Source organism: Triticum urartu, chromosome 6A (genome assembly GCF_056163025.1).
Source record: "Triticum urartu cultivar PI428250 chromosome 6A, HENAU_Tu73, whole genome shotgun sequence".
NCBI lineage: Eukaryota > Viridiplantae > Streptophyta > Magnoliopsida > Poales > Poaceae > Triticum > Triticum urartu.
Window position 1 is genome coordinate 587,725,597 of NC_141878.1, and position 72,089 is coordinate 587,797,685.

At 46.1% G+C, this 72,089-nt stretch overlaps 4 protein-coding genes and 2 pseudogenes across 4 annotated transcripts; 3 read left to right on the forward strand and 3 right to left on the reverse strand.

The window, feature by feature from the left end:
• Positions 1–17,124: 17,124 nt before the first annotated feature.
• On the forward strand, positions 17,125–18,055 carry LOC147966715 (uncharacterized). The gene is made up of 2 exons (XM_087530929.1): positions 17,125–17,617; positions 18,042–18,055. Exons 1-2 carry the CDS (start codon positions 17,125–17,127, stop codon positions 18,053–18,055), a joined length of 507 nt encoding a protein of 168 aa, XP_087387055.1.
• On the reverse strand, positions 18,011–19,280 carry LOC125517044 (uncharacterized). The gene is made up of 2 exons (XM_087530930.1): positions 19,198–19,280; positions 18,011–18,743 (listed from the first exon to the last, which is right to left on the reverse strand). The coding sequence occupies exons 1-2, from the start codon at positions 19,278–19,280 to the stop codon at positions 18,230–18,232; spliced, it is 597 nt and encodes a 198-aa protein (XP_087387056.1). The 3' UTR covers positions 18,011–18,229.
• Positions 19,281–21,283: 2,003 nt separating this feature from the next.
• LOC147966716 (uncharacterized) lies at positions 21,284–33,016 on the forward strand (annotated as a pseudogene).
• A 2,248-nt stretch (positions 33,017–35,264) lies between these two features.
• On the reverse strand, positions 35,265–36,125 carry LOC147966717 (uncharacterized). Its single transcript, XM_087527361.1, has one exon. The coding sequence runs from the start codon at positions 36,034–36,036 to the stop codon at positions 35,455–35,457; it is 582 nt and encodes a 193-aa protein (XP_087383487.1). The 5' UTR covers positions 36,037–36,125; the 3' UTR covers positions 35,265–35,454.
• Positions 36,126–37,023: 898 nt separating this feature from the next.
• On the reverse strand, positions 37,024–41,651 carry LOC147966718 (uncharacterized). The gene is made up of 2 exons (XM_087530931.1): positions 41,012–41,651; positions 37,024–37,277 (listed from the first exon to the last, which is right to left on the reverse strand). The coding sequence occupies exons 1-2, from the start codon at positions 41,649–41,651 to the stop codon at positions 37,024–37,026; spliced, it is 894 nt and encodes a 297-aa protein (XP_087387057.1).
• Positions 41,652–43,548: 1,897 nt separating this feature from the next.
• On the forward strand, positions 43,549–45,266 carry LOC147966719 (uncharacterized; annotated as a pseudogene).
• Positions 45,267–72,089: the final 26,823 nt, after the last annotated feature.

Consider the following 72,089-nt stretch of genomic DNA (forward strand, 5'->3'; position numbering starts at 1 on the left):
GACCGGAGACGTGTCTCGGTCATGTCTACATTGTTCTCGAACCCGTAGGGTCCGCACGCTTAAGGTTTCGATGACAGTTATATTATGAGTTTATGAGTTTTGAATGTACCGAAGGAGTTCGGATTCCTGGATGAGATCGGGGACATGACGAGGAGTCTCGAAATGGCCGAGACGTAAAAATTGATATATTGGACGACTATATTCGGACATCGGAAAGGTTCCGAGTGATTCGGGTATTTTTCGGAGTACCGGGTAGTTACGGGAGAAGCAATGGGCCTTGATGGGCTTTAGTGGGAAGAGGAGAAAGGGCCAAGGGGCTGCTGCGCCCCCCCTCCCCTTTGGTCCGAATTGGACTAGGGAAAAGGGGGCCGGCCACCTTTCCTTCTCCTCCACTTCCTTTTCCCTTCCTCCCCTCTTGGTGGACTCCTACTAGGACTTGGAGTCCTAGTAGGACTCCACATCCTGGCCGCACCAATTGCCTTGGCCGGCCTCCTCCTCCATCCTTTATATACTGAGGCAAAGGGCACCCCATAGAGATAAGTTGATCTTCGTGATCGTTCCTTAGCCGTGTGCGGTGCCCCCCTCCACCATATTCCACCTTGGTCATATTGTAGCGGTGCTTAGGCGAAGCCCTGCGACCGTAGAACATCAAGATCGTCACCACGCCGTCGTGCTGACGGAACTCCTCCCCGACGCTTTGCTGGATCGGAGCCCGGGGATCGTCATCGAGCTGAACGTGTGCTAGAACTCGGAGGTGTCGTAGTTTCGGTGCTTGATCGGTCGGGCCGTGGAGACGTACGACTACATCAACCAAACGCTTCTGTTGTCGATCTATAAGGGTACGTAGATCACACTCTCCCCTCTCGTTGCTATGCATCACCATGATCTTGCGTGTGCGTAGGAAATTTTCTGAAATTACTACGTTCCCCAACACTTGGCCCTCTCAAAAGCCAACATCCCCAAACTAGTCTTCCTCTGTGAGACTAGACAGGATTCTGTTAAAGTGGAAAAGCTGCGTTGGAGACTCGGTTTGAAAGGCTTTCATGGCGTGAGTAGCGATGGAAGAAGTGGTGGTTTGGCTCTGTTCTGGGATGAGTTGTTGACAGTGACGGTGCTAGATTCTTGCAGCCGTTTTATTGACGTCAAGGTAGTAGATGGCGGTTCGGGCACTTCTTGGCGAGGAACTTTTGTCTCTGGGGAGCCACGTGTTGAGAATCGTCATCGGATGTGGGAGCAATTGTGTGGGCTTAGGGCCAGCTCGCGGGAGCCATGGGTGGTGTGCGGAGATTTTAACGAGGCACTTTGGCAACATGAGCATCTCTCTGGTACGCCGCGGTCTGAAGCTCAAATGGTGGCGTTTAGAGATTGCTTGGAAAGGTGTGAGTTGGGGGACCTAGGCTTTTCAGGTTTTCCTTTCACCTACAACAATGGTCAGCAGGCGGATCGGAATGTTCAGGTCCGGATGGACCGTGCATGCGCTGATGAGTCTGTTGGGGAACGTAGTAATTTCAGAAAAATTCCTACGCACACGCAAGATCATGGTGATGCATAGCAACGAGAGGGAAGAGTGTGATCTACGTACCCTTGTAGATCGACAACGGAAGCGTTTGGTTGATGTAGTCGTACGTCTCCACGGCCCGGCCGATCAAGCACCGAAACTACGGCACCTCCGAGTTTTAGCACACGTTCAGCTCGATGATGATCCCCGGACTCCGATCCAGCAAAGTGTCGGGGAAGAGTTCCGTCAGCACGACGGCGTGGTGACGATCTTGATGTACTACTATCGCAGGGCTTCGCCTAAGCACCACTACAATATTATCGACGACTATGGTGGCAGGGGGCGCCGCACACGGCTAAGAATATGATCATGTGGATCAACTTGTGTTCCTCTGGGGTGCCCCTGCCTCCGTATATAAAGGCTCAAGGGGGGGTGCGGCCGGCCTAGAGGTGGCGCACCAGGAGGAGTCCTACTCCCTCCGGGAGTAGGATTCCCCCCCCCCCAATCCTAGTTGGAATAGGATTCGCGGAGGGGGGAAAAGAGAAAGGGGGGCCGGCCCCCTCTCCTTGTCCTATTCGGACCAAGGGAGGGGAGGGGCGCGCGGCCCATCTCAGGCTGCCTCTTCTTTTTTCCACTAAGGCCCACTAAGGCCCATATAGCCCCCGGGGGGTTCCGGTAACCTCCCGGTACTTCGGTAAAATCCCGATTTCACCCGGAACACTTCCGATACCCAAACATAGGCTTCCAATATATCAATCTTTATGTCTCGAGCATTTCGAGACTCCTCGTCATGTCCGTGATCACATCCGGGACTCCGAACAACATTCGGTACATCAAAACGTATAAACTCATAATATAACTATCATCGAAACCTTAAGCGTGCGGACCCTACGGGTTCGAGAACAATGTAGACATGACCAGGACATGTCTCCAGTCAATAACCAATAGCGGGACCTGGATGCCCATATTGGCTCCTACATATTCTACGAAGATCTTTATCGGTCAGACCGCATAACAACATACGTTGTTCCCTTTGTCATCGGTATGTTACTTGCCCGAGATTCGATCGTCGGTATCCAATACCTAGTTCAATCTCGTAACCGACAAGTCTCTTTACTCGTTCCGTAATACATCATCTCGCAACTAACTCATTAGTTGTATTGCTTGCAAGGCTTAAGTGATGTGCATTACCGAGAGGGCCCAGAGATACCTCTCCGACGATCGGAGTGACAAATCCTAATCTCAAAATACGTCAACCCAACATGTACCTTTGGAGACACCTGTAGAGCACCTTTATAATCACCTAGTTACGTTGTGACGTTTGGTAGCACACAAAGTGTTCCTCCGGCACACAGGAGTTACATAATCTCATAGTCATAGGAACATGTATAAGTCAAGAAGAAAGCAATAGCAACATACTAAACGATCGGGTGCTAAGCTAATGGAATGGGTCATGTCAATCAGATCATTCAACTAATGATGTGATCCCGTTTAATCAAATGACAACTCTTTGTCCATGGTTAGGAAATATAACCATCTTTGATTAACGAGCTAGTCAAGTAGAGGCATACTAGTGACACTCTGTTTGTCTATGTATTCACACATGTATTATGTTTCCGGTTAATACAATTCTAGCATGAATAATAAACTTTTATCATGATAAAAGGAAATAAATAATAACTTTATTATTGCCTCTAGGGCATATTTCCTTCAGTCTCCCACTTGCACTAGAGTCAATAATCTAGATTACAAAGTAATGATTCTAACACCCATGGAGCTTTGGTGCTGATCATGTTTTGCTCGTGGAAGAGGCTTAGTCAACGGGTCTGCTACATTCAGCTCCGTATGTATCTTACAAATCGCTATGTCTCCCACCTGGACTAGATCCCGGATGGAATTGAAGCGTCTCTTGATGTGCTTGGTTCTCTTGTGAAATCTGGATTCCTTTGCCAAGGCAATTGCACCAGTATTGTCACAAAAGATTTTCATTGGACCCGATGCACTAGGTATGACACCTAGATCGGATATGAACTCCTTCATCCAGACTCCTTCGTTTGCTGCTTCCGAAGCAGCTATGTACTCCGCTTCACATGTAGATCCCGCCACGACGCTTTGTTTAGGACTGCACCAACTGACAGCTCCACCGTTTAATGTAAACACGTATCCGGTTTGCGATTTAGAATCGTCCGGATCAGTGTCAAAGCTTGCATCAACATAACCGTTTACAATGAGCTCTTTGTCACCTCCATATACGAGAAACATATCCTTAGTCCTTTTCAGGTACTTCAGGATGTTCTTGACCGCTGTCCAGTGATCCACTCCTGGATTACTTTGGTACCTCCCAGCTAAACTTATAGCAAGGCACACATCAGGTCTGGTACACAGCATTGCATACATGATAGAGCCTATGGCTGAAGCATAGGGAACATCTTTCATTTTCTCTCTATCTTCTGCAGTGGTCGGGCATTGAGTCTGACTCAACTTCACACCTTGTAACACAGGCAAGAACCCTTTCTTTGCTTGATCCATTTTGAACTTCTTCAAAATCTTGTCAAGGTATGTGCTTCGTGATAGTCCAATTAAGCGTCTTGATCTATCTCTATAGATCTTTATGCCTAATATGTAAGCAGCTTCACCGAGGTCTTTCATTGAAAAACTCTTATTCAAGTACCCCTTTATGCTATCCAGAAATTCTATATCATTTCCAATCAGTAATATGTCATCCACATATAATATCAGAAATGCTACAGAGCTCCCACTCACTTTCTTGTAAATACAGGCTTCTCCGAAAGTCTGTATAAAACCAAATGCTTTGATCACACTATCAAAGCGTTTATTCCAACTCCGAGAGGCTTGCATGTAACGCCCTCGATGCGGCTATAGCTCCCACGTGTCGAGGCACGACTTAGAGACATAACCGCATTGAAAGCAATGTCGCAAGTTAGGCAATCATCACAACATCCCATGTAATATATAATAAAAGGGGGAGATACATAGTTGGCTTACACTCGCCACGTCACATCAAAGTACATAAAAACATCCATCATTCAAACACTCATGGCCCGACTACGGCGCCAAAATAGAAAAGAACCCAACATGCGACAAGGCCCTGAATCGAACCCCAACTAGGCACCACTACTGATCATCAGGAAAAGACACGTAGTAACGCTGAGAGTCCTCGTCGAACTCCCACTTCAGCTCGTACTCGTCACCTGGAGCGGAAACACCTGGACCTGCATCTGGAGTTATAGTATCTGTGAGCCACAGGGACTCAGCAATCTCGCACCCTCGCGATCAAGACTATTTAAGCTTATAGGAAGGGGTAAGGCAAATATATGTGGAGCTGCAGCAAGCGACTAGCATATATGGTGGCTAACTTATACGCAAAAGAGAGCGAGAAGATGAGGCAAAGCACGAGCGAGAATCTAAAGGAACAACCTGCGCAAGCATTACTCCAACACCGTGTCCACTTCTCGAACTCCGCCGAGAAGGGGCCATCACGGTAACACACACGGTTGATTCATTTTAATTAAGTTTAGTTCAAGTTATCTACAACCGGGCATTAACAAATTCCCATCTGCCCATAACCGCGGGCACGGCTTTCGAAAGTTCAATCCCTGCAGGGGAGTCCCAACTTAGCCCATGACAAGCTCTCACGGTCAACGAAGGAATAGACCTCCACCCAAGACACACCGATCAGACTCGGTATCCCGGTACAACAAGACATTTTGACAGGTCAAAACTAAACCAGCAACACCGCCCGAATGTGCCGACAAATCCCGATAGGAGCTGCACATATCTCGTTCTCAGGGCACACTCAGATGAGCTCTCCATACAACTAAAACCAAACCTCGAGTTTCCCCGAGGGGGCGCTGCACGGGACTCTAGTTCGGACCAACACTCAGAGGAGCACTGGCCCGTGGGGGGCTAAAATAAAGATGACCCTCGGGCTCCGGAAACCCAAGGGAAAAGAGGCTAGGTGGCAAATAGTAAAACCAATGTTGGGCATTGCTGGCAAAGTTTTAATCAAGGCGAACTATCAAGGGGTTCCCATTATAGCCCAACCGTGTAAGGAACGCAAAAAATCCGGGAACATAACACCGATATGACGGAAACTAGGGCGACAAGAGTGGAACAAAACACTAGGCGAGAGGCCAAGCCTTCCACCCTTTACCAAGTATATAGATGCATTAAGATAACATAGCAATATAATGATATCCCAACAAGAAAATAAAGGTTCCAACAAGGAACGGCTCCAATCTTCACCTGCAACTAGCAACGCTATAAGAGGGGTTGAGTAAAGCGGTAACATAGCCAATCAACGGTTTGCTAGGACATGGTGGGTCAGAGGTTCAACATGGCAATTGGGAGGCTGGCAAGCAAAAGGTAGGCATCGTAGCATTGGCATAGCAAGAGCGAGCAAACTAGCATAGCAAAGATAGTAGTGATTTCGAGGGTATGATCATCTTGCCTGCAAAGCTGTCAGAGTTGACTGGATCCTCAAAAGCAAACTCAACGGGCTCCTCGTTAGCGAACTCGTCTCCTGGCTCTACCCAAACAAGACAAACAAGCAACAAGGATACAATCAACCACGTGCAAACTCAGACAATAAGATGCAAAGATGATATGCTATGCGGGATGCGATGCGGGATGCAAAATGCAAGATATGACAGGAAATGTATGAACCTGGCCTCAACTTGGAAAACCAAGTGTGCCACTGGAAAGATGGGATGAAATCGCTTGAAAACGATATAAAGAACGCCGGAATCGGAGTTACGGTTTGGAAATGGCAAGCGATTTAAGAATGACACCGGTCTGCGATTTACAGCAAGTAGGCATCTAAATGCAACGAAATGAACATGCTACAGCACCCAAACATGACATACATGGCAGGGATGCCCACAAGATGCTTAACAAAAGACTAGCACTGAGCCACGGCCAATTCATCCATTATGAGGTTCAAACAAGCATGGCAAAAACGCAAATGCAAAACAGATTCCAGACGTAGTGAAATTAACACTTGTCTGAAATTTCAGATCACGAAGCTCTCTTCGGAGCAGCAAAACAACATGATACATGACCTTATTATGACAAAGAAGAACATGGCATGGAGCTACTCAACAAGCTTAACAAAAGTCCAAAGTGACCTGGGGCCAAAAGGGATCACAAAATATACTAACGAGCCCACGAACATAGCTAAAACACAATCAGTTTTCAGACTTAGTGAAAACTGAGACATGCTGAAATTTAACTCACGAAGGCATGTAAACGAGCTCGATGCACTCACTACGGTGCAAGTCATGGCAAGGCAAGCATATATCCAGTAATAAGACACAAAATTCTAGCTAGACATGGCAAGAACAATGGCATAGCATGCACGGATCAACTACAATAACATCGGCAAAATCGCAAATGAGTTGATGATCTGCCCAGATTCACAACGAAGCAAAAGTAGAGCTCGATTGACTCAAGCTATGGTGCTCCATAATTGCAAGTAAAGACATGGATGGATAGAGTATAACATGATTAACAAAACTCCTTTACTGATCATCCTCAAAAGAGGCACGGATCACTAGGAAACAAGCTGGACATATGGCATCATGAACTAAATAATCCCAGACTTAGTGAAAACTACTAAGTCCCTGAAAACAGATTTACCGGGTGCCTCACTTTGCAAGCTTGCACAAGTCAGCACACACATCCTAAGAATGCATGGGTTGCACCTCTGGAAAGATAACAAAATGCTTAACAAAACATATGAAGGACTCACAGGCATATCATGCACACAATAATCATGGCAAAAATGACAAAAGTCTAAGATGAACTAACAGATCTGACAATTAACTCACGAAGCCTCCTTCTAGCAGCATTTCGGGCATCAAGATGAACTCAAATGAAAATGATGCAATGGAATGAAATGATTTACTCGTCGAGACGAACATTTTGATATACTATATGTCCAAAACGGAGCTACGGATGCGGAGATATCACTGGTCAAAGTATACTCGAAAATTAGGGTTTCGGAAGAGAAAGTCAACCGATCTAGATCTCAGATCCAGATTTGCACGGGAACCGAGGTCACCGGAGTTACTGTAGCTGCCGGACTTGGAGCTCGCCGGAAATGGACTTGCCGCGGAGGGAGGCCGGAGAGGAACTTGGGGCTGCCGGATCCGGGGAGGAGGCGGCGGCCGGTGCGGAGTGGAGCGGCAGCGGCGCGGTGGCGTGGCGCGGGGCGGCGGTCGCCGGCCGGCGGAGAGGCGGCGGGGCAGCCCCGGCGGCGCGCGGGGCAGCTCCGGCCACCGGGCGCGAGGGAGATGAAGGAGTCGGGCGGCGGCGCGGAGTCCTGGGCCGCGGGGGCCGGCTCCGGGCTCCGCGGGCCTCGGGCGGCGGCGGCGGCGGGGTGCCACGTGGCGGGACGCAATAGGCGGGGCGGCGGCGGCGATTTTTGTCCGGCCGGGTCGGACGTGTCCGGCTCGGCGCGGAGATCTGTTTTTTTACTAGGGTTTCGAGAGGGAGAGAGATCCGAAAACGGAGGGGGCTATTTATAGGCATAAGTGGAGGTAGGAGAGTCCAAATGAGGTGCGGTTTTCGGCCACGCGATCGTGATCGAACGCTCTAGGTGATGGAGCAGAGTTAGGTGGGTTTTGGCCCAAATTGGAGGGGTGTTGGGCCGCAACACACACGAGGCCTTTTCGATTCCTCGGTTAACCGTTGGAGTATCGAACGAAGTCCAAATGGTACGAAACTTGACAGGCGGTCTACCGGTAGTAAACCAAGGCCGCTTGGCAAGTCTCGGTCCAATCCGGAAATGTTTAAACCCCACACACGAAAGAAAGCTAGAAATGACCACCGGAGGAGAACGAAGCGCCGGAATGCAAAACGGACAACGGGGAAAAAGCTCGAATGCATGAGATGAACACGTATGCGAATGCAATGCACATGATGACATGATATGAGATGCATGAAAATGAAAACAACACACGGAGACAAAGACCCGAACCCGAGAAATAAATATAACTTAACGCCAGAAACGGCAAGAGTTGGAGTACAAATTGGGAAAGTTATATCCGGGGCGTTACATTGCACCAGTCCATAAATGGATCGCTGGAGCTTGCACACTTTGTTAGTTCCCTTTGGATCGACAAAACCTTCCGGTTGCATCATATACAACTCTTCTTTCAGAAATCCATTCAGGAATGCAGTTTTTACATCCATCTGCCAAATTTCATAATCATAAAATGCGGCAATTGCTAACATGATTCGGACAGACTTAAGCATCGCTACGGGTGAGAAAGTCTCATCGTAGTCAACCCCTTGAACTTGTCGAAAACCTTTTGCGACAAGTCGAGCTTTGTAGACAGTAATATTACCGTCAGCGTCAGTCTTCTTCTTGAAGATCCATTTATTCTCAATTGCTTGCCGATCATCGGGCAAGTCAACCAAAGTCCATACTTTGTTCTCATACATGGATCCCATCTCAGATTTCATGGCTTCAGGCCATTTTGCGGAATCTGGGCTCACCATCGCTTCTTCATAGTTCGTAGGTTCATCATGATCTAGCAGCATGATTTCCAGAACAGGATTACCGTACCACTCTGGCGCGGATCTCACTCTGGTTGATCTACGAGGTTCAGTAGTATCTTGTCCTGAAGTTTCATGATCATTATCATTAGCTTCCTCACTAATTGGTGTAGGTGTCGCAGAAACAGTTTTCTGTGATGTACTACTTTCCAATAAGGGAGCAGGTACAGTTACCTCATCAAGTTCTTCTTTCCTCCCACTCACATCTTTCGAGAGAAATTCCTTCTCCAGAAAGTTTCCGAATTTAGCAACAAAAGTCTTGCCTTCAGATCTGTGATAGAAGGTGTATCCAATAGTTTCCTTTGGATATCCTATGAAGACACATTTCTCCGATTTGGGTTCGAGCTTATCAGGTTGAAGCTTTTTCACATAAGCATCGTAGCCCCAAACTTTCAGAAACGACAACTTTGGTTTCTTGCCAAACCATAGTTCATAAGGCGTCGTCTCAACGGATTTTGATGGTGCCCTATTTAACGTGAATGCGGCCGTCTCTAAAGCATAACGCCAAAACGATAGCGGTAAATCACTAAGAGACATCATAGATCACACCATATCTAGTAAAGTACGATTACGACGTTCGGATACACCATTACGCTGTGGTGTTCCGGGTGGTGTGAGTTGCGAAACTATTCCGCATTGTTTCAAATGTACACCAAACTCATAACTCAAATATTCTCCTCCATGATCAGATCGTAGAAACTTTATTTTCTTGTTACGACGATTTTCAACTTCACTCTGAAATTCTTTGAACTTTTCAAATGTTTCAGACTTATGTTTCATTAAGTAGATATACCCATATCTGCTTAAGTCATCTGTGAAGGTGAGAAAATAACGATATCCGTCACGAGCCTCAATATTCATCGGACCACATACATCTGTATGTATGATTTCCAACAAATCTGTTGCTCTCTCCATAGTACCGGAGAACGGTGTTTTAGTCATCTTGCCCATGAGACACGGTTCGCAAGTACCAAGTGATTCATAATCAAGTGGTTCCAAAAGTCCATCAGTATGGAGTTTCTTCATGCGCTTTACACCGATATGACCTAAACGGCAGTGCCACAAATAAGTTGCACCATCATTATCAACCCTGCATCTTTTGGCTTCAACATTATGAATATATGTGTCACTACTATCGAGATTCAATAAAAATAGACCACTCTTCAAGGGTGCATGACCATAAAAGATATTACTCATATAAATAGAACAACCATTATTCTCTGATTTAAATGAATAACCGTCTCGCATTAAACAAGATCCAGATATAATGTTCATGCTCAACGCTGGCACCAAATAACAATTATTTAGGTCTAATACTAATCCCGAAGGTAGATGTAGAGGTAGCGTGCTGACCGCGATCACATCGACTTTGGAACCATTTCCCACGCGCATCGTCACCTCGTCCTTAGCCAATCTTTGCTTAATCCGTAGTCCCTGTTTCGAGTTGCAAATATTAGCAACAGAACCAGTATCAAATACCTAGGTGCTACTGCGAGTATTAGTAAGGTACACATGTATATCACATATACCTTTGTTCACCTTGCCATCCTTCTTATCCGCCAAATACTTGGGGCAGTTCCGCTTCCAGTGACCAGTCTGCTTGCAGTAGAAGCACTCAGTTTCAGGCTTAGGTCCAGACTTGGGTTTCTTCTCTTGAGCAGCAACTTGCTTTCTGTTCTTCTTAAAGTTCCCCTTCTTCTTCCCTTTGCCCTTTTTCTTAAAACTAGTGGTCTTGTTGACCATCAACACTTGATGCTCCTTTTTGATTTCTACCTCCGCAGCTTTCAGCATTGCGAAGAGCTCGGGAATAGTCTTATTCATCCCTTGCATATTATAGTTCATCACGAAGCTCTTGTAGCTTGGTGGCAGTGATTGGAGAATTCTGTCAATGACGCAATCATCTGGAAGATTAACTCCCATCTGAATCAAGTGATTATTATACCCAGACATTTTGAGTATATGCTCACTGACAGAACTGTAGTCCTCCATCTTGCAGCTATAGAACTTATTGGAGACTTCATATCTCTCAATTCGGGCATTTGCTTGAAATATTAACTTCAACTCCTGGAACATCTCATATGCTCCATGACATTCCAAATGTCGTTGAAGTCCCAATTCTAAGCCGTAAAGCATGGCACACTGAACTATCGAGTAGTCATCAGCTTTGCTCTGCCAGACGTTCATAACATCTGGTGTTGCTCCAGCAGCAGGCCTGGCACCCAGCGGTGCTTCCAGGACGTAATTCTTCTGTGCAGCAATGAGGATAATCCTCAAGTTACGGACCCAGTCCGTGTAATTGCTACCATCATCTTTCAACTTTGCTTTCTCAAGGAACGCATTAAAATTCAACGGAACAACGGCATGGGCCATCTATCTACAATCAAACATACATAAGCAAGATACTATCAGGTACTAAGTTCATGATAAATTTAAGTTCAATTAATCAAATTACTTAAAGAACTCCCAGTTAGATAGACATCCCTCTAATCCTCTAAGTGATCACATGATCCAAATCAACTAAACCATGTCCGATCATCACGTGAGATGGAGTAGTTTCATTGGTGAACATCACTATGTTGATCATATCTACTATATGATTCACGCTCGACCTTTCGGTCTCCGTGTTCCGAGGCCATATCTGCATATACTTGGCTCGTCAAGTATAACCTGAGTATTCCGCGTGTGCAACTGTTTTGCACCCGTTGTATTTGAACGTAGAGCCTATCACACCCGATCATCACGTGGTGTCTCAGCACGAAGAACTTTCGCAACGGTGCATACTCAGGGAGAACACTTCTTGATAATTTAGTGAGAGATCATCTTATAATGCTACCGTCAATCAAAGCAAGATAAGATGCATAAAAGATAAACATCACATGCAATCAATACAAGTGATATGATATGGCCATCATCATCTTGTGCTTGTGATCTCCATCTTCGAAGCACCGTCGTGATCACCATCGTCACCGGCGCGACACCTTGATCTCCATCGTAGCATCGTTGTCGTCTCGCCAATCTTATGCTTCCACAACTATCGCTACCGCTTAGTGATAAAGTAAAGCATTACAGCGCGATTGCATTGCATACAATAAAGCGACAACCATATGGCTCCTGCCAGTTGCCGATAACTCGGTTACAAAACATGATCATCTCATACAATAAAATTCAGCATCATGTCTTGACCATATCACATCACAACATGCCCTGCAAAAACAAGTTAGACGTCCTCTACTTTGTTGTTGCAAGTTTTACGTGGCTGCTACGGGCTTAAGTAAGAACCAATCTCACCTACGCATCAAAACCACAACGATAGTTTGTCAAGTTGGTGCTGTTTTAACCTTCGCAAGGACCGGGCATAGCCACACTCGGTTCAACTAAAGTTGGAGAAACTGTCACCCGCAAGCCACCTATGTGCAAAGCACGTCGGGAGAACCGGTCTCACGTAAGCGTACGCGTAATGTCGGTCTGGGCCGCTTCATCCAACAATACCGCCTAACCAAAGTATGACATGCTGGTAAGCAGTATGACTTATATCGCCCACAACTCACTTGTGTTCTACTCGTGCATATAACATCAACACATAAAACCTAGGCTTGGATGCCACTATTGGGGAACGTAGTAATTTCAAAAAAATTCCTATGCACACGCAAGATCATGGTGATGCATAGCAACGAGAGGGAAGAGTGTGATCTACGTACCCTTGTAGATCGACAACGGAAGCGTTTGGTTGATGTAGTCGTACGTCTCCACGGCCCGACCGATCAAGCACCGAAACTACGGCACCTCCGAGTTTTAGCACACGTTCAGCTCGATGATGATCCCCGGACTCCGATCCAGCAAAGTGTCGGGGATGAGTTCCGTCAGCACGACGGCGTGGTGACGATCTTGATGTACTACTGTCGCAGGGCTTCGCCTAAGCACCGCTATAATATTATCGAGGACTATGGTGGCAGGGGGCGCCGCACACGGCTAAGAATATGATCACGTGGATCAACTTGTGTTCCTCTGGGGTGCCCCTGCCTCTGTATATAAAGGCTCAAGGGGGGGTGCGGCCGGCCTAGAGGTGGCGCGCCAGGAGGAGTCCTACTCCCTTCGGGAGTAGGATTCCCCCCCCCCCCCAATCCTAGTTGGAATAGGATTCGCGGAGGGGGGAAAAGAGAAAGGGGGGCCGGCCCCCTCTCCTTGTCCTATTCGGACCAAGGGAGGGGAGGGGCGCGCGGCCCATCTCAGGCTGCCTCTTCTTTTTTCCACTAAGGCCCACTAAGGCCCATATAGCTCCCGGGGGGTTCCGGTAACCTCCCGGTACTCCGGTAAAATCCCGATTTCACCCGGAACACTTCCGATATCCAAACATAGGCTTCCAATATATCAATCTTTATGTCTCGACCATTTCGAGACTCCTCGTCATGTCCGTGATCACATCCGGGACTCCGAATAACCATCGGTACATCAAAACGTACAAACTTATAATATAACTATCATCAAAACCTTAAGCGTGCGGACCCTACGGGTTCAAGAACAATGTAGACATGACCGAGACATGTCTCTGGTCAATAACCAATAGCGTGACCTGGATCCCATATTGGCTCCTACATATTCTACGAAGATCTTTATCGGTCAGACCGCATAACAACATACGTTGTTCCCTTTGTCATCGGTATGTTACTTGCCCGAGATTCGATCGTCGGTATCCAATACCTAGTTCAATCTCGTTACCGGCAAGTCTCTTTACTCGTTCCGTAATACATCATCTCGCAACTAACTCATTAGTTGTATTGCTTGCAAGGCTTAAGTGATGTGCATTACCGAGAGGACCCAGAGATACCTCTCCGACGATCGGAGTGACAAATCCTAATCTCGAAATACGTCAACCCAACATGTACCTTTGGAGACACCTGTAGAGCACCTTTATAATCACCCAGTTACGTTGTGACATTTGGTAGCACACAAAGTGTTCCTCCGGCACACGGGAGTTACATAATCTCATAGTCATAGGAACATGTATAAGTCATGAAGAAAGGAATAGCAACATACTAAACGATCGGGTGCTAAGCTAATGGAATGGGTCATGTCAATCAGATCATTCAACTAATGATGTGATCCCATTTAATCAAATGACAACTCTTTGTCCATGGTTAGGAAACATAACCATCTTTGATTAACGAGCTAGTCAAGTAGAGGCATACTAGTGACACTCTGTTTGTCTATGTATTCACACATGTATTATGTTTCCGGTTAATACAATTCTAGCATGAATAATAAACTTTTATCATGATATAAGGAAATAAATAATAACTTTATTATTGCCTCTAGGGCATATTTCCTTCAAAGTCATGGCGGGACTCCTTCCCGCCGTGAAGGTGGTCCATCTGGCCACCCCCTGTTCGGATCACTGCCCCGTCTTGATCCAGATGGAGGGTCAGCAAGATGAGAGACGTCGGGTGTCCACTTTACGCTATGAGATAATGTGGGAACGGGACCATACTTTACCTGACATGCTAGCCGGGGCGTGGAACAAACACAAACAACCTGGCAGCTTGGGTTCGGTAGCAAAATCCCTGAAGGAGGTGCTTAAGGATTTAAAAGAGTGGAGTAAAGTTAAGTTTGGTAACGTGTTGAAGGAGATCGAGAAGTTACGATCACAACTTGACGAGTTACAGATGTCGGGCTCTGACTGTGCTGTTATTCGTGCAAAGATGAACGAGTTGGACGAGCTGTTATACCGCGAGGAGATGCTTTGGCTCCAACGTTCTCGTATTGATTGGTTAAAGGAAGGGGAACGGAACACCAAGTTTCTGCACAGAAGAGCTATTTGGCGAGCTCGTAGAAACCTCATACGCCGGCTGCAGAAGCAAGATGGTTCTTGGTGTCACGTTCCGTCAGACATGGAGAGAATGACATCCTCCTATTTCAAGGAGATCTTTACTAAGGACCCAACCCTTTCACCGGATGTGGTCCTTGACTGTATACAACCTAAAGTTTCAATGGAGATGAATGAGTCACTGTGTAGACCTTATACCGAGGAGGAAATATCGGATGCTTTGTTCCAGATCGGGCCCCTCAAAGCCTCGGGCTGCGATGGCCTCCCGGCCAGGTTTTACCAGCGCAACTGGGGTTTAGTGAAAATGGAGATTGTTGCTGCAGTTCAAGAGTTCTTTTTATCTGGTGTGATGCCTGATGGTGTGAACGACACAGCTATAGTGCTTATTCCTAAAGTTCCCCATCCTCAGGAACTGGAAGACTTCCGCCCTATTAGCCTGTGTAATGTCCTTTATAAGGTGTCTCCAAGTGTATGGTGAACCGACTCCGGCCGCTACTGACAGAACTCATCTCTGAAAATCAGAGCGCTTTCATCCTAGGACGGTTGATCTCTGACAATTCGATGATTGCTTTCGAATGCATCAATCATATACAATCTGTACGGCATTCGGGCCCCGGGCTATGTGCGTACAAACTAGACCTGTCAGAGGCCTATGATCGTGTGGACTGGGATTTCTTGGAGCGGGCTTTGGCAAAATGGGGCTTCTCTCCTTTATGGATCTCCCGTGTCATGGCATGTGTTTCATCTGTAAAGTATGCGGTGAAGTTTAATGGGAAGCTGTTGGATTATTTTTCTCCCTCAAGAGGACTCCGTCAAGGTGACCCGTTATCTCCCTTCCTTTTCTTGTTTGTTGCTGATGCTCTATCCTCCTTGATTCATAAGGCGACGCAACAAGATGGCCTGAAATCTCCCACCTTCTGTTTGCGGATGATTCCCTACTATTCTTCCAGGCAACAGAGCAGCAGGCACTGTTAGTGAAAGGTTTGTTGAACACGTTTGCGACGGCGACTAGTCAGCTGATTAATCCGTCTAAATGTTCCATCCTCTTCTCAAACCAGTGCCCACAAGATGTTGCTACGCAAGTGAAGAATATCCTGGAAGTTACCCAGGAAGCTTTTGAACCCAAATATTTGGGCTTGCCGATACCCGAAGGCAGGATGCATAAGGGGAAGTTTGAGTCACTACAGGAATGGCTGAGGAAAGTCCTTGTCGACTGGAGTGAGCAATACATGTCTTCTAGCAACAAAGAGGTTCTGATTAAGTCGGTAGCTCAAGCCATTCCGACCTATCTTATGAGCATTTTCAAAATCCCCTATTCAGTGTGTGATGACCTGACTCGTATGATACGCCAATACTGGTGGGGGGTGGAGAACGGCAAAAGGAAAATGGCATGGATGAGCTGGGACAGACTACGGTTACCTAAATCCATGGGAGGCATGGGTTTTCGGGACATGAGGGATTTTAACCAGGCTTTGCTCGCCAAACAGGCCTGGAGGCTTATCGACAATCCGGATAGCTTATGTGCGCGTCTGTTGAAAGCTAAATACTACCCCTATGGTCAGCTTCTCGATACAGTATTCCCGAACTCCGGTTCGGAGGTGTGGAAAGGAGTTATGCATGGCCTTGCGCTTATCAAGAAGGGGGTATTATGGCATGTTCGTAATGGTACAATGATCCGTACTTGGCGTGATCCGTGGATTCCGCGCCCTCACTCATTCCGTCCGATCACTCCTAAACGGAATTGTCGTTTCAACTGGGTTTCTGATTTCCTTGATGACAATGGTGCTTGGAGGTATGAGCGGCTGAGGGAGTTTCTTTGGGACATGGATATTGAGCACATTCTAAAGATCAGACCCTCGCCGCGCCAACGTGATGATTTTCTGTTTTGGCACCCGGAAAAGAGTGGACAATTCTCTGTAAGAAGTGCTTACAAGCTGGCCACTTACGAACACAACGATACCTTTGCAAATAGTGCATCTAGCACCAATCCAGAGGGGAACCGATCGAGCTGGAACTATATATGGAAGTCCAAGGTTCCTCAGAAAATGAAGATTACGGCTTGGAGGTGTGCAACAGGTACACTAGCTACATAGCTATGTAAATCCTATAGACACTTGTCTACGACGTCCACCTGCCCGCTGTGTGGTGTGGAGGTGGAGGACTCCTTCCATGCATTAGTAACCTGCACCCATGCAAGAATTTTATGGATAAATATGCGACGAAGATGGCCACTTCCTGGGACGAGTTTATCATCTCTGATGGGAAAGAATGGCTGGTCTCCTTGCTGGCCAGGTGCTCTGAAGATGTCCGTGATTTGCTCATCCTGCTTGTTTGGAGGATTTGGCAGTTGCGGAATGATATGACCCATGGGAAGGCAGCCCCCCCAGTGCCGTCTACCGTCGAGTACCTGGATAGCTACTACAAATCGATCAAGTTAGCTGGCCGCTACTCTACTGAAGATATCCTAAAGGGGAAGATGACAACTGTGGATATGGACAGGCCGAGGCACACGATGGAGCGTCCTGCAGCTCCATGGCCAGCCCCGGCGCAGGGTACCGTGGAGCTCTCGGTTGATGGTTCGTTTCTCCAAGAGGATGGCTCTGCGGCAGCAGGGATGGTGCTCAGGAACGAGAAAGGGGAGATTTTGATGGCCGCGTATCGATATATCTTTCATTGCAACGATCCACTCGAAGCTGAGCTACATGCGATCATGCAGGGTATGGCCTTGGCCATGCAACACTCCGATCTCCCAGTGGTTGTGCAAACGGACTCCTCGGAAGCCCTGTCTAGCTTGACTAATGGTGCGTTGGTTCACTCGAGATACGGTCATATAGTTCTGGAAATCAAAAATCTACTTGGTAGTAGGGAGTTTTTTCCATAAAAAATTAGTAGACTTCAAAATAGAGTTACCGATCGTCTGGCGAAATATAGCCGGTCCGAACGAGTTACGGCTGTGTGGCTTGGCTCGGCTCCATCATGTATCGAGGACATTTGGCCCCTCGACTGTAACTTTATCCATATGTAATGAAACTCCCTTTACCCCCGCAAAAAAAAATACTTCTCTGGACAAAACGAGAGTCTGCGCTGCAGTAGCTTCAACGGTCTGCACACATATGCATTCGGAACTTATAAAATGTATAGGTTATTCGGGCTAGCTACTATACTAGCACATGGTATTAACTAGTAACGATCGATGTGGCCAGCACATATATCTTCAACTGACTGTATTAAGTCGACTTGTACTGTCTCGTGATCTGGCCTGCCGTACGTACGTGCTCATCTCCCACTCGCGCGACCAGCTCTGCTCAGCCGCTCCGTCGATCAGAAGCCTAGGCCGCTGTGCCACGGCGGTGCGCTGGGGTCGCAGTTGCAGGTGGAGCCAGCGCCGGACCGTAGTTCGCTCCCCAATCAACGGCCGGCGGGGCCAGCCAGTGGAGTGGCACCCACGGATACGACGCTTCGCCGTAGCTGTCCCAGTCGAGATTCGGTTGCTGCTGCTGCTGGTGGTGGTAGTTGCCCGGCAACGCGGCGGCCGCGCCATGGTCGACGTACTGATCACGATGGCCCCGCAGCGGCGCCTGCCGCTGCAGGTGAGCGAGAAGCGCCTCGAGCTGCGGGTCGGCGAGTGGCGGCTCGACCGCGGCGGCGTCGACGAGCCAAGGGCCCTCCTTGTGTCTGCTCCCGCCGTCGGAGCTCTTCTTGATGGGCTTGTTGGGCGGGATTAAGACTAGGTCGACCTCCTTCTTGCCGGTGGCCTTGTGGAGGCTCCTGCGGAGGCGCTCGGGGTCGGCCGTGGCCAGCAGCCGCACCTCCTCGGTGGCCTCCGTCTCTGGCTCTCTGCCACTATCTCACCGAACGAGATGAAGCTCGAGCTAATGACGAAGCAGAGGGGTGGATGCAAGGGAGGGGAACTTTTGGTTGCTGGGTACATATGTACCTTATATGTAAAAAAAGTTAGTAATTCAACAAAAAGTCAAAAATTTCTAAAAATATTTTTGATAAAAACTTGACCTTCCATTGTACTAGTGAGAAAAGTGACAAAAACATAAAATTCCTCTTTGACTTCTTCTCAAAAAGACAAATTTTCGATCAAAATAGCATGAATAGTGATCTATAGTAGCAAATAAATTTTGTCTTTTTCGCTGTGAAGTCAACATAGTTTTCTTTTTTCTGAAAATGTGTATACTAGTGCGCAAGTAAGTCAAGTTTATTCTAAAAATAGTTTCTTAACCATTTTAACTTTTTGTTTAATTATTAAAAATAAATCTCCATATAAGGTACATATGTATCCAGAAACCATTGGGTATTTCCCTGGATGCAAGTGGCTATATATGGAGGGAGACCGGAGACGAGACCACTGAACGTGACGAGGAACAACATTGGCAGGTGCAGTGAGTGGGCCGCCTACGTGCAAAGGTCATAATTTTGCTTGTAATTTCCACTGAACATACGCGCGCCCAGAGATCAAAATTTTGCTTGTAATTTCCACTGGACAGGCGCTCGTAATTTCCTCACTTGATTGCTTCATCGGAAAGGAGCGAACGAACGCGCAAAGATCACAATTTCGCGAGCAACTTCCACTGAACAAGCCCGATCACAATTTGCTAAACTCCCTCAGCATGCCACCCACCCACCCGGCACTCGCCTACGTTCGTATACTTTCTCCGTCTAGGTGTGTAAGTCATCTTACGTTGTGCATCGCGACCAAAGCGGAGAGGAAAACGAGAAAACTTAATGTCTTTTTGCTAATTAATAGCATTGCATGCAATGAACTAACCACTGCATGTTATGTTTGGTAGTCTCAAGTCATTGAAAGCATGCACAGCCCACATATCTTATTGGTTAATATGCCACAAAACAAAAAATGAGAAGGGAGTTAATGTACGGTGCCTAAGTGTTTTGGAATTATTTGGTTTTCGTAAGGTGATTTACACACCTAGACGGAGGGAGTACTACTAGTACAAGGGAGGAACTCGGGAGGGGAAGCAACCGCGTAATCAATCATCACACAACATCGATCGGAGTAACGTGGAGCAGCAATACTTACGGGACACGACCGCGGCCGGCCCCCCACTAGTAGAAAAATGGTCAAACGTGAAGCACATTAGTGCCGGTTTGAATTTGAGCTGGCACTAATGTGTGCATTAGTGCCGGTTCCAACGGCTAGCCGGCCACTCTCATTAGTACCTGTTCGTAGCGAACCTTTAGCACCGGTTCGTGCCACGAACCGGTACTAAAGTGAGTGGTGGCAGGATGTTGTCAGTCCGGGGCCCCTCCAGCACCTTTAGTACCAGGTCGTATCACGAACCGGTACTAAAGGTCGTCCTACATAGACCCTTCGTCCACCCGAGCTCGCTCTGTTCTTCCCCTTTCCCCTCTCCTCTCTGTTCTTTTCCCTCTTTCTCTCAAGCTCATCACACATTTTGCCCAAAATTTGTCAAGGTTTGAAGGCCCCCATCAATTCAAATGATCACAAAGGTTAGCAACTTTGTCCTTTCATCTCTCATTGCTAGATTAGCCCGTGCAATGCTTTATATAGTGATTGATTTTTGAGTTTAGTAATTTGGGAGGAATTATATATATGTGCTAGTATTTGATTTATATGCAATCTTAGGTCAAAAATAACACTTAGTTTGCATATGTAGGTGTGTTTTACTTAGTACCTTCTAAATCTCCGTCGTAACCACCGTCGATCGCTCGCAACGTCCCATCGCCGGCACAACCTTGTGGTGAGCCTCTTGTTCATGAAGTTTTATATAAAAAATTAATGTTTGTGTGATTTGGATATATAGTTACTCGTATAATTATCTTACCCATACGTTGTTTGTTATACATAGTGCCATGGTTTTGATATCCGTCCCCGTCGGCCCTCGTCCGGGTTATGATTCAGATGTGGTATATTCTCTTTTAAAACTATTCATTGCATTTCGTATTTATGACAAATTATGCCCATCAAGTTGACATAGATATTTGTATGTAGGAGGTAGTTGAACCGGAAATTCCAACCGACCCTATTGTCGAGAGGTTAAATTTAGTTGAAAGAGAAAACGAGGATTTGAAGGAAAAATTGAAAAGAATTGAGGGGGAGAAGATGGAATTGGAGTTGCATGTTGCCGATGTTGTCGATGATCACAAGATTAAGATGGAGAAAATGCGCTTGAAGATTAGAAAGATTAGAAAATATGCCATTCATAGTGAGGCTTGGTATCATTATGATGTTGGATCAATTGTTACCTTAGTTGCGATCTTGATCGCATTTGTTGTTGCATTAAAATTCTTTAGCTAGAGAGTTATTTGTTTGTTGCATTTAAATGTTGTATGATCTTTATGTATGAACTTTATGTATTGTATTAATTTGGTGTTTTCGGTGCTGTGTATTGAAGATGAGCCGGCAATGGATGTACGATGACCGATGCTCTCCCGAGTTCATTAATGGCGTGCGTACTTTTCTGCTTGCGGCTGAGGCAAACAAGCGGGCGGATGGTTTTATGCCTTGTCCATGTGCTGGCTGTAAGAATGGTCACAATTATTTTACGTCAAGAACCATTCACGTCCACCTATTTGAGTCCGGTTTCATGCCCCACTATAATGTTTGGACCAAGCATGGAGAAAGAGGGGTTATGATGGAAGACAATGAAGAAGAAGAGGACGACGACAGCTATCCTGGCCATGGATTCCCTGAATACGATGATACAACAATGAGGGAAGAAGCTGAGCCGGTAATGCGGGAAGAAGCTGAGCCGGCAATGCGGGAAGAAGCTGAAGAAGAGGCATCGGATGAGCCCATTGATGATCTAGGTCGGGCCATTGCCGATGCAAAGAGAAACTGCGCAAGTGATTTGGAGAAGAAGAAGTTGCAGCGCATGTTAGAGGATCACAAAAAATTGTTGTACCCAAATTGCGTAGGTGACAAGAAAAAGCTGGGCACCACACTGGAATTGCTACAATAGAAGGCAGAGAATGGTGTATCTGACAAGGGATTTGGAAAGTTGCTGGTAATGATAAAGAATATGCTTCCAAAGGACAACGAATTGCCCAAGAGTACGTACGAAGCAAAGAAGGTTGTCTGCCCTCTAGGGTTAGAGGTGCAGAAGATACATGCATGCCCTAATGATTGCATCCTCTACCGCGCTGAGTACGAGGACTTGAACGCTTGCCCAGTATGCGGTGCGTTGCGCTATAAGATCAGCCGCGATGACCCTGGTGATGTCGAGGGCGAGCGCCCCAGGAAGAAGAATCCTGCCAAGGTGATGTGGTATGCTCCTATAATACCACGGTTGAAACGTTTGTTCCAAAACAAAGAGCATGCCAAGGCGATGCGATGGCATAGAAAAGACCGTAAGAAAGACGAAAAGTTGAGAGTAACCGCCGACGGGTCACAGTGCAGAAAAATTGAAAGAAAGTACGGGAAGTAGTTTGCAGATGACGCAAGGAACGTATGGTTTGGTCTAAGCGCAGATGGCATTAATCCTTTTGGGGAGCAGAACAGCAACCATAGCACCTGGCCTGTGACTCTATATTTGTATAACCTTCCTCCTTGGTTGTGCATGAAGCGGAAGTTCATTATGATGCCAGTGCTCATCCAAGGCCCTAAGCAACCCGGCAACAACATTAATGTGTACCTAAGGCCATTAGTTGAAGAACTCTTACAATTATGGAATGGAACAGGTGTACGTGCGTGGGATGAGCACATGGGGGAAGAATTCGTTGCTGTTCGTGACCATCAATGATTGGCCTGCTCTTAGTAACCTTTCAGGACAGACAAATAAGGAATACCGCGCATGCATGCACTGTTTGGACAATACCGACAGTATATATTTGGCTAATTGTAAGAAGAATGTGTATCTGGGACATCGTCGATTTCTTCCGAGTAGGCATCCCGTAAGAAAGAAAGGCAAGCATTTCAAAGGTGAGGCGGATCACCGGATGAAGCCTCGCCACCGTACTGGTGCTGATGTACATGATATGGTCAAGAATTTGAAGGTGGTCTTTGAAAAGGGTCCTGGTGGACAACCTGTTCCGAATGACGCTGACGGACGCGCACCCATGTGGAAGAAGAAATCTATATGTTGGGACCTGCCCTATTGGAAAGACCTAGAGGTCCACTCCGCAATCGACGTGATGCACGTGATGAAGAATCTTTGTGTGACCCTGCTTCTCGTCGAATATAAAGGGAATAATAAACATGGCAGAGAAAAAGTTTCAGAACCTAAAGTCTCATGACTGCCACGTGATTATGCCGCAACTGCTTCGGGTTGCATTGATGGGGCTTCTACCGGAAAACATTCGATTAGCCATTGTGAAGCTATGTGCATTCCTCAATGCAATCTCTCAGAAGGTAATCGATCCAGAAATCATACCAAGGTTAGAGAATGATTTGGTGCAATGTCTTGTCAGTTTCGAGTTGGTGTTCCCACCATCCTTCTTCAACATCATGACGCACGTCCTAGTTCACCTATGTGAAGAGATTAACGTTTTGGGTCCCGTATTTCTACACAATATGTTCCCCTTTGAGAGGTTCATGGGAGTCTTAAAGAAATATGTTCATAACCGTGCTAGACCAGAAGGAAGCATCTCTAAGGGCCATGAAAATGAGGAGGTCATTGAGTTTTGTATTGACTTTATTCCTGACCTTAAGCCGATTGGTGTTCCTGAATCGCGACATAAGGGCGGACTGGATGGAAAAGGCACGCTAGGAGGAGAACAAATAATATGTATGGACGGACATTCTCTCACTGAAGCACACTACACAGTTCTACAGAATTCCGCCTTGGTGGCTCCGTATATGGATGAACATAAGAATTTGCTACGCTCCAAACACCCGGAGCGGTCTGATGACTGGATTACACGTGAACAAATCAGGAGTTTCGTCAGCTGGTTACAGACACGTACCATGCATGACGCCTCTATTGAAGATGACCTGTACTTGCTGTCCCAGTTACCATCTTCGAATATAATGACTTTCAAAGGTTACGAGATAAATGGTAATACATTTTACACGATCGCCCAAGATAAGAAGAGCACCAACCAAAACAGTGGTGTCCGCTTTGATGCAGAAACCAAGATGGGAAAGGAAACATATTATGGTTATATACAGGACATATGGGAACTTGACTATCGACATGGTTTGAAGGTCCCTTTGTTTCGGTGCAAATGGGTCAATATGACACGAGGCGTCGTAACGGAAGACCCGCAGTACGGAATGACAACAGTGGATCTGAACAATCTTGTGTATGCAGACGAACCATTCGTCCTAGCCAATGATGTGCCACATGTTTTCTATGTGAAGGACATGTCTACCAAGCCGAGAAAAAGAAAAGATAAGAAAGCGAATGCATCGTACGATGAGCTAAAGCGGCACATAGTTCTTTCTGGGAAGAGAAACATCATGGGACTGGATGACAAGACAGACATGTCAGGAGATTATGAAAAGTTTGATGAAATTGCTCCATTCACAGTGAATATTGACCCGGGCATCCAGTTAAATGATGTAGATTTTACATGGCTACGGTGCAACGGGACACACGCGAAAAAAAAGTTTCACACCCAAAGATCTGGGATGTGATCGGCGTCACTATCATCACTTTCTTCTGTGTTTCACACCCATGAGGGAATCTCTGTAATAGTTAGGGTAGCTAGTTATGTGTTTTGGCATTTGAAACGCGAAAAAATTTTATGTGCAAGCAAATTCTTTCATGCATTTACTGATTTTTTCACCTAAATGACCCTGAAATTGAAAAGCATTTCAAATGAACTCAGAAAAGGTTGAAAGTTGGCATGGTATCATAATTTCACCCACATAGCATGTGCAAAAAAGTAGAGAGGGTTACCGCAAAAACTGGATGCACTTCGTGTACAAAATGGACAATCTTTTTCGAAGTATCAGGGTTTCGGACGAAAACTCATCCGTTACAAAGGCATTTCATTTTTTAAATAACCTAAGCATTACTAAATTGAATATAATGATAGAACACACTAATATTAAACATAAAAAAAAGAATCACTGAAAAATCTATTTTCAAAGTTAAGTTATTCACAAACTAGTGATTCACACAAATTTCAAATAATTTAAAATTTAAACTATTCAAATTTGTAAACTACCGGTACTAACAAAAAGTTTGTAATTTTTTATACGTAAAGCAAAAATATTCACAAACAAACTCTAGATACAGCAAAAAACAACTCTAAAATAAATAAAACAAAAATAAATAAAGTAAAAAAATAAGAAAAAAAAAGCCCACCTACTGGGTCACAGCGGCCTGCATACGACTAGAAACCCAAATTCTAGTTGGGTCAGGATGCAGGCCCGCTAGCCCAGTAGGCCCAACAGGGCATCGCAGAAGAGGTAGGCCCAGAAGGCCTGCTTAAGAGAGGAGCTCGAGACAGCAGCGACGGCGAGGCTTATAAGCAGGTGCGAGTACCCCTCGGCTAGCGAGGTGGGACTAAAGTTCTGCGCCCCTCGCCTGGCAGCGCACACCCTTTAGTACCGGGTCGTGGCTCCAACCGGTACTAAACGGGGGGCCTTTAGTATCGGTTGGTGCCACGACCCGGTACTAAAGGGGGTGCGGTTCCCGCCGCTTCGCCTGGCCAAAACAGACCTTTAGTACCGGTTGGTGGCTCCAACCGGTACTAAAGGTGGGTTCTATATAAGAAACACTTCGAAAAATTTCAGTTTCTCATCTCACTTCTCTCTGCCGCCGCCCCGTCGCCGCTCCTATCGCGCCGTCCCCGTCGACTCCGCGACGCCCGCGTCCTCATCGCATCGTTCCCGTCGACTCCGCGGTGCCCCCGTCGCCGTCCCCTCGCCTCGCCGCCGTCGCCTTGGATCGCGACCTCGCCTCACCGTCGCCGTCGCCTCGACCTCCCCCGCGCATGCTATGAGCCCCTCCCCCGGCCCCTCTCCTCCCTCCAATCGATCAAAGCCACCGCGCGCCGACGCCGGCCGTAGCACACACACGCGCGCGCGCACACACACACTACATGCACACACACACACACTACACGCGCACACACACACATTTTTTTCTGTTTTTATTTTTTATTTTTTTTTGTTTTTCATACAAAGTTTTAGATGAATTAATTAATTAGATTAGATTAATGTCAAATAGTATATAGAAATGTTAGTTATAATATATATAATGTCAAAGGTTTTTTCTGTTTTTTATACAAATGTTATAGAAATGTTAGTTATATAGAAATGTTAGAAATTTTGGAAATGTTAGTTTTAGCTAGATGAATTAGATTAATTTCAAATTGTTAGACGACGATCGATGTTTTTTTTAGTTTCTTATATTTTTAGTTATAAAATTTAGAATTTGCATATATGAAATCACAATCCATCATTTAAAAAATGTTACTTTACTTTTGCGGCATATAGTATTTGTTGTCGACGATGCCTGGCCCGCATCCTCGCCGTCGACCCGTTCGTGACGACGTCCTGCTTCAGAGGACCCATGTCCGGGACTGGGCTCCGCCGGGCTGGCACTGGGAGGTGCTACCTTCAGGGGCGCGACGCTTGGTGAGGAACCCGGCCCCGGGTCCCGTCGTCGACCCTCATCTCCTTTGGTGGCGTTCGCGTGGGCCACTTTCGGTGCGGAGGGAGCCGGCCCCGCCGGAGGTGGTACGTCGCCGTGTCAGGGAGGAGGACGAGCACGTCCATCGCTACATGGCTGCTATGGACGTCAGGTTCTCCAATACCCGGTAGGTTCTTTTGGGAGATCACCCGAGCTATGATCCAGTGATGGTTCCTTCTCTTTGGGTGTCCACCGCCCGCACCTCAGGAACCGCGAGTGGCCTAGATTACTCTGTAGTATTCGATCTTTATTAGCTTGCTAGCTAGCTAGCTAGTGATGTATTCGATATTATATCTATTATTCAAGACGATGTATTCAAGATTATATCTATTATTCGAGATGATGTATTCGAGATTATATCTATTATTCGAGACGACGTATTCGAGATTATATTCGATGATGCTTATTATGTACTATGATTGATTCAGTTTTTCCTTATTAATTGATTGCATCCATGCATTGTAATTTGAATATATTTCTTTTGGTTTAGTTAAACAAAACCTATGGCGGACAATACCGGCAGAGAGGGAGAAGAGGCCCTGTTCAATATCATACGCAATCCTCGCGGGCCAGATGATGATCAGAATGAAGAAGATTATGACGGCTCCGAATATCTAAACAACACCGGGGAGGGTGATATGATATTCGATCGCGACGACCGAATTGATGAAGTCATGAACTATGAACAAGACGAAGAAAATGTTGATCTTGAAACAACAAAGACCGGCGAGGTATATATATTTATATAAGCAGGCATCTGGTGATCATCACATGTTTTAAATGACATGAAGATATATTAACGAATCGATCTTTCTTCTTTCAGCCATCCGGATTGAGCAAATCTTCGGGCAACAGGAAACGAGGCCCGAACAAAAAGTTGAAGGAGGGCGTAAAGTACAATATCGAGGCCATCAAACCTAATGGCGAACCATTAGCGCCTAAGAAGATTGGGGACAAGTTCATTCGTCAGTGTGGAGTTCTTGTGAAGGACCAACTCCCGATCTCCCTTCAAGAATGGAGAGAGCCAGCAAAGCCACGTCCAGGAGTTACTTTTGTCGACGACAAACAAAAACTTCTGCTTTGGGAAACGCTCATGGAACATTTCACCCCACCAGATCATTTCACAGATGCAAATGTGGAGAAAGTCAAGGACGCTGCTCTTAGAAAGATGGCGGTTGCATTCAAGAACCACAAGATTCGTGAATGGGCCAAGTACGTCAAGGGAGGAAGGAAGACTCCAGTATTCGAGGGAACACTAGAGAAGCAAAGTTCTCATTGGGACGATTTCATGAAATTCAAGGATTCGGAATTATCTAAGGAACGTCGAGAATAAACAAGGCCAATGCCGCAAAAAAGGATAAGTTCCATAAGCTGGGGCAGGTAGCTATGCGATGGGAATGACTAAGTGGGATAAGTCTGAAAAAGAGATGCTGGATGCAGGTGTCACTCCAGAAACATTGAGCTGGCCCCCCAGGTGCAGGACTTGGTTCTATGCGCATGGGGGGAGTTGGACCCGAAGACAGGCAAAGTTTCGAAGAAGGCATGTCTGGACGGAGCCAAAGATAAGCTACTTGTTGCAATAGAAGAGGCTCGATCGGGGGTGTTCGAGCCCAAAAGAGAGAACGACGAGCTTACGCGTGCCCTGGGAAATCCTGAACACCTGGGAAGAACACGAGGCATGGGCGCTATGCCGTGGTATGAGGGGTTTTCGGACTGGAATGCCGACTACAGAACCCGTGCGAGAAATAAGATTGCGGAGGAGAAGAAGAGGAAGATGGAGGATGAGCAGAGGAAGCTAGACTATGAACGCCTTCAAGGCCTAGAATCAGCGCACGCGGACTTGGCAGTCAAATTCCAGCGGCAGCAGGAGCAGATCGACTCACTTAGCCAGCAAAGAGGGTCTCAGCAGCTGCAGCAGCTAGCGGATGATCCACCATTGGATAGCACCGTCCCATCCATGCCGAGAAGCAGCATGGGTTCCGCCCCGGGCGACGCATTGCTGGATAGCTACCCAGTGGATGACATCACGGAGAACAGTAACTGGGAGCTACACTTCAAAATGAAGAATATATCCATGAAGGTGGCGGACGCCCTTGATTTTACAAATCCCCCCGAGGCAACCTTCCATTGCAACCCGATTCCAGCGGGCTATGCTCGTGTCTTGGTTGATGAGGTGGTGGACCAATATTCGGGGCTAGAGCTTGACATTTATGGAGGTGACGATGAGCACACACTGGGAGAGGTGACGATGAGCACAATATGGTCCAAGCCTCGCGCCTCTTCCGCAGAGGCCTTACGACAAGTCCGAGGAAGAAAACGTAGCCATATCGAAGGCCGAGGTGGAAGCCCATTTTGTACCGAAACCGCCATCGTCGCCAAGGGAGAAAATGCCTGTGGAAAAGATTGACCACTTCATTCGTATGGCTAGAGCACCAGCTCCCAAGCCTGTTGACACAGACTATGAGCGCCACATCAAGAAGTTAAATCGAGCACGTCTACAGAAAGAGCCGAGCTCGAGCTCGAGCAAATCAGCTGGCAAAAGGAGCGGTAAAACCGTTCCCCAGCTGGGAGAACAGGCGGCGCAATCAATCCCCCCGCTTGTTGTGCCAACAACACATTAGAGTAGGCGCGCCCAATATTATTGTGGGCAAACCGTTAACGTTCCCGGGGTGGGTGATGTAGTAATAACCGAGGAGCATATTGCGCAGGCTGAAGCGATCGGGATCACTGTTGGACAACTCCTTGATATCGAGCCCATGTCTCCGACTAGAGAGGAGGAAATAAAACGGAAATATGACCGGGGCCAACCTTTGGTCGAGCCAGACGAGGTCAAGAACCTCCCAACGAGAATGTATGAATTGCATCGATGGTACATGGACATTACCAAGATTTCCAATCGAGAGTTCCTCATGGTGAATGTCAAGGAGGAGCATTACTATCATGAGAAAGCTTTGGCCGTTGAGTATTCAGAACTGTTTCAGCTATACAATCAAGACGCACTCGACAAATCTATCGTCAGTTGCTATTGTGTGTAAATGATTTCTTTCTGTAATTTAAGTCTCAAGTTAGCTGTAGTGATTATTTTGATCAATCATTACCTGTAATTATCCTCACTATATTCTTTTCTGTGGTATTATGCAGGATGAAGATTTATGAAATGAAAAAAGGTGGACGCTATGGCATTGGGTTCATTGACCCAAATACCATTAATGAATACACATGAAAATTAGATCCATATTACGAAAAAAGTGTAGAGGAAAGCATGCTACAGTTCTTCAAGCACCTCAAATACAATGAAGATATACTACTTCCTTACAACTTCGAGTGAGTCACACTGTCTTGTACTACAAATTCTGTTTTTGCCTACTAGCTAGCTACATGTTTTTGCTTACATATGTCCGCTTAATTAAGACATGCAAATGTGTGTGCATGCAGATTTCACTGAATCTTGTTAATCATTAAAGTTGATGAAGGAACAGTTAAAGTACTAGACTCACTACTTAAGAAAGCAAGTGACTACACCATCGTGAAGGGGATAGTCAACAGGTAATTTCAATCATTATTAACTATATCTCGGCCTATTTAATTAGTTCGTAATTTCCTGATAACAACTATTTAATAATTCATTTATTCATTTTCTTTGTCGGCGGGCAGGGCTTGGGCAAAGTTCATCAGGGCCACTCTAGGCCCATGGAAACAAGATCTGAAATGGTATCGACCCCAGGTAAGTAATTAAGTAGTACTAGCTAGCTGCCATCTTTTTAATTATCATGCTTGATTAATTATTATCTGATCAAATTATATTCTCGTAAAGGTCCTGAAGCAGGCGACGGGGAATAATCTGTGTGCATACTACGTTTGCGAGAACATTCGCATGATGGCGTCTGAAAGGAGCAAATCTCAAAAACAAGAGTGGGTACGTTTGTCAGAACACTATTCACAATTTTTATACCATTATCGATATCTAGTCACACAACTAATACACATGCATATTGATCTCCTTCTTAACAGTTCAAAGAGGTGCGGGAGCAGCTCCTACCAACGGAGCGCATACAAGCAATTCAAAAGGAAATAGCGGGATTTTTGCTCGACCAGGTCATAGATCGCAAAAGAGAATACTATTACCCGCTACAGCCTCCATGAACCACTTCCAATTGTTATCGTGCTCCGAAGGCATCAATTAGGCTAATGCCACTGGCTCCGAAGGCACCAATTAGAAGAAATTATATATATATATATATATTATGATCGGTTCTACTAGAAATTCTATTTATATATATGCATAACGTGTACAATATGTAGTATTCTAAAATACCAGCAAACAAAAAAGAATTAAATGAAAAATATAAAATTAAATGAAAAAGAAATCATAAACCAAAACCCCCCAATCTTTTAATACCGGTTGGTGACACCAACCGGTATTAAAGGCTCCTTGCCCCGAAGCTGGCTCGTGCCATGTGGTTGCTCTTTAGCACCGGTTCGTGCTGAACCGGTATTAAAAGGAGAGGCCTTTAGTGCCTACACTTTAGCGCCGATTACCTAATCGGTACTAAAGGGTCTTACGAATCGGTGCTATTGCCCGATTCTGCACTATCGTTGCATTGCATTGCATGCATGTGCATGTCGCGCCGCGTGAGAAGCACGGTATTACGTAACGGCTCTGCTGCTCTCCTCCATGGCCATGGGCGAGGTTGACGCGTGGTTGACGAGACGCCGAGGACTCGGCGTCAGCACACACTGAGCAGTGGGCACTCCAGCGATGAGTGATCTGATCTCCAACTCCAACCCATGTTTCCAAAATCTAACGACTTCATTAATCCATTCTTTTCTAGCACCAGCTTGACGCGTTGGACGACTTGCCTTTCGTGCCGGTACAGGACCATATGCGAAATATCTCCAACTAAACCCTCCTTTTTCGTTTTCGTTTGTCCCACCGAACAGCTGGACCCACATAGAAAATCTTCACCCAACGAAGCCCCCTCATATGTCTAAATTGTCCAGCACACCATTTGTCCATTTCCACCCCCCAGCGTGGATGCGAGGCCGCCCGAACGCGCTTGCAACATCGGACCGGCCCTGACTGGCCCACCTTCCTGCCACAAAATTTCATTTCTAACCTTTCCTTGCATAAAACCCTAACCATTTCTCTCACTGTCCACTTTGCTTCTAGTCCGCCCTACACTCCTCTCCGATCACCTCTGTCCATCTTCTCCATTTCGCGCAATGGATCTGAGCTCATGGGTCCGAATCCAGCAACGGCGTCGACTGGGAACTCGCTATCTACTCAGACGAGGAGGAGAAAGCCCTCCAGCTCGCGCTCCGCTGCTCCCGGGTCAAGACACAAACTCCATTGCCGGTCCGCCCCAACCCAAATCCATTAGCCGGACTCCTTCAGCACCATCCAGACGCGGATCTAGTAGCACATCATGCACGTCCAACGGTAGCGAACGCGTTCGGGCTCTCCATATCCGCCCTAGATATAGGTTGGGTATGAGGGGAGCCGGTCAACCCGGGCACGACAAATGAGGCCGATACGAGGAGCCCGGGTGTTAGAGGGGCTTTGGGACGCCCGACTGTAGATGGTCTAACTACATGTCATGGCGGATCAGATCGATCGGGGTGCATAGTTGAATTGCATGTGACGTGGTGCAAGACAAAGGTGCGTAGTAAGTACTACTTTAGTGATCTACTCCCTCTCTCCTTGAAGAGAGATGCTAGACTTACGGACACATTATCACCGGATTTTAGTTACGGACTCCAATGGAGAGTTGTGGTTGAAGAAGATTAGGGAGGAGAGGTCCCACCAGCTAAAATCAGGGGTGTTGGTTGGCGAGGAAGGAGCCCGTAAAATCAGTCCGTGCAAGAATTCTGTAAGTGTAGGATTTTCGCTTCTTGAAAGAGTGAGCACTTCAAACTTTGTCGAAGAGTCAAACTACCTCAAAGTTTGACCGAGTTTGTGAAAAAATATATCAATGTTTTTGAAACCAAATAGGTATATAATGAAAATATATTTTATCATGAATCTAATGGAACTAATTTGATGGCACAAATATTGATGTATTATTGTATAAATACGATCAAATACACAAAATTTTTATTTTTCAATAAAGTTGGATGTACACTTTTTTAAAGACGAAGAGAGTAAATGATTTTGTATTACTTTACAGAGGGGTAGTAGCAAATCACGGTGGAAGAGAGTGACTTGAAAAGAGCGTTTGCATGCATGCATGTTCATCTTCTCGAAGCTAGTGAGCGCGGTACCGCCGCTGATCAAACAAGCATCCGAGTTGGAACAATGAACAACCGTGATAGTATCCGAATGAGATCAGATCATCGGCCCGCCCTTCTGGATGATGCGTGCATGGTTGATTCTATGTTGCTACGCATCTTGCGGTGTAGCACGCGCACGCCCAGGGCCGGCGCGGCGGCCGGGTCTGCTACTCTAGTTTGCCGTCGACGCTTTCGCAAACCGGACCACCGGCAGCATACAAAACAGAGCAGCTGCTGCAGCAGGCAGCAGCAGATGGTCCCTGTGGCCTCTGAGCTCAACTCAGCCAACTGACATGCATGCATGCACGGTGGAAGATCATATATGCCATTGCCAGCCACTCTGTTTCGTTTCCCACTCGACGCGCCACCGGACACGTACGGACGTACTACCAATACTTCTCTAGACAAAATGAGAGTCTGCACTGCAGTAGCTTCAACGGTCTGCACACATATGCATTCGGAACTTACAAAATGTATAGGTTATTCGTGCTAGCTACTCAAAGTTTGAGGTATTGTTCGCATGAATACTTAATCATGGCTAATATATAAAATATATAACCTTTTTGAATATAACTCATGAGTTAAAATTATACACAGGTGAATATTTAGTAAAGGTTTTTATTCATCATTTTGTATAATTTAAATATAAGCTGCAACTGTATAATTTTTTTGTATTCACTAAACATATTTATTTAATATAAATATTTTAAATGTTTTTATTTAATAAACATTTTTATATAATACATGGGTGTACATTTAAATGTTTTTATTTACTAATCATCATCGTTATGTATACTATTTATATCCACACAAAAAATAATAATATTTATAAATCATGAATATTCAAACGTTAGTTTTATTACATACGTTTTACAAATATCATAAAAAAACCTAGTGCGAGCAAAATGGGCAGCACTATTTGCAACCCATTTAAGCCTCACGTGCAACCCATTTTTTTTTGGTATACTACAAGAAGGACTGTTATCGATATTGTACAAAAGAGTACTATCGATGGAGTGGTTTAAGTCGGCTAGTATTCTTGCTGTAGTTCATGAGTTCGACCCGTGGGGGTTAATTTTCCTGTACTGAAACCCGGGACCCATGAGTGATTGAAGCGGAAAAATAAAATGCATTCTAAGGCGTAGACAGGGGCTTTTTTATGAGAAATAAAAAAATCAGGGGGTTTTCACAAAAAAAATAAGCCACACTCATTCCTCTCTGCTTTCTACTCACCGACAGCGGGCCTCATGCCATGCTGGCGCGCCAAGTCATCGGTCTTTTCGTATCCAACATGATTTGCACCGTATTTGCACGTCTGAGCCACCAAGTTCTAGCACCACTGGTGTAATTGACTCTATATAGAGCGAGCGAGACCAGAGAGGGCAGAGGACGTGCGTGCATGCATGGTTGGGTTTACGCGGCCGTAAGTCTAGCAATTTTCGGTTTACGCTAGTAGTAACTCTCACTCGTTTTGGCATCTTGCGAACCAGAGCGAGCCGGCACTGGCTGGCTAGTGGCTAGTTCTGGAGTAGCAGTACGTACGTACCACAAAATGTGTAGAAAGAGGACACGTTGATTGAGTGGGAGCACACAGATTGAGCCAAATGTGTAGCACAGTAGGAAGGAAGGAACCGCGCAATTCATCATGACATGATCATGCATGGAGATGGAGTAGGGAGGAGCGGAGTGGCAACAACGGTGCATGCATGCATGCGTGACGTCAGATGGAGATGCGTCACTTACGGCGCCACACTTGTAGGGCAGGGTACGTAGACCCGACCAGACGCGTGGTTGACTGGAGGCCAAGGACCTGTCGTCCCGACCACACACACTCCACCTGCAGCTGCAGTGAAGATCTCATGTCCAGGCCATGTTCCAAAATTAACTCTAACGGTTTCATTCCTTCCTTTTCTTTTCTTTTCTAAAAAGTACTACCGGACCGGCTTGACGCGTCGGACTTGGACCTACAGTCTTACACGGCATGGAGATGGAGGGCACTTTTGCAAGACCCCAGCCCGTTGACCGTGAGTCAATGGATGGAGCCATGCATGTGCTGCGCCGCGCCGCATGATGCACCCACATGGCCATGGATGGGGCCGGCCGGAGACCCTCCGTCCTCCTTGGCCGCCCCATCCATCCATCCTCCCTCCCATTGCTTGCTTCATCGGTAAGGAATGAACGAATGAACGCGCATAGATCAAACACAATTTCCCTAGCAACTCCCACCGAACAAGCCCGATCGATCCACCCCGGTGCTCATCTCCGCCAGACGAACCACGTCGTCCAGGGCCGCCATGAAACTCCGGCCGGAGATCCCGCTGCGCGAGAAAGGATGGGGCCCCCGCCGCCGTCAGTCGCGCGAGAAGGATGATGACCTGCCACCACTGCCAGCCTCGCGCCCTTTGAGCGGAGGCGTCCTTCGGTGGTGGCGGGGGAAGAAGGGGGAGGCAAGAACGGTGGAGTGGAGGCGTCCTCCTGTTCAGTTTTCAGTAATGAATCCCGAGAAAGCAAGTCTCAATCATACATGCAGGGAAGCATGTTCAGAATGAAATAAGACTACCAAGATTCACTTGTAACAGAGGTTCAGAGATAGCAGCTAAAGGAACATAGCAACATCACACTAAAACTTGATCAGTTCATCTGACGGAAAGATCACTACAACACTTTCGGCAGTAACTTCGAAAGTCAATATGGCTCGTCCGCTCCATCGATCAGTAGTAGCCGTAGCCGGCGGGGCACGGCGGCGCGCTGGGAGGGCAGTAGTAATACCCAGGTGGGAACGGCGCCGGGGCGGGGTACGTGTCGTACACTCCCGAAGCAGGGGCCTGAAGCTGGCCGGGGTGGTAGGACGCGGGCGGGCACGGGTACGCCCCGGGATCCGGCTGCTGCTGATGCTGCTGGTGGTGGTTCCTATTGCCATGTCCGCCGTGCTCACGAAGGACCGGCGGCCGCGGCTGGCGCTGCGGGTTGGGGGCGACGTGGACGAGCCCAGGGTTCTCCTTCTTGACGGGCTTGGGCGGGATTAAGACGAGGTCGACCTTCTTCTTGCCGGTGGCCTTGTGGAGGCTCCTGCGGAGGCGCTCGGGGTCTGCCGTGGCCAGCAGCCGCACCTCCTCGGTGGCCTGCGTCGCCGACCGGTCCAGCACCTTCACCACGCCGCGCGCCAGCGTGAGGTTCCTCACGGCGGAGCACACCTTGGGCGTGCACCCCTCGCAGCGGCAGTGCATGGCCACCTTGAGCACCAACTCCCTCGCGATCGCCTTCTCCCCGCCGATGCTCCCCGCGTTCCCCATGGACCGGCTGGTTTCCTGCCTCTCTCACTCGGTGAACCTCGAGGTGACGAGGAAGGAAGCAGAGGGGCGGACGGGAGGGCTATATAGGGCTATACATAGAGAGACCACTGGACGTGCATGCACGAGTCGCGCCGCGTGACGGAGATGGAGATGGAGATGCATCGATAAAACATCTGTAGGGTAATAATGGCTTTAATTTGCCTCTCTTCTCTACTACTCCATGGGCCAGAGCGACGCGTGGTTGACGTTGACGCCGAGGACATGGCGTCCCCACCGATCGGCACACACTGCACCTGCACCGATCTCATCATTTCTAGTCCATGTTCCTTCCATAATCTAACGGCTTTCCACTACCGGGACCGGGCCGGCTTGACGACGCGTAGGACCTGCCTTGCCTTGCGTGTTCCGTCCGTGCCGGCACAGCTCAGGTTGATGAGTTGGAGGACATTTTACAAGATTCACCCGATTGACCGTGAGTCAATGGAGCCATGCATGTGTTGTGCTGCGCCGCGTCGCGTGATACCGGGGATTGTATGATCCAGGGTCCAGAGCAGATCAGTGCGTAGTAGTACTAGCTAGCCTGCTAACCAGTGCGTAGTAGTACTAGCTACTACTTGCAGTATGAAATGGAGGTGAAATGAAATTAAAAATCTTCAACGGCGTCCAGAGCAGATCGAAGCTGTGTGCGATCTGAATGTGGCGTCTCGACGCAGACCAACTTGATCGGAGAGATCACATAGGGAAACAGTCCTTAGCAGACAGTCGGCCTAACTAATCCGGTGTGAGCTCGTGCGCCCCGTATTTATCTCGTGTCCTATGCACCCTGACGCTCCCCCAGTTGCACGAGAACGCGCGAGAGTAACCGCAGATACGGAGCTGAAAGCCTGAAACAATGCCCTGCCGATCGAACGACCAATAACAGCAGCACGAAGCTATGCGCACGGCGGAGTGCGACAGAAAAGAGATGATGTGCTGTGCAAGAGGCCTTCAGAGCTGGTACACCGCCAGCGTCCCCGGCCTTGCGTCGGGCGCGGTCCGGTCCAGACACCGAGCGAGCAGGACGAGGATGGCAACCAGCGGCACACACATGTCCTCGAAGGCATGGTCCGGCTCCTCCACGCCTCCGGCATCGATCGGTGGCACGACTGGGGCAACGGGGAAGGTGTTGTCGAGTCGAGGCCGTTGCGCCGTCTTCTTGGGCTCTCCTCCGGTGCCCCCGGAGCGAATGAGCCGGAACGAGCCTGAAAGGTTTAGTTGGAGAAATTGTCATGATCACGCCGTGCATCACGTACAGCAGATGGCCCATAGCAGTTGAGAAATGGAGGTGAAGACCAACATGATGTGTGGTGTTACTCTGGATGTGGGTGTTTGAGCACCTACCAAATTCAGTGCAATGTGTACATTCAGTGTCCTATGCACCTATTGTTTCCCCAGGGAAAGACAAACATGAAGGAATAACACTACGTAGACAGGACCGGAGCGAATGCTCTAGCAGCCAGTTTTGTAAGTACGTCTCACCACCATCACTAGATCCATGGTATGATTCATTTTAACATGGATGGAAGACTGAGGCCCTGTTTGGTTCATAAGTTCTAGGACTTTTTTTAGTCCTAACTTATAAGTCTCAAGTCCCTAAAAAGTTCTATCTGTTTGGTTCCTGGGACTTATAAGTCTCTATAAGATCATATTACAACTATAAGTCCCTATAAGTCCCTCCTTGAGAGTCTTATTTCATAAGTCTCAAATGCCCACTTTAAGTCCCTCCTGTTTGGTTTAGATGGGACTTATAGGGACTTTTTTAAGTCCCTAAACCAATAAGTCCCTGGAAACAAACACCCTCTGACTTATTAGCCAGTTTTGTACCTGCTCGACTCTGTTCTTGGTTTCCCGAGAAGCTGAAGTTTCTCCTTCCAAGATTGCGATTGTTGTAGCATTTTGTACTGTGTAAGAAGGTAGCGACGAACAACAACAATAGCTAACACTTCACACTTTAGCTAGATTTCAGTCAGCTGAATTTTTGTTTTGTGGTCAATCGATTTTCTAGCCCTTGGATTGTGCTTTAAGATTTGTGTAGTTTTTCTTTTTTCTGTCATGTTTTGCTGGTGGTATTGGGCTGTCTGGATTTGATTGACACCTATTTTGGGTCAGTCGATTTCATTCTTGGGCTGAATTTTGGTGTGTGCATGCTTTTTTTCCCCATGGGTTTGCTTTTCTTTTTTGCACGTGTAGATTTTTTTTATTTTTCAGTTGCGTGTATTTTCAGATGTTGAGTGCGTGAAAATGTATACATGCAAGTACTACATGTACAAATTACATTACAGTACGGAAACTTCATTCTTATATATTTATTCTACATATTATATAAACCGCATTTTGTGCTAATTTTTTGTTTTTTTTGTTTTTTATTTTCTTTATTCTTTAAGGGTAATACCAATGCTAATTGTTTTGTGCTATTTTTTGCTAATTAAATACATTTTTCTGTTATTATGTGTATGTATGCATGAAAGTACTATACAATATGTGTGTCAATTATATGTTATTATATGTGTATTCACTGCATATTATAAAAAGTGCAATTTCACTGCAAAGTTGTGTGCAAGTTTTTTCTTTATTTTCTTTCTTCTTAAGAGTAATACCAATGTCGCTAATTTATTACACCTCTTAGAAAACATTATTTGTTTTACATGTTTAGTTTTTAATTCATTTCCTATTTACAAGGACAATGCCAATGCCACTTATTCGTTCCTTGTTTAAAAACTATGTTTTTAGGTAAAATTCACTATTATATGTTTATTCTTCGATAACTAAAAAACTGCAATTTATATGTAAATTGTGTGCAAATTGCATCATTATTATTTTTAAATTCCTTTTTTCTTAAAGGGTGGTACCAATGCCACTATACTTCATTTCTTCTTAACAAAATTACTTTCAATTTTGTGTTTGTAAGTAAGTATACACACAAAGTATGATACACCATGTGTGTAAATTATAGTATAGAGCAAAAATTGCACTGTATATGCTTATTTTTGGCATATTACAGAAGTGCAATTTCAAGGCATAGTTGTGTGCAAGTTATTTTTTAATTTTCTTTCTTCTTAAGGGGTTTCATTTTCCCCTATTCAGTATTTGTTTTGATTTTTTATATTTTCTTTCTTCTTAAAGGGTTTCATTCTTACATAGAAAACTTCATTATTTTGTTTTAGTTTTAGTTTTTGTATTTTGTTTTCTTAAAGGGTTTCATTCTTCCATAGAAAACTTCATTGTTTTGTCTTTGTTTTTGTTTTTTTATTTTCTTTCTTCTTAAAGGGTTTCATTCTTCCCTAGAAAACTTCATTATTTTGTTTTGTTGTTGTTTTTATTTTCTTTCTTCTTAAAGGGTTTCAATCTTCCCTAGAAAATTTCATTATTTTGTTTTTGATTTATTTTCTTTTTCTTAAATGGTTTTATTCTTCCCTAGAAAAGTTTATTATATTGTTTTCATTTTAATTTTAATTTCATTTCATTTTCTTTCTTTATTGGTAATACCTTTATTCTTGCATATTATAACAAAGCACAATTTTCGTGTAAATTGCGTGCAAATATTGCCATTACTTGTTTTTTACTGCCTTTCTTCTTAAAAGGTACTGTCAATGTTCAGATTTCTTTATTTTCTTTATCTTTCAAGGGTAATATTAAATGCCAATGATTCATTTTAGCTTAGAAGACTTCATTAGTATGAATTTTTTTTTGTTTCTTCTTTAAGGGCATTATCAACTCCACTAATCCATTTCTTCTGAGAAAACATCTTTTTTGCAAAAGTTCCACTAACATATGTTTATTCTTGCATATTATAAAAAAACATAATTTCTGTACATATTGTGTGCAAGTTTTATCATTATTCATTTTGTTTCTGAGGGGGTGGTGGTGGTGGGGTGTACGGTTGATGGTGTAGTAGTGCAACTTGCTTGAGGTTAGGCACAAGGCTAATCCATCAATCATAGTACTCCCCGGCTCAGCGACAAAAGCAGGCACACAAAGCAGCATACAATTACTACGTACCACAAATTAGTTTGGATGAAAGGAGGACGTATGTATCATGTATCCGTGCTTATGCATGCAGAATGCATCATGCGTACATGCGTGCATGCGTAGATACATATCATGCACGGGTGCGAAATGTGTGCATGCATAGCGAATCTGGAATGGGCTGGCTACCAAACACAAGTGTTGTTTGTCGACTCGACTGACCCAAAAATAACATCAATCGACTTACCTGTAGTCGCTCCCACCATTGATTGAGTGTGTCAGGCATATGAATAACACATCGAGTATCACTGTGAATTTCACCAGGGTGTGCACGCAAGTGCACGCGCACGTACGCATGTGCGCGCGCACACACATAAAGTTTGCCTGAAGGGAGGTTGCACTAAGATGTCCCCTTTTTCTCTTTTCCTTCTATTATGTTCTCACCGTTGATTTTTCGTAAGCATAATGTACGAAATGATACATAGAAATATAATAGTGTCATAAGCTGACGTTCATCGGATTATGCACTAGTTTCTGGTGGCCATACTGTTGTTTTTGTTAATGGTGTCATTTGTCCTTTTTTTTTGCTAATGGTCTTGGCCTAAGGCAAGGGGATCCTATTTCTTCCCCATTGTACAATTTTGTGGCTGACACGCTCTCCTACATCCTTGATCTTGCTTCGATCGCTGGCCATATTACCCCTGTTATGGTGTCTCCCACTTGCAATATGCACCCAGAGGCCGGAGACTCCCACAAATTCACACATTGAATAGAGCACCATGCACAAAATAGGAACATTAATGAATGTTTGCAAGAACCAGTGGTTTCACACGCTTACAAATAGAAACATGGTACCATATATTGATTGTGTGCCTGAAGGGAGGTTGCGGTAATATTTCCCCTTTTTTTCTTTTCCTTCCATTATGTTCTCACCATTAATTTTTCGTATGTAGAATGTAAGAAATGATACATAGAAGCATAATTGTGGCATAAGCTGCTCCAATGAGGCCGACCCATGTGCCGGTGATGTAGCTAATCCCCAAGCTCACAAAACAAAATCCTACAAGGATTACCAGAACATTGTTTTTCATGGTAATGGGCTCCTTGTGATATATGTTTTTCGTGAGCATCCCAATGATCATCAATGAGGAGAAGAAGGCGGTGGAGTTGCTAAAGTGAAAGAGCGTAAACCTTATGGGAAACTTATCATGCATAATTGAGGTATCAGCAACGACCTTGTTCGCCTTGTCATCGGCGGCCCAGAAGCCACCAGGCGGGGCGAGGCCCGCGGTGAAGGTGATGGTGGCAGCTAGTGAAGTCAGGAGCAATACCCACGAACGAAAATCCTCCTGCTTCTTTTCAACGCCACTGACCGGCACTATGTTATGGAGGCCATCCACTGCAATCGCCGCCAGCTGTCCATCACTGGAGGGGATGAAAAGCACCGGCATGCCATTGGCACCTTTTAGTATCTTCAACAGCTCATCAATCGACATGTGTGGATGATGGTCAATATTGATCTCTTGTTGCCGAGGCTGCGGCGAATCTCCAACTAAATCATGTCCTGGCGATATTGCTAGTGTGTTTGTTGTGACATCTTCCTCCGGCATATTCCCCTGCAACAAGCATCAGCTGATCAGTTTCTGCGCGTAGTCAGACCGTACAACGATGGGTCGACAACTATCTTTGGTCGGTCTTTGAGACCAGAGCGTTCAGTGACGAGTAAAATCACGGCTAATGTGTAGAGTAGCCCAATTACGGCGAAGTTGTGAGATGCAAATCCAATTTTTGACAGCCATCCGAATAACCACAACTGTAATATGGGCTTAAAAAAAGGCACGACTGTATAATATAGTGCATCTGTTCAGTTAGTAAAACTAGTAATCTTGTACGCGATTCTAAAAAAAAAGTAATCTTATACGCACAATGCATATTTTAGACAGTTTCCTACCTACATCTTGATGCCAACTATTTTCCTCTACACCAAAAAAAAACTATTTTTCTCTACACAAAACCTACATCAGTGTGCTCTTTTGACTCATGGGCTGGAATTTTAAAAATATAAATTTAGAATTAAAAAATCTTGCATACACGCAGCAAAAAAAAAACAAGTCTGATAGTGGTGTGCTTATCTGCAGAACCTGCCTGAGTAATATTGACAAACCTAGTAAAATCACCACCCATGACTCTCCTCCTCTCCACTAAATTACATTCTCCGGTTTGTGTAACTTTATTTGATAAATGTTTGCACAATCTTAGCAACGGTTTTCTGTGGTATGAAGATAGGAGCATCGTCTTTAAGTGCAAGAAGTGTCACTTTATTAAAGAAAAGGTATTGTTTCGGATACAGGATTTCAACTAGAGGTATAAAGTTGGTACACCTAACATAAACTATTAAGAATATAGAAGTTACTAAAAGTGTCCTTGGCCACGCTAGTTTTATATACGGCATTAAAATTTCTCTAATATTGCTAGACGCTTAACACATTATTTACAGAAGGATGCTCCTTTTTTTTCTGACAGTTGCGTAGAAGACTTTGATATTTTGAAGAATTTTTTACTGCTGCCTCTATAACTCAATGCTGATGAGAATTTCCCTTTGAAAATTAGATGCCTCTTTCCGACCAAAAAAAGAAAAAGAAAAGAAAATTAGATGTCCCTGAGACCCAAATGGATTTCCATGGGATTATCCACTACATTTATTTTGAATTAGTGACACAAAAATGTATCCAATTAATGCAAAATAAGTGTTGGAAGATTTGGTAACTGTCTGGAAATGAAATAATTTTAGTTTTTTCCTGACGAATAATTCTAGTTTTGTGCTGCTGACTTGTGAGGATCCTGCAAGAACTAAAAAAGTATCCTAGTAGTAAATTTATGTATTAACGTTGATGAGGTGATACATATTGCAGAGGATTGATGATTAAACAAGCAAAGGAAAAAAGGGACACGACATGTAAGGAAGCGGTGGAGATCTCTCTTTATTCATATGTGCTCCCGATCGATGCTCAAAGTAAAGTACCCGACCATGTCTACTAAGAACGCCGATTGAACAACAGAAATGTGATGCTACTGGCTAAGTGGGCCAAATTTTTGTTCTCTGAGTTCTCTTTCTCCATGAGATTCTTCTTGACTCCGTGAAAGAACGCTGTATCACACCTTAGGGGCTCATCAGAGGCCTCCCGTAACTTTGGATATATGAGTCCAGCATCTCGTCCTGCTCGGAGATCATCGATGGCGCCCATCGTGAACTCACCCATACGTTGGTAATATTGGATGCAAGTGTTGAGCTCTTGTATTAGGTCGCTCATGACATGCACTGTGGATGTCACACTGTGCACAGTTCGTTGAGCGGCGGCGATGAGCAGCCCGCGCTTGTCCGTGGCCGAGGCACCGGCTGGATCGGCCGAGAGCACGTTGACACAATGGTCGTAGGACACATTAAGAGCCTTCGAGCACGTTGTGTTGATGAGAGATGAGGTGTTGCTGGCTACGAGGCTAGGGAGGATGGCTAGGGTGAGGAGGAGTACGACGCAGGGCTGCATTTGCAAGGAGCGTAAAAAGCTTCGTGTGAGGATCCGTATGTCGCTGCAGTATGCAAGTCGAAATTTATGCACCGAAGGGGAGCGTTGAAAAGGAAAGAGAATCATGCATTAAATGTAAAGATCGTGAAAATATATACTCGGTACTATTAAAATTAATGGTCTTGCTCCTAGGTGCTCTGTATATTTTGAATACGTACATCTATTCTGTAAATAAAAGCTCATTTAATAAATAGTAGGTGGAGATGTGCCTAGAAAGAGTACTAGTATTCACATTTATGAACGGTATTTTGAAGAAAACATTGCGTTTAAGAATACAGATTGTACGTATCAAAAAGATTTGGATTATAAATCGTCATGCAGCTTTACACGGCCAGCCTGTCCGTTAATGATACATGAGCAGCAAGACAGGACCAGGGATATGCATTATTGGTTGATCTCAGAATGGGGTCATTCTGATCTTTCCTGTCTCGTCTTGATCCGGCCATGATGTCTGTATCTGGTTGTGCTGTCTTGTACTGGGTCATGGCCTGCTGGATACATTGCACAACAGCAATGCGAGGAGATCGGTCAGGAGGCCAAGGGCACGGCCACCGGCCCAGGGCAACACCGAAGTGCGTGCTGAACAAGACGGGCGTGAACACCAACGACACCTAGTGCTGGGTGGGCATGAACGTAACAGGCCCTAAGGGTGAACACTAACTCTGTCTTGCGCGCGTTGGCTATTGGCTTTGGGCCCCAACCTGGCCTGCCAATCCCTCTAAGTTGGGCTTATTGCTAATCAAATGGCCTGTCAGACCCGTGCCTAACCACGGAAACCGAAAGTTGCGTGCCGAACGCTTTCCATAGCGCCAGCTGAAGTGAGAAGCCATACGAGAAGTTGAATCTAGAAAGTTTTGGAGAAGCTGGGCACTTTCAGAACACGCCCTTAATCTATCTCATTTCCTTGTCTCATGCTAGAAGTTAGGGCACACGCTTCCTTGACTTCCCCTCTTGACTTTGTTTGATGATTGCACTATATGAACCTTTTGTTCCTTGATCAATATCTGGCACCACACCTTGGTAGTCGGATGCTATAGCAATGCTTGAGACATTGAGAGTGCAAGTGATGATGAAACCTGTGAGAGTACAAGTGATGATGAAACAATTGAAGATGAGCTGATGCTATTGGTTGGGTATTATGTCATGAACCACTCTAACAAGTATTTGAAGAAGAAGGGGAGGAGGATACCATTATGCATAGGACAACAACGGGTTGTTGAAAACCTGAGTGATCACAAGTGTTGCTACAAGATGTTCAGAATCTAGCTGGATTGTTTTCATGCACTACACAACACACTTGTTGACGTCTTCAACATCAAGTCCACACGTGAAATGGGTTCTATTGATGCTCTTCTATGTTTGTAGATGGTTGGAGGCCCTCAGTCAGTGAGTCAAGCTGAGATTCTATTCAAGAGGTCCACTGAAATAATTCATCATAAGTTTGAAGAGGTGTTGCATTGTTTGGTATGTTTAGCCGCGGATAATATCAAACCAAGAGATCCACAATACTCAACTATGCATGAAAGGCTTCAAAACTCTGGATTCTTGCCTCATTTTAACAATTGCATTGGTGCAATTGATGGGACACACATATGTGTTGTTGTGCCGACAATTGACATTGCTAAGCATATTGGTTGGTAATTCTTCCTCCTACTTGTGAGCTGCGTTGGGATTTTCTCGAAGAGGAGAGAATGAAGCAGTACAGTAGAGATAAGTATTTCTCTCAGTTAAGAACCAAAATTATCAATCTAGTAGGGGAACCACGCAAATCTTCGTTAGCAGTACCTACAAACACAAAAGCAAATTCTTGCATCCAACACAAATAAGGGGGTTGTCAATCCCCTCAGTGATTAATTGCAATGATCAAATCTCGTAATGATAGATACATAAAATAAAATAATGGTAAATAAATTGCAGCAAGATATTTTTGAATTTTGTATATGATAAAAGTAGACCCGGGGGCTATAGTTTTCACTAGAGACTTCTCTTTCGAACAAAAAACATACGGTGTGTAAACAAATTACTGTTAGGTAACTGATATTAAGCGCATAGTTATGACGATATTCAAGGCAATGATCATGTATATAGGCACCACATCCGAGACAAGTAGACCGACTCCCTGCCTCTACTACTATTACTCCACCCATCGACCGTTATCCAGCATGCATCTAGGGTATTAAATTAATAGAAACTGAGTAATGCCTTAAGCAAGATGACATAATATAGACAGAGTAAATCCAACCAATATGAATAAACCCCATTGTTTTTGTTGGGGAACGTAGTAATTTAAAAAAAATTCCTACGCACACGCAAGATCATGGTGATGCATAGCAACGAGGGAAGAGTGTGATCTACGTACCCTTGTAGACCGACAGCGGAAGCGTTAGCACAACGCGGTTGATGTAGTCGTACGTCTTCACGGCCCGACCGATCAAGCACCGAAACTACGGCACCTCCGAGTTCTAGCACACGTTCAGCTCGATGACGATCCCCGGACTCCGATCCAGCAAAGTGTCGGGGAAGAGTTCCGTCAGCACGACGGCGTGGTGACGATCTTGATGTACTACCGTCGCAGGGCTTCGCCTAAGCACCGCTACAATATTATCGAGGATTATGGTGGAAGGGGGCACCGCACACGGCTAAGAATATGATCACGTGGATCAACTTGTGTGTCTAGGGGTGCCCCCTGCCCCCGTATATAAAGGATCAAGGGGAGGAGGCCGGCTGGCCCCTATGGCGCGCCAAGGAGGAGTCCTCCTCCTAGTAGGAGTAGGACTCCTACTAGGAGGGGGAAAGAAGTGGGGAGGGAGAAGGAAAGGGGGGGGCGCCGCCCCCCTCTCCTAGTCCAATTTGGACCAGGGGGGAGGAGGCGTGCGGCCCACCTTTGGCTGCCCCTCTCTCTCTCCACTAAGGCCCATATGGCCCATTACTTCTCCCGGGGGGGGGGGGGTTCCGGTAACCCTCCGGCTCTCCGGTTTTCTCCGAAATCACCCGGAACACTTCCGGTGTCCGAATATAGCCGTCCAATATATCAATCTTTATGTCTCGACCATGTCGAGACTCCTCGTCATGTCCGTGATCACATCTGGGACTCCGAACTAACTTCGGTACATCAAAACTCATAAACTCATAATATAACCGTCATCGAAACCTTAAGCGTGCGGACCCTACGGGTTCGAGAACAATGTAGACATGACCGAGACACGTCTCCGGTCAATAACCAATAGCGGAACCTGGATGCTCATATTGGCTCCTACATATTCTACGAAGATCTTTATCGGTCAGACCGCATCACAACATACGTTGTTCCCTTTGTCATCGGTATGTTACTTGCCCGAGATTCGATCATCGGTATCTCAATACCTAGTTCAATCTCATTATGGGCAAGTCTATTTACTCGTTTCGTAATACATCATCTTGCAACTAACTCATTACTTGTAATGCTTGCAAGGCTTATGTGATGTGCATTACCGAGAGGGCCCAGAGATACCTCTCCGACAATCGGAGTGACAAATCCTAATCTCGAAATACGCCAACCCAACATTCATCTTTGGAGACACCTGTAGAGCTCCTTTATAATCACCCAGTTACGTTGTGACGTTTGGTAGCACACAAAGTGTTCCTCCGGTAAACGGGAGTTGCATAATCTCATAGTCATAGGAACATGTATAAGTCATGAAGAAAGCAATAGCAACATACTAAACGATCGGGTGCTAACCTAATGGAATGGGTCATGTCAATCACATCATTCTCCTAATGATGTGACCCCATTAATCAAATGACAACACATGTCTATGGTTAGGAAACATAACCATCTTCGATTAACGAGCTAGTCAAGTAGAGGCATACTAGTGACGTTTGGTTTGTCTATGTATTCACACAAGTATTATGTTTCCGGATAATACAATTCTAGCATGAATAATAAACATTTATCATGATATAAGGAAATAAAATAATAACATTATTATTGCCTCTAGGGCATATTTCCTTCAGTCTCCCACTTGCACTAGAGTCAATAATCTAGATTACATAGTAATGATTCTAACACCCATGGAGCTTTGGTGCTGATCATGTTTTGCTCGTGGAAGAGGCTTAGTCAACGGGTCTGCTACATTCAGATCCGTATGTATCTTGCAAATCTCTATGTCTCCCACCTGGACTAGATCCCGGATGGAATTGAAGCGTCTCTTGATGTGCTTGGTTCTCTTGTGAAATCTGGATTCCTTTGCCAAGGCAATTGCACCAATATTGTCACAAAAGATTTTCATTGGACCCGATGCACTAGGTATGACACCTAGATCGGATATGAACTCCTTCATCCAGACTCCTTCGTTTGCTGCTTCCGAAGCAGCTATGTACTCCGCTTCACATGTAGATCCCGCCACAACGCTTTGTTTAGAACTGCACCAACTAACAGCTCCACCGTTTAATGTAAACACGTATCCGGTTTGCGATTTAGAATCGTCCGGATCAGTGTCAAAGCTTGTATCAACGTAACCATTTACGATGAGCTCTTTGTCACCTCCATATATGAGAAACATATCCTTAGTCCTTTTCAGGTATTTCAGGATGTTCTTGACCGCTGTCCAGTGATCCACTCCTGGATTACTTTGGTACCTCCCTGCTAGACTTATAGCAAGACACACATCAGGTCTGGTACACAGCATTGCATACATGATAGAGCCTATGGCTGAAGCATAGGGAACATCTTTCATTTTCTCTCTATCTTCTGCATTGGTCGGACTTTGTGTCTTACTCAATTTCACACCTTGTAACACAGGCAAGAATCCTTTCTTTGCTTGATCCATTTTGAACTTTTTCAAAACTTTGTCAAGGTATGTGCTTTGTGAAAGTCCAATTAAGCGTCTCGATCTGTCTCTATAGATCTTGATGCCCAATATGTAGGCAGCTTCACCGAGGTCTTTCATTAAAAAACTTTTATTCAAGTATCCTTTTATGCTATCCAGAAATTCTATATCATTTCCGATTGGTAATATGTCATCTACATATAATATCAGAAATGCTACAGAGCTCCCACTCACTTTCTTGTAAATACAGGCTTCTCCAAAAGTCTGTATAAAACCAAATGCTTTGATCACACTATCAAAGCGTTTATTCCAACTCCGAGAGGCTTGCACCAGTCCATAAATGGATCGCTGGAGCTTGCACACTTTGTTAGCTCCCTTTGGATCGACAAAACCTTCCGGCTGCATCATATACAACTCTTCTTGCAGAAATCCATTCAGGAATGCAGTTTTGACATCCATTTGCCAAATTTCATAATCATAAAATGCGGCAATTGCTAACATGATTCGGACAGACTTAAGCATCGCTACGGGTGAGAAGGTCTCATCGTAGTCAATCCCTTGAACTTGCCGAAAACCTTTTGCGACAAGTCGAGCTTTGTAGACAGTAATATTACCGTCAGCGTCAGTCTTCTTCTTGAAGATCCATTTATTCTCAATTGCTTGCCGATCATTGGGCAAGTCAACCAAAGTCCATACTTTGTTCTCATACATGGATCCCATCTCAGATTTCATGGCTTCAAGCCATTTTGCGAAATCTGGGCTCACCATCGCTTCTTCATAGTTCGTAGGTTCATCATGATCTAGTAGCATGACTTCCAGAACAGGATTACCGTACCACTCTGGCACGGATCTTACTCTGGTTGATCTACGAGGTTCAGTAGTATCTTGTTCTGAAGTTTCATGATCATTATCATTAGCTTCCTCACTAATTGGTGTAGGTGTCACAGAAACAGGTTTTTGTGATGTACTACTTTCCAATAAGGGAGCAGGTACAGTTACCTCGTCAAGTTCTACTTTCCTCCCACTCACTTCTTTCGAGAGAAACTCCTTCTCCAGAAAGTTTCCGAATTTAGCAACAAAAGTCTTGCCTTCGGATCTGTGATAGAAGGTGTATCCAATAGTTTCCTTTGGATATCCTATGAAGACACATTTCTCCGATTTAGGTTCGAGCTTATCAGGTTGAAGCTTTTTCACATAAGCATCGCAGCCCCAAACTTTCAGAAACGACAACTTTGGTTTCTTGCCAAACCACAGTTCATAAGGCGTCATCTCAACGGATTTTGATGGTGCCCTATTTAACGTGAATGCGGCCATCTCTATAGCATATCCCCAAAATGATAGCGGTAAATCAGTAACAGACATCATAGATCGCACCATATCTAGTAAAGTACGATTACGACGTTCAGACACACCATTACGCTGTGGTGTTCCGGGTGGCGTGAGTTGCGAAATTATTCCACATTGTTTCAAATGTACACCAAACTCGTAACTCAAATATTCTTCTCCATGATCAGATCGTAGGAATTTTATTTTCTTGTTACGGTGATTTTCAACTTCACTCTGAAATTCTTTGAACTTTTCAAACGTTTTAGACTTATGTTTTATTAAGTAGATATACCCATATCTGCTTAAGTCATCTGTGAAGGTGAGAAAATAACGATATCCGCCACGAGCCTCAACATTCATCGGACCACATACATCTGTATGTATGATTTCCAACAAATCTGTTACTCTCTTCATAGTACCGGAGAACGGTGTTTTTGTCATCTTACCCATAAGGCACGGTTCGCAAGTACCAAGTGATTCATAATCAAGTGGTTCCAAAAGCCCATCAGTATGGAGTTTCTTCATGCGCTTTACACCGATATGACCCAAACGGCAGTGCCACAAATAAGTTGCACTATCATTATCAACTCTGCATCTTTTGGCTTCAACACTATGAATATGTGTGTCACTACTATCGAGATTTAATAAGAATAGACCACTCTTTAAGGGTGCATGACCATAAAAGATATTACTCATATAAATAGAACAACCATTATTTTCTGATTTAAATGAATAACTGTCTCGCATCAAACAAGATCTAGATATAATGTTCATGCTTAACGCTGGCACCAAATAACAATTATTTAGGTCTAATACTAATCCCGAAGGTAGATGTAGAGGTAGCGTGCCGACTGCGATCACATCGACTTTGGAATCATTTCCCACGCGCATCGTCACGTCGTCCTTAGCCAATCTTCGCTTAATCCGTAGTCCCTGTTTCGAGTTGCAAATATTAGCAACAGAACCAGTATCAAATACCCAGGTGCTACTGCGAGCATTAGTAAGGTACACATCAATAACATGTATATCACATATACCTTTGTTCACCTTGCCATCCTTCTTATCCGCCAAATAGTTGGGGCAGTTCCGCTTCCAGTGACCAGTCTGCTTGCAGCAGAAGCACTCTGTTTCAGGCTTAGGTCCAGGTTTGGGTTTCTTCTCTTGAGTAGCAACTTTCTTGCTGTTCTTTTTAAAGTTCCCCTTCTTCCCTTTGCCCTTTTTCTTGAAACTAGTGGTTTTGTTGACCATCAACACTTGATGCTCCTTCTTGATTTCTACCTCCGCAGCTTTCAGCATTGCGAAGAGCTCGGGAATAGTCTTATTCATCCCTTGCATATTATAGTTCATCACGAAGCTGTTGTAGCTTGGTGGTAGTGATTGGAGAATTTTGTCAATGACGCAATCATCTAGAAGATTAACTCCCAATTGAATCAAGTGATTATTATACCCAGACATTTTGAGTATATCCTCACTGACAGAACTGTTCTCCTCCATCTTGCAGCTATAGAACTTATTGGAGACTTCATATCTCTCAATCCAGGCATTTGCTTGAAATATTAACTTCAACTCCTGGAACATCTCATATGCTCCATGACGTTCAAAACGTCGTTGAAGTCCCGATTCTAAGCCGTAAAGCATGGCACATTGAACTATCGAGTAGTCATCAGCTTTGCTCTGCCAGACGTTCATAACATCTGGTGTTGCTCCAGCAGTAGGCCTGGCACCCAGCGGTGCTTCCAGGACGTAATTCTTCTGTGCAGCAATGAGGATAATCCTCAAGTTACGGACCCAGTCCGTGTAATTGCTACCATCATCTTTCAACTTTGCTTTCTCAAGGAACGCATTAAAATTCAACGGAACAACAGCACGGGCCATCTATCTACAATCAAACATAAACAAGCAAGATACTATCAGGTACTAAGTTCATGATAAATTTAGGTACAATTAATCATATTACTAAAGAACTCCCACTTAGACAGACATCCCTCTAATCCTCTAAGTGATTACGTGATCCAAATCAACTAAACCATGTTCGATCATCACGTGAGATGGAGCAGTTTCATTGGTGAACATCGCTATGTTGATCATATCTACTATATGATTCACGCTCGACCTTTCGGTCTCTGTGTTCCGAGGCCATATCTGTATATGCTTGGCTCGTCAAGTATAACCTGAGTATTCTGCGTGTGCAACTGTTTTGCACCCGTTGTATTTGAACGTAGAGCCTATCACACCCGATCATCACGTGGTGTCTCAGCACGAAGAAGTTTCGCAATGGTGCATACTCAGGGAGAACACTTCTTGATAATTAGTGAGAGATCATCTTAAAATGCTACCGTCAATCAAAGCAAGATAAGACGCATAAAAGATAAACATCACATGCAATCAATATAAGTGATATGAGATGGCCATCATCATCTTGTGCTTGTGATCTCCATCTTCGAAGCACCGTCGTGATCACCATCGTCACCGGCGCGACACCTTGATCACCATCGTAGCATCGTTATCGTCTCGCCAATTTTATGCTTCCACGACTATCGCTACCGTTTAGTGATAAAGTAAAGCATTAGAGCGCAATTGCATTGCATACAATAAAGCGACAACCATATGGCTCCTGCCAGTTGCCGATAACTTGGTTACAAAACATGATCATCTCGTACAATAAAATTCAGCATCATGTTTTGACCATATCACATCACAACATGCCCTGCAAAAACAAGTTAGACGTCCTCTACTTTGTTGTTGTAAGTTTTACGTGGCTGCTACGGGCTTAAGCAAGAACCAATCTTACCTACGCATCAAAACCACAACGATAGTTTGTCAAGTTGGTGATGTTTTAACCTTCGCAAGGACCGGGCGTAGCCACACTCGGTTCAACTAAAGTTGGAGAAACTGTCACCTGCTAGCCACCTTTGTGCAAAGCACGTACGGAGAACCGGTCTCGCGTAAGCGTACACGTAATGTCGGTCCGGGCCGCTTCATCCAACAATACCGCCAAACCAAAGTATGACATGCTGGTAAGCAGTATGACTTATATCGCCCACAACTCACTTGTGTTCTACTCGTGCATATAACATCAACACATAAAACCTAGGCTCTGATACCACTGTTGGGGAACGTAGTAATTTCAAAAAATTTCCTACGCACACGCAAGATCATGGTGATAGATAGCAACGAGGGAAGAGTGTGATCTACGTACCCTTGTAGACCGACGGCGGAAGCGTTAGCACAACACGGTTGATGTAGTCGTACGTCTTCACGGCCCGACCGATCAAGCACCGAAACTACGACACCTCCGAGTTCTAGCACACGTTCAGCTCGATGACGATCCCCGGACTCCAATCCAGCAAAGTGTCGGGGAAGAGTTCCGTCAGCACGACGGCGTGGTGATGATCTTGATGTACTACCGTCGCAGGGCTTCGCCTAAGCACAACTACAATATTATCGAGGATTATGGTGGAAGGGGCACCGCACACGGCTAAGAATATGATCACGTGGATCAACTTGTGTGTCTAGGGGTGCCCCCTACCCCCGTATATAAAGGATCAAGGGGAGGAGGCCGGCCGGCCCCTATGGCGCCCCAAGGAGGAGTCCTCCTCCTAGTAGGAGTAGGACTCCTACTAGGAGGGGGAAAGAAGTGGGGAGGGAGAAGGAAAGGGGGCGCCGCCCCCCCTCTCCTAGTCCAATTCGGACCAGGGGGGAGGAGGCGTGCGGCCCACCTTTGGCTGCCCCTCTCTCTCTCCACTAAGGCCCATATGGCCCATTACTTCTCCCGGGGGGGGGGGGGGTTGGTAACCCTCCGGCTCTCCGGTTTTCTCCGAAATCACCCAGAACACTTCCGGTGTCCGAATATAGCCGTCCAATATATCAATCTTTATGCCTCGACCATTTCGAGACTCCTCGTCATGTCCGTGATCACATCCGGGACTCCGAACTAACTTCGGTACATCAAAACTCATAAACTCATAATATAACTGTCATCGAAACCTTAAGCGTGCGGACCCTACGGGTTCGAGAACAATGTAGACATGACAGCTGGATACGTGTATATGTTGAATGGTGGAGCAGTAAGCTGGTGCAGCTGCAAGTAGAGCGTCGTGGCGGGATCTACATGTGAAGCGGAGTACATGGCAGCCTCGGAGGCAGCGCATGAAGCAATTTGGGTGAAGGAGTTCATCACCGACCTAGGAGTCATACCCAATGCGTCGGGGCCGATCAAACTCTTCTGTGACAACACTGGAGCTATTGCACTTGCCAAGGAGCCCAGGTTTCTCAAGAAGACCAGGCACATCAAGCGTCGCTTCAACTCCATTCGTGAAAATGTTCAAGATGGAGACATAGATATTTGTTAAGTGCATACGGATCTGAATGTCGCAGATCCGTTGACTAAACCTCTCCCTAGGGCAAAACATGATCAACACCAGAACTCCATGGGTGTTCGATTCATCACAATGTAACTAGATTATTGACTCTAGTGCAAGTGGGAGACTGTTGGAAATATGCCCTAGAGGCAATAATAAAAGGATTATTATTATATTTCCTTGTTCATGATAATTGTCTTTTATTCATGCTATAATTGTGTTATCCGGAAATCGTAATACATGTGTGAATACATCGACACGAACATGTCCCTAGTAAGCCTCTAGTTGACTAGCTCATTAATCAACAGATAGTCATGGTTTCCTGACTATGGACATTGGATGTCATTGATAACGAGATCACATCATTAGGAGAATGATGTGATGGACAAGACCCAATCCTAAACATAGCACAAGATCGTATAGTTCGTTTGCTAGAGTTTTTCCAATGTCAAGTATCTTTTCCTTAGACCATGAGATCGTGTAACTCCCGGATACCGTAGGAGTGCTTTGGGTGTACCAAATGTCACAACGTAACTAGGTGACTATAAAGGTATACTACGGGTATCTCCGAAAGTGTCTGTTGGGTTGACACGGATCAAGACTGGGATTTGTCACTCCGTATGACGGAGAGGTATCTCTGGGCCCACTCGGTAATGCATCATCACAATGAGCTCAAAGTGACCAAGTGTCTGGTCACGGGATCATGCATTATGGTGCGAGTAAAGTGACTTGCCGGTAACGAGACTGAACAAGGTATTGGGATACCGACGATCGAGTCTCGGGCAAGTAACGTACCGATTGACAAAGGGAATTGTATACGGGGTTGCTTGAATCCTCGACATCGTGGTTCATCCGATGAGATCATCGAGGAGCATGTGGGAGCCAACATGGGTATCCATATCCCGCTGTTGGTTATTGACCAGAGAGCCGTCTCGGTCATGCCTACATGTCTCCCGAACCCGTAGGGTCTACACACTTAAGGTTCGGTGACGCTAGGGTTGTAGAGATATGAGTATGCAGTAACCCGAAAGTTGTTCGAAGTCCCGGATGACATCTCAGACGTCATGAGGAGTTCCGGAATGGTCCGGAGGTGAAGAATTATATATAGGAATTGTAGTTTCGGCCATCGGGGAAGTTTCGGGGTCACCGGTATTGTACCGGGACCACCGGATGGGTCCCGGGGGTCCATCGGGTGGGGCCACCCATCCCGGAGGGCCCCATGGGCTGAAGTGGGGAGGGAACCAGCCCATAGTGGGCTGGTGTGCCCCCCCTTGGGCCCCCCATGCGCCTAGGGTTGGGAACCCTAGGGGAGGGGGCGCCTCCACTTGCCTTGGGGGGCACTCCTCCCCCTTGGCCGTCGCCCCCCTAGGAGATCCCATCTCCTAGGGCCGGCGCACCCCTAGGGGGCTTATATATAGGGGGGAGGAAGGGCAGCCGCATCCTGAAGTCTTGGCGCCTCCCTCTCCCCTGCTACACCTCTCCCTCTCTCGCAGAAGAACGGCGAAGCCCTGCTGCGGTGACTGCTGCATCCACCACCACGCCGTCGTGCTGCTGGATATTCATCAACCTCTCCTTCCCCCTTGCTGGATCAAGAAGGAGGAGACGTCACGCTGACCGTACGTGTGTTGAACGAGGAGGTGCCGTCCGTTCGGCGCTAGGATCTCCGGTGATTTGGATCACATCGAGTACGACTCCCTCATCCCCGTTCTCTTGAACGCTTCCACGCGCGATCTACAAGGGTATGTAGATGCACTCCCCTCTCGTTGCTAGATGACTCCATAGATAGATCTTGGTGAAACGTAGAGAATTTTTTTGTTTTCTGCATCGTTCCCCAACAGTGGCATCATGAGCTAGGTCTATGCGTAGTTCTCTTTGCACGAGTAGAACACAATTTGTTGTGGGAGTAGATGTTGTCAACTTTCTTGCCGCTACTAGTCTTATTTTGCTTCAGCGGTATTGTGGGATGAAGCGGCCCGGACCAACCGTACACGTACGCTGGCATGCACTAGTTGCATAAGGTGGCTGGCGGGTGTCTGTCTCTCCCACTTTAGTTGGAGCGGATTCGACGAAAAGGGTCCTTATGAAGGGTAAATAGAAGTTGACAAATCACGTTGTGGCTTTAACGTAGGTAAGAAAACGTTCTTGCTAGAACCCTCTTGCAGCCACCTAAAACTTGCAACAACAATTAGAGAACGTCTAACTTGTTTTTGCAGCAAGTGTTTTGTGATGTGATATGGCCAAAGTTGTGATGAATGATGAATGATGAATGATATATGTGATGTATGAGATCATGTTCTTGTAATAGGAATCACGACTTGCATGTCGATGAGTATGACAACCGGCAGGAGCCATAGGAGTTGTCTTTATTTTTTGTATGACCTGCGTGTCATTGAGAAACGCCATGTAAATTACTTTACTTTATTGCTAAACGTGTTAGCCATAGTAGTAGAAGTAATAGTTGGCGAGCAACTTCATGGAGACACGATGATGGAGATCATGGTGTCATGCCGGTGACAAGATGATCATGGAGCCCCAAGATGGAGATCACATGAGCTATATGATATTGGCCATATCATGTCACTATTATTTGATTGCATGAGATGTTTATCATGTTTTTGCATCTTGTTTACTTAGAACGACGGTAGTAAATAAGATGATCCCTCATAATAATTTCAAGAAAGTGTTTCCCCTAACTGTGCGCCGTTGCGACAGTTCGTTGTTTCGAAGCACCACGTGATGATCGGGTGTGATAGATTCCAACGTTCACATACAACGAGTGTAAGACAGATTTACACATGCAAACACTTAGGTTGACTTGACGAGCCTAGCATGTACAGACATGGCCTCGGAACACAGAAGACCGAAAGGTCGAGCATGAGTCGTATAGAAGATACGATCAATATGAAGATGTTCACCGATGTTGACTAGTCCGTCTCACGTGATGATCGGACATGGCCTAGTCAATTAGGATCATGTTATACTTAGATGACTAGAGGGATGTCTATCTAAGTGGGAGTTCATTGAATAATTTGATTAGATGAACTTAATTATCATGAACTTAGTCTAAAATCTTTACAACATGTATTGTAGATCAAATGGCCAACATTTGTCCTCAACTTCAACGCGTTCCTAGAGAAAACCAAGCTGAAAGACGATGGCAGCAACTATACGGACTGGGTCCGAAACCTGAGGATCATCCTCATAGCTGCCAAGAAAGATTATGTCCTACAAGAACCGCTAGGTGAAGCACATGCTCTCCCTGGAGAACAAGACGTTATGAACGCTTGGCAGACACGTGCCGATGATTACTCCCTCGTTCAGTGCGACATGCTTTACAGCTTAGAGCTGGGGCTCCAAAAGCGTTTTGAGAGACACGGAGCATATGAGATGTTCGAAGAGCTGAAAATGGTTTTTCAAGCTCATTCCCGGGTCGAGAGATATGAAGTCTCCGACAAGTTCTTCAGCTGTAAGATGGAGGAAAACAGTTCTGTCAGTGAGCACATACTCACTATGTCTGGGTTACATAACCGCTTGACTCAGCCGGGAGTTAATCTCCCGGATGATGCGGTCATTGACAGAATCCTTCAGTCGCTTCCACCGAGCTACAAGAGCTTTGTGATGAACTTCAATATGCAGGGGATGGAAAAGACCATTCCTGAAGTATTTGCAATGCTGAAATCAGCAGAGGTAGAAGTCAAAAAGGAACATCAAGTGTTGATGGTGAATAAAACCACTAAGTTTAAGAAAGGCAAGGGTAAGAAGAACTTCAAGAAGGACGGCAAGGGAGTTGCCGTGCCCGGTAAGCAAGCTGCCGAGAAGAAGCCAAAGAATGGACCCAAGCCCGAGACTGAGTGCTTTTATTGCAAGGGAAGTGGTCACTGGAAGCGGAACTGCCCCAAATACTTAGCGGACAAGAAGGCCGGCATCACGAAAGGTATATATGATATACATGTAATTGATGTGTACCTTACCAGTACTCTTAGTAGCTCCTGGGTATTTGATACTGGTGCAGTTGCTCACATTTGTAACTCAAAGCAGGAGCTGCGGAATAAGCGGAGACTGGCGAAGGACGAGGTGACGATGCGCGTCGGGAATGGTTCCAAGGTCGATGTGATCGCCGTCGGCATGCTACCTCTACATTTACCTACGGGATTAGTTTTAAACCTCAATAATTGTTATTTAGTGCCAGCTTTGAGCATGAACATTGTATCAAGATCTCGTTTAATTCGAGATGGCTACTCATTTAAATCCGAGAATAATGGTTGTTCTATTTATATGAGAGATATGTTTTATGGTCATGCTCCGATGGTGAATGGTTTATTCTTAATGAATCTCGAGCGTAATGCTACACATATTCATAGTGTGAATACCAAAAGATGTAAGGTTGATAATGATAGTCCCACATACTTGTGGCACTGCCGCCTTGGTCACATAGGTGTCAAACGCATGAAGAAGCTCCATGCAGATGGACTTTTAGAGTCTCTTTATTACGAATCATTTGACACGTGCGAACCATGCCTCATGGGTAAAATGACCAAGACTCCGTTCTCAGGAACAATGGAGCGAGCAACCAACTTATTGAAAATCATACATACTGATGTGTGCGGTCCAATGAGTGTTGAGGCTCGCGGTGGCTATCGTTATGTTCTCACCCTCACTAATGACTTGAGTAGATATGGGTATGTCTATTTAATGAAACACAAGTCTGAGACCTTTGAAAAGTTCAAGGAATTTCAGAGTGAGGTGGAGAATCAACATGACAGGAAAATCAAGTTCTTGCGATCAGATCGTGGGGGAGAATACTTGAGTCACGAATTTGGCACACACTTAAGAAAATGTGGAATAGTTTCACAACTCACGCCGCCTGGAACACCTCAGCATAATGGTGTGTCCGAACATCGTAATCACACTCTATTAGATATGGTGCGATCTATGATGTCTCTTACCGATTTACCGCTATCATTTTGGGGCTATGCTTTAGAGACTGCCACATTCACTTTAAATAGGGCTCCGTCGAAATCCGTTGAGACGACACCGTATGAATTATGGTTTGGGAAGAAACCTAAGCTGTCGTTTCTAAAAGTTTGGGGATGCGATGCTTATGTCAAGAAACTTCAACCTGAAAAGCTCGAACCCAAGTCGGAAAAATGCGTCTTCATAGGATACCCTAAAGAAACTATTGGGTATACCTTCTACCTCAGATCTGAAGGCAAGATCTTTGTTGCCAAGAATGGATCCTTTCTGTAACGCCCTCGATGCGGCTATATCTCCCACGTGTCGAGGCACGACTTAGAGGCATAACCGCATTGAAAGCAATGTCGCAAGTTAGGCAATCATCACAACATCCCATGTAATATGAATAATAAAAGGGGAAGGTACATAGTTGGCTTACACTCGCCATGTCAATCACAGTGCATAAATAACATTACATCAACCAAACACTCATGGCCTGACTACGGCGCCAAAATAAAAGATAACCCAACATGCGACACGGTCTCGATCACCCCCAACTGGGCACCACTACTGATCATCAGGGAAAGACACGTAGTATCGTTGAGAGTCCTCGTCGAACTCCCACTTGAGCTCGAGCGCGTCACCTGGAGCGGAATCATCAGGCCCTGCATCTGGTTTAATAGTAATCTGTGAGCCACAGGGACTCAGCAATCTCGCACCCTCACGATCAAGACTATTTAAACTTAAGAGGAAAGGCAAGGTATATATGTGGAGCTGCGGCAAGCGACTAGCATATATGGTGGCTATCCTGTTCGCAAAAGAGAGCGAGAAAAGGAGGCAAAGCGCGAACGAGTAACTAGAGGGCAACCCGCGCAAGCATTACCCCAACACCGTGTTCACTTCCCGGACTCCGCCGAGAAGAGACCATCACGGTAACTCACATGGTTGATTCATTTTAATTAAGTTAAGGTTCAAGTTATCTAAAACCATACATTAACAAATACCCATCTGCCCATAACCGCGGGCACGGCTTTCGAAAGTTCAAATCCCTGCAGGGGAGTCCCAACTTAGCCCATGACAAGCTCTCACGGTCAACGAAGGAATAGACCTCCTCCCGAGACGTTCCGATCAGACTCGGTACCTCGGTTCTTCAATACACTTCGACAGGTTAAAACAAATCCAGGAACACCGCCCGAATGTGCCGACAAATCCCGATAGGAGCTGCACACTCAGATGAACACTACGTACAACTAAAACCAACCCTCGAGTTGCCCCGAGGTGGCGCTGCAAGTGGCTCTATTTGGACCAACACTCAGAGGAGCACTGGCCCGGGGGGGGGGGTTTAAAAAAGATGACCCTCGGGTTCCGGAAACCCAAGGGAAAAATAGGCTAGGTGGCAAATGGTAAAACCAAGGTTGGGCATTGCTGGAAAAGCTTTAATCAAGGCGAACTATCAAGGGGTTCCCATTATAACCCAACCGCGTAAGGAATGCAAAATCCGGGAACATAACACCGATATGACGGAAACTAGGGCGGCAAGAGTGGAACAAAACACCAGGCGAGAGGCCGAGCCTTCCACCCTTTACCAAGTATATAGATGCATTAAGATAACAAGATAATATAATGATATCCCAACAAGTAAATAATGTTCCAACAAGGAACGGTCTCCAATCTTCACCTGCAACTAGCAACGCTATAAGAGGGGCTGAGCAAAGCGGTAACATAGCCAATCAACGGTTTGCTAGGACATGGTGGGTTAGAGGTTTGATGTGGCAATTTGGGAGGCATGATAAGCAAGTGGTAGGCATCGTAGCATTGGCATAGCAAAAGAGCGAGCATCTAGCAAAGCAAAGATAGTAGTGATTTCGAGGGTATGATCATCTTGCCTGCAAAGTTGTCAGAGTTGACTGGATCCTCGAAAGCAAACTCAACGGGCTCCTCGTTAGCGAACTCGTCTCCACGCTCTACCCAAACAAGACAAATAAGCAACAAGGACACAATCAACCACGTGCAAAGCTCAAACAATATGATGCAAGGAAGATATGCTATGCGGGATGCGATGCGGGATGCATATGCAAGATTTGATAAGGGATGCATGAACCTGGCCTCAACTTGGAAATCCAAGTGTGCCACTGGAAATATGAGATGAAATCGCTTGAAAACGATATAAAGAACGCCGGAATCGGAGTTACGGTTTGGAAATGGCAAGCAATTCAAATATGGCCACGTTCTGCGATTTACAGCAAGTAGCCATCTAAATGCAACAAGATGAACATGCTACATCACCCAAACATGGCATAAAAATACATGGCTGGAATCCATTCAAGATGCTTAACAAAATTCTAGCACTGAGCTACGGCCAATTCATCCACTAACAGGTTCAAACAAGCATGGCAAAAATGCATATGGTAAACAGATTTCAGACTTAGTGAAATTATCACTTGTCCGGAATTTCAGATCAGATAGCACTCTTCGGAGCATGAAAACTATATGCTACAGGACCTGAACATGGCAAAGCAAAGCATGGAAAGGAGCTACTCAAAGAGCTTAACAAAAGTCCCTTAGTGACCTTTAGCCAAAAGGGATGATAAAATACATTTGCAAGCATGTGAACATGGCAAAACATAATCAGTTCTCAGACTTAGTGAAAACTGGAGCATGCTGAAAACAGATATCAAGTAGGCATGTTTACGAGCTCGATGCACTCACTACAGAGCAAGTCATGAAAATCTAATCATACACCCATCAAGAATACATAAAATTCAAGCTAGATATGGCAAGAACAATAACATAGCATGCACTGGTCAACTACAACATCATCGGCAAAATCGCTAACAAGTAGACAATCCGCCCAGATTCGCGAAATGACAAAAGTAGAGCTCGATTGACTCAAGCTAGGGTGCTCCATAATTGCAAACAAAGACATGGATGGATAGAGCACTAAAAGATTAACAAAACATCCTTACTGATCATCCTCAAAAGAGGCACGGATCACTAGGAAACAACATGAACATATGGCCATATGAGATAAACAGGTCAAGGACTCAGTGGAAATGCTAAGTCCCTGAAATCAGCATTACCAAGTGCCTCACTTTGCAAGCTCGTGCTAGTCACCACACACATCACAAAAATACATGGGTTGCACCTCTGGAAAGATGGCAAAACCCTTAACAAAACATATGTAGAGCTCAGGGGCATATCATGCACACATTAATCATGACAAAAATGACAAATATCTAATTGGAGCAGCAGACCTGACAATTATCTCAAGTAGCACTCTTCTAACAGCATTTCGGGCATCAAGATGAACTCAAATGAAAATGATACATTGAGATGAAATGATGTGCTCTCTGAGACGAACATTTCGATATGCTATATGCCCAAAACGGAGCTACGGATGCGGATATACAACATGATGAACATGAGCAAATAATCTGCAGACTTAGGCGAAAAAAAGGTCAACCCTAGGGTTTGAAACCAGATCTGAGATCCAGCGGTACTGTAGCGGATCGGGGTCGCCAGAGCCATCCCCGGAGTCGTCGGGGGTGGCCGGAGACGACGAAGTTCCCCGGCGGATGGCGAGGGAGAGGGCGGAGATGGAGTCGGCGCTCCCTGGCGCGGCGACCGGAGCTTCGGGGCGGCACGGGCGCGCTTGGCGAGGGGAGGCGGGGCGGTGAGGTGGCCCGGCGGCCGGCGACGAGGTGGTAGCCGGCGCGGCGACCGGCGCCGGAGTAGAAGGCGGCATGGAGGAGCCGCGGAGGGAGGCGGGCGCCGGCGTGGAGCAGGCGGGCGGCGGGTGCGGTGCGGGCCCTGGGGGCCGGCGGCGGGCCCGAGCGGGCCACGGCGGGGCGCGGTGGCGAGGCCACGCGTCAGGCACGCATAGGCTGCGGACGACGGTGGGAAGATGTCCGGCGGGATCTGGACATGTCCGGCGGCGGCGGATGAGGTTTTTAGGGTTTCAGAGAGGGAAGAACCAAGAATTTCGGAAGGGGGGCTATATATAGGCATAGAGGGAGCTAGGAGAGTCCAAATGAGGTGCGGTTTTCGGCCACGCGATCGTGATCGAACGCTCTAGATGATGGAGAGGGTTTTGGTGGGTTTTGGGCCAACTTGGAGGGGTGTTGGGTTGCAACACACACGAGGCCTTTTCGGTCCCTCGGTTAACCGTTGGAGTATCAAACAAAGTCCAAATGATACGAAACTTGACAGGCGGTCTACCAGTAGTAAACCAAGGCCGCTTGGCAAGTCTCGGCCCAATCCGGAAATGTTTAATCCCCACACACGAAAGAAAGGTAGAAATGACCACCGGAGGAGAACGAAGCGCCGGAATGCAAAACGGACAACGGGGAAAAAGCTCGAATGCATGAGATGAACACGTATGCAAATGCAATGCACATGATGACATGATATGAGATGCATGACAACGAGAACAACACACGGAGACAAAAACCCGAACCCGAGAAAATAAAATAACTTAACGCCGGAAACGGCAAGAGTTGGAGTACATATTGGGTAAATCACATCCGGGGTGTTACAACACTCCACCACCACGAAAGGATCTCGTCCCGAGATCTAGGACTGAAAGAACGTCGGGTACTCAGAACGAAGGTGATCCTCGCGTTCCCAGGTAGCTTCACGGTCGGAATGGTGTGACCACTTGACTTTGAGGAATTTGATTGACTTGTTGCGAGTCTTGCGTTCAGACTCTTCAAGAATAGCCATTGGGTGCTCACGATAAGAAAGATCTTCTTGGAGCTCAATGTCCTCGAAGTTGACGGTGCGGTCAGGAGTCTTGAAGCACTTTCGAAGCTGAGAGACATGGAACACATCATGAACATTTGCAAAGTTTGAAGGAAGCTCGAGTTGATAGGCGAGATCGCCTCTCTTGCTGACGATCTTGAAAGGTCCCACGTATCTAGGGGCAAGCTTCCCTTTGATACCGAAGCGACGAGTACCTTTCATAGGAGAGACGCGGAGGTAAACATGATCTCCGATCTCGAAAGCCAAATCACGGTGCTTACTATCATAGTAGCTCTTCTGACGGGATTGGGCTGCTTTGAGGTTATCTCGAATGACTTTGCACATTTCCTCTACCTCTGTGATTAAGTCATTTCCGAGAAGCTGATGTTCACCGGTTTCAGACCAGTTGAGAGGGGTACGGCACTTCCTGCCATACAGAATTTCAAATGGGGCCTTGCCCGAACTTGCTTGAAAACTGTTGTTGTAGGAGAATTCAGCATAGGGAAGACAATCCTCCCACTTCATGCCGAAGGAGATCACACAAGCCCTGAGCATATCTTCAAGAATCTGGTTGACATGCTCGACTTGACCGTTGGTTTGAGGATGGAAAGCTGTGCTGAAGCGGATGTTGGTGCCCATGGCCTTCTGAAAAGAATCCCAAAACTTGGAGGTAAAGATGCTGCCACGGTCTGAAGAGATCACTTGAGGAATACCGTGCAGAGAGACAATTCGAGAGGTATAGAGTTCCGCCAATTGAGCTGCAGTGATTGACTCTTTGATAGGCAGAAAGTGAGCCACTTTAGTAAGTTTGTCGATGACAATGAATATAGCATCATTGCCACGCTTGGACTTTGGAAACCCAGTCACGAAGTCCATTTCAATGTGGTCAAACTTCCATTCTGGAATGGCAAGAGGTTGGAGGAGACCAGCTGGCCTTTGGTGTTCTGCCTTCACTCTTCTGCAGACATCACATTCATTCATGAATTGAGCAATCTCGCGGTTCATTCGAGTCCACCAATAAGCCTGCTTGAGGTCCTGATACATCTTCGTGCTCCCAGGGTGGATGGAGAGGAGAGAATTGTGAGCCTCGTTCATGATCACTTTACGAAGGTCACCTTTGGGCACAACAATACGATCGTCGAAGAAGAGAGTATCCTTGTCATCAAGGCGGTAGCACTTGTACTTGGGTTGACTCTTGGCAATCCCAATCTTCACCTTTTTCACCATAGCATCAAGAAGCTGAGCTTGGCGAATCTGGTCTTCCAAGGTAGGAGAGACTTGAAGGTTGGCGAGGAAACCTTGAGGAACAACTTGCAGATTAAGTTTGCGGAAAGCTTCACAAAGCTCGGGTTGATAAGGCTTGAGAATCAGACTGTTGCAATAAGCCTTCCTGCTCAATGCGTCAGCAATCACGTTGGCCTTGCCTGGAGTATACTCGATACTCGGATTATACTCTTGAATCATTTCGACCCATTGAGTTTGCCTGAGGTTGAGATTAGGCTGAGTGAAGATGTACTTGAGACTCTTGTGGTCAGTGAAGATGTCCACTTTTCTTCCCAATAGGAGATGTCTCCAAGTCAAAAGAGCATGCACAACTGCCGCCAACTCGAGATCATGAGTGGGGTAGTTCTTCTCATTGGGCTTCAACTGGTGAGAGGTATAAGCCACAACGTTCTTATCTTGCATCAACACTGTGCCAAGACCTTGGAGAGAGGCATCACAAAAGACCTCGTACGGCTTGGATTCATCAGGCGGAGTGAGAACTGGAGCAGTGATCAATTTCTCTTTCAAAGTGTTGAAAGCAATGTCACACTCCGGAGACCAAACGTACTTGACGTGCTTCTGGAGTGGATTTGAGAGAGGCTTCGCGATCTTGGAAAAGTTTTCAATGAATCTTCGACAGTAGCTTGCGAGACCGAGGAAGCTGCGGAGTTGCTTCACGTTCTGAGGAGGTTCCCAATTCACAATTGCAGACACCTTCTCAGGATTCACGGCAATGCCCTTGGCAGAGATGATATGACCAAGATAAAGAACCTCATCGAGCCAAAATTCGCACTTAGAGAACTTGGCGTACAACTGGTGTTCTCTGAGCTTATCGAGTACCAAACGCAAGTGCTTGGCATGATCTTCCTTGTTCTTCGAGAAAACCAGAATGTCGTCGAGATAGACCAAAACGAAGTCATTGGTGTAGGTGTTGAAGATGAAGTTCATCATGCGAGAGAACGTCGGAGGAGCGTTGACGAGGCCAAAAGACATGACAGTGTATTCATATGAACCATAGCTTGTCCTGAAAGCCGTCTTGTGAATATCTTGCTCACGGATCCGGATCTGATGATAACCCATACGGAGATCAAGCTTGGAGAATACTTGGGAACCTGTGAGTTGTTCGAACAGCTTGTTGATGTTGGGAAGTTGGTATTTGTTCTTCATGGTCTTGTTCAATCGACGGTAATCGACACAAAGTTGGTCCGTTCCATCCTTCTTCTTCACAAAAAGAACACCACAACCCCACGGAGAAGAACTAGGGCGGATGAGACCCATTCTCTCTTGAATATCGAGTTTCTTCTTCAGCTCCTTCAACTCTTCACGTCCGAGCTTGTAAGGACGCATGCACACAGGTTCTGTGCCAGGTTCAAGATTGATGACGAATTCAACTGGCCGGTGCGGAGGCATTCCTGGAAGCTCTTCTGGAAAGACGTCTTGATATTCGCAAACGACTGGAATTTGCGAGATAGCACCCAGTTCACCCTTCCCATTGAGAGAAAATAGACGGATGGTATCATCACGAGCGGCAAAGACAATTACATCCTCAGACGAATGAGTCAATTGAATCTGCCTGGCTGCACAGTCAAGATGTGCCTTGTGCTTAGAAAGCCAATCCATTCCGAGAATAAGATCAATATCCGAGTTACCAAGAACCACCGGAGAAGAGAGAAACTTGTAATCGCCCAACGTGATAGAGACATCCGGGACGCAATTGTTAGAAGTCATTTGCTTGCCCGGAGACACAATCTTCAACGGAACAGGAATCCTTTCGGTCACAAAATCATGCTTGGCAACAAATGGTGTTGAAATAAAAGAAAGCGATGCACCAGTGTCAAAAAGAACTTTTGCAGGAACATCGTTAACAGGAAGGTTATCCATAATCACATCTGGCGAGTCCTCTGCCTGAGCTGCATTCAGCAAATTGACCTTGGCGTGCTTGGGGTTATGCTTGACCATAGCTGTACTTGCCGATCTGACAGGAGGAGGAGGAGGAAGATGCCTCTGGTTAAAACACTTGTTGGCATAGTGACCCTTCTGTTGGCACTTGTTGCACGTGACCTCTGAAAGCGGACGGTGATACGGAGCACTCGTTCTTGGAGCTTGAGACGAAGTCTTGTTCTGAAAGCCAGGGTTGGGTGGGTGGGAAGATCCACTGCCACCTTTGCTCTTCTGCTGATACGGCTGACGAAACGGAGGAGGAGGAAGCCAATACTTCTACTGCTTGGCCACTTGAGTAGAGGAAGAAGGAGTAGCATCTCTGACTCGCTTCTTGGAAGCATCACACCTCAGTTGAGCGGCCTCTTGCTTCAATGCCATGTTATAGAACTCATCGTACCTCAAGAGCTCAAAGAGAACAAGAGCCAGCTGAATTTCTTCTCTGAGACCACCCCTGAACTGGTATATCATGCTCTGCTCATCAGGGACGTCCTACTTAGCAAAGCGGGCGAGCTTGTGAAACAACTTGTTGTAGTCATAGATAGACAAAGAGCCCTGCTTCAGGTTGCGGAATTCCTCACGCTTGCTTTCAACCACGCTCTGAGGGATATGATGAGCTCTAAAATCTTGACGGAATTCATCCCAGGTAATAACACGTCCACCTCTGGAATCCTTGTACTGCTGAAACCATTCTGCAGCTTGGTCTTTGAGTTGGAAGGATGCGAACTTGATGAAGTCCTCAGGCCTGACGTTACTGCACTCGAAATGCTTGCACAGATCCACGAGCCAATCGTCAGCATCAGTTTCCTCAATACAATTGCTGAAAGTTTTTGTCCTGTTAGCAAGGAACTGGTTGAGTGTAGCAAAGTGATTCTGATTATTGCCTTGGTTCCCTTGGTTGCCTTGATTGCGCTCTTGGAGAATTTGCATGATCAACTGTGTGTTTGCATTGGTTGTGGCCATCACAGCTTGCCATGCCTCCGAAGGAGGTGGAGGTGCTGGCAGATCTTGATTCTGATTCTGATTGGTGCTCTTAGCGGGAGCCATCCTAAAGAGGTTGACCACCGTAAGCACATTGACAGATAAAATGAAGCTGAATCCAACGGAATGAAAATTGCAACATATAGTCTTCACATCCGAACAAAATGAACGAATGCATTCCTCTTGAAATGGTCACATATCCATAAATTGAGAAGCCACGTAGACTTTAGGTAGAGAAATAAATCAACAAGGTACGGATCAAGAACGAATACTCGGTAAGAAATCCCAATCTCAAACCAAATATCCGTGGAAGAAGAACTAGAGCTACGAGAATTCCCACCTATGAAACTCCCGAACCTTTCCGGTTATGCAATCAGGTGTTGGGGATACAGGGGAAGCATAATATCTCACCCAAATCTAGCAAATCCTACATCCAGCTGTATCCATCCTTCAACACATAACCGAGAAAAACTTCGGAAACCATCTACCTCAACCTTCGAAAAGCATCCGTTATACAAGTTATGGCGATACTCCCGAACCCCAGCCCCAGTACTGGGTGGCGTCGAGGTTATCTCACCAACGAACTGCATAAAAGAGATTTTCGATGTCGACGTACTAAACTCAGGTATTCCAGAATTGCAATGATAAAATTATGACGACAACACCTCAGAGCTCAACTCCCCGGGACACTTCCACAAAACCCCTGACAGGAGGCACCGAGACAATGTTCTCGTCATAAAACCATCGGAACGATTCCAAGATACCCGCATGATCCTAAATTTTTTTTAGTGCAATTTGAGAAGAGAAGAGTCAAAACTCTACGTCAGGATGCCTTACCAGAGCGATGAGGAGACTGGGAAGTAAAAAGAATTCCTAAACTCTCCGATATATAATTCCTAAATGACTCAAAACATTTTTCTAGACACAACTCGGCCGCTAATAACGATCAAGCAATGGGGCTCCTAAGGTCGGGGAAGGCTCTGATTACCAAGTTGTAACGCCCTCGATGCGGCTAAATCTTCCACGTGTCGAGGCACGACTTAGAGGCATAACCGCATTGGAAGCAATGTCGCAAGTTAGGCAGTCATCACAACATCCCATGTAATATGAATAATAAAAGGGGAAGGTACATAGTTGGCTTACACTCGCCACGTCAATCAAAGTGCATAAATAACATTACATCATACAAACACTCATGGCCCGACTACGGCGCCAAAATAAAAGATAACCCAACATGTGACACGGTCCCGATCACCCCCAACTGGGCACCACTACTGATCATCAGGGAAAGACACGTAGTATCGTTGAGAGTCCTCGTCGAACTCCCACTTGAGCTCGAGCGCGTCACCTGGAGCGGAATCATCAGGCCCTGCATCTGGTTTAATAGTAATCTGTGAGCCACAGGGACTCAGCAATCTCGCACCCTCACGATCAAGACTATTTAAGCTTAATAGAAAAGGCAAGGTATATATGTGGAGCTGCGGCAAGCTACTAGCATATATGGTCGCTATCCTGTTCGCAAAAGAGAGCGAGAAAAGGAGGCAAAGCGCGAACGAGTAACTAGAGGGCAACCTGCGCAAGCATTACCCCAACACCGTGTTCACTTCCCGGACTCCGCCGAGAAGAGACCATCATGGTAACTCACACGGTTGATTCATTTTAATTAAGTTAAGGTTCAAGTTATCTAAAACCGGACATTAACAAATTCCCATCTGCCCATAACCGCGGGCACGGCTTTCGAAAGTTCAAATCCCTGCAGGAGAGTCCCAACTTAGCCCATGACAAGCTCTCACGGTCAACTAAGGAATAGACCTCCTCCCGAGACGTTCTGATCAGACTCGGTACCTCGGTTCTTCAATACACTTCGACAGGTTAAAACAAATCCAGCAACACCGCCCGAATGTGCCGACAAATCCCGATAGGAGCTGCACATATCTCGTTCTCAGGGCACACTCAGATGAACACTACGTACAACTAAAACCAACCCTCGAGTTGCCCCGAGGTGGCGCTGCAAGTGGCTCTATTTGGACCAACACTCAGAGGAGCACTGGCCCGGGGGGGGGGGGGGTTTAAAAAAGATGACCCTCGGGTTCCGGAAACCCAAGGGAAAAAGAGGCAAGGTGGCAAATGGTAAAACCAAGGTTGGGCATTGCTGGAAAAGCTTTAATCAAGGCGAACTATCAAGGGGTTCCCATTATAACCCAACCGCGTAAGGAATGCAAAATCCGGGAACATAACACCGATATGACGGAAACTAGGGCGGCAAGAGTGGAACAAAACACCAGGCGAGAGGCCGAGCCTTCCACCCTTTACCAAGTATATAGATGCATTAAGATAACAAGATAATATAATGATATCCCAACAAGTAAATAATGTTCCAACAAGGAACGGTCTCCAATCTTCTCCTGCAACTAGCAACGCTATAAGAGGGGCTGAGCAAAGCGGTAACATAGCCAATCAACGGTTTGCTAGGACATGGTGGGTTAGAGGTTTGATGTGGCAATTTGGGAGGCATGATAAGCAAGTGGTAGGCATCGTAGCATTGGCATAGCAAAAGAGCGAGCATCTAGCAAAGCAAAGATAGTACTGATTTCGAGGGTATGATCATCTTGCCTGCAAAGTTGTCAGAGTTGACTGGATCCTCGAAAGCAAACTCAACGGGCTCCTCGTTAGCGAACTCGTATCCCGGCTCTACCCAAACAAGACAAACAAGCAACAAGGACACAATCAACCACGTGCAAAGCTCAAACAATATGATGCAAGGAAGATATGCTATGCGGGATGCGATGCGGGATGCATATGCAAGATTTGACAAGGGATGCATGAACCTGCCCTCAAGATTTGATCGGGGTCGCCAGAGCCTTCCCCGGAGTCGTCGGGGGTGGCCGGAGACGACGAAGTTCCCCGGCGGATGGCGAGGGAGAGGGCGAAGATGGAGTCGGCGCTCCCTGGCGCGGCGACCGGAGCTTCGGGGCGGCGCGGGCGCGCTTGGCGAGGGGAGGCGGGGCGGTGAGGTGGCCCGGCGGCCGGCGACGAGGTGGTAGCCGGCGCGGCGACCGCCGCCGGAGTAGAAGGCGGCGTGGAGGAGCCGCGGAGGGAGGTGGGCGCCGGCGTGGAGTAGGCGGGCGGCGGGTGCGGTGCGGGCCGCGGGGGCCGGCGGCGGGCCCGAGCGGGCCGCGGCGGGGCGCGGTGGCAAGGCCACGCGTCAGGCGCGCATAGGCTGCAGACGGCGGTGGGAAGATGTCCGGCGGCGGCGGATGAGGTTTTTAGGGTTTCGGAGAGGGAAGAACCGAGTATTTCGGAAGGGGGGCTATATATAGGCATAGAGGGAGCTAGGAGAGTCCAAATGAGGTGCGGTTTTCGGCCACGCGATTGTGATCGAACGCTCTAGATGATGGAGAGGGTTTTGGTGGGTTTTGGGCCAACTTGGAGGGGTTTTGGGCTGCAACACACACGAGGCCTTTTCGGTCCCTCGGTTAACCGTTGGAGTATCAAACAAAGTCCAAATGATACGAAACTTGACAGGCGGTCTACCGGTAGTAAACCAAGGCCGCTTGGCAAGTCTCGGCCCAATCCGGAAATGTTTAATCCCCACACACGAAAGAAAGGTAGAAATGACCACTGGAGGAGAACGAAGCGCCGGAATGCAAAACAGACAACGGGGAAAAAGCTCGAATGCATGAGATGAACACGTATGCAAATGCAATGCACATGATGACATGATATGAGATGCATGGCAACGAGAACAACACACGGAGACAAAAACCCGAACCCGAGAAAATAAAATAACTTAACGCCGGAAACGGCAAGAGTTGGAGTACATATTGGGTAAATCACATCCGGGGTGTTACACTTTCTAGAGAAATAGTTTCTCTCGAAAGAAGTAAGTGGGAGGAAAGTAGAACTTGATGAATTATTACCTCTTGAACCGTAAAGTGGCGTGACTCAAGAAAATGTTCCTGAGGTGCCTGCACCAACTAGAGAGGAAGTTAATGATGATGATCATGAAACTTCAGATCAAGTTGCTACTGAACTTCGTAGGTCCACAAGGACACGTTCCGCACCAGAGTGGTACGGCAACCCTGTCTTGGAAA

Excerpts from the sequence above, each read along its gene's own strand:
- LOC147966715 (XM_087530929.1), top strand. The coding sequence starts at position 17,125 with ATGGCCACTTCCTGGGACGAGTTTATCATCTCTGATGGGAAAGAATGG.
- LOC125517044 (XM_087530930.1), bottom strand. The coding sequence starts at position 19,280 with ATGTTGTTCCTCGTCACGTTCAGTGGTCTCGTCTCCGGTCTCCCTCCA. Across the intron at positions 18,744-19,197 it reads ATCCAGGGAAATACCCAATG|TGGCAGAGAGCCAGAGACGG; the intron begins GTTTCTGGATAC and ends TCGGTGAGATAG.
- LOC147966717 (XM_087527361.1), bottom strand. The coding sequence starts at position 36,036 with ATGGGGAACGCGGGGAGCATCGGCGGGGAGAAGGCGATCGCGAGGGAG.
- LOC147966718 (XM_087530931.1), bottom strand. The coding sequence starts at position 41,651 with ATGCCGGAGGAAGATGTCACAACAAACACACTAGCAATATCGCCAGGA. Across the intron at positions 37,278-41,011 it reads TGCCACAATTATGCTTCTAT|GCTCGTTCCGGCTCATTCGC; the intron begins GTATCATTTCTT and ends TAAACCTTTCAG.